This window comes from Canis aureus, chromosome 27 (assembly GCF_053574225.1).
Source record: "Canis aureus isolate CA01 chromosome 27, VMU_Caureus_v.1.0, whole genome shotgun sequence".
Classification (NCBI taxonomy): domain Eukaryota; kingdom Metazoa; phylum Chordata; class Mammalia; order Carnivora; family Canidae; genus Canis; species Canis aureus.
The window spans coordinates 45,949,812-46,021,900 of record NC_135637.1 but is presented as its reverse complement, the minus strand read 5'-3'; the positions used below and the strand labels follow the sequence as shown (position 1 = coordinate 46,021,900).

Here is a 72,089-nt window from a genome sequence, read left to right as displayed (position 1 = left end):
CACACACACACACACACACACACACAGAGGCAGACACAGGCAGAGGGAGAAGCAGGCTCCATGCAGGGAGCCTAACGTGGGACTTGATCCCGGGTCTCCAGGATCATGCCCTGGACCAAAGGTGGTACTAAACCGCTGAGCCACCGGGGCTGCCCTAGACTCCTACTTTAGAATTGCCACCAAAACAGATTCCAGAGCTGGCAGAAATTTACGCAAAAAGATCAAACTAGAAAAAATACTAGGGGTGCCTGGGTGGCTCAGTCAGTGAAGTGTCTGTCATTGGCTCAGGTCATGATCCTGTGGTCCCAGGATCGAGCTCCCTGCTCAGTGGGGAGCCTGCTTCTTCCTCTCCCTCTGCCCCTCTCACCACTTGTGCTCTTTCTCCATCACGTTCTTTCTTTTGTTTTTTTAAAGGGTTTTTTTTTAAAAGATTTTATTTATTCATTCATGAGAATACACAGAGAGGGGGGAGAGAGAGGAGAGAGAGAGAGAGAGAGAGAGAGGCAGAGACACAGGCAGAGGGAGAAGCAGGCTCCATGCAGGGAGCCCGACGTGAGACTCCATCTCGGGTCTCCAGGATCACGCCCTGGGCTGTAGGCGGCGCTAAACCACTGAGCCACTGGGGCTGCCCTCCATCACTCTTTCAAATAAATAAAATCTTAAAAAAAAAAACAACTAGAAAAATACTAGAAGAAAACATAAACTTTGGTATGAAGGAAAGACACATAAGGATTTCAGAAGCTCAGAAACATATCTCATGTTTGAAAGCATTTGCTTTCTTTTTCTGTGAATGGTCTATTCCTATTTCTTTACCCTTTCTCTCCCCAGCCAGACTGCTGTTTTCTCATTTTTAGTAATTGTTTTATATAATGAGGAAATTAGCCCTTTGTGATATGATGGCCAACAACACTTGTAATGGCAAATTAGAAGTAAAATGAGCTCATGCTTATCTCACTAGCAATGATCACAGGATGAGCACACGTGGAGGAGGGTCTGGTGACAGGCAAACTATGAAGGTAGGTGGCTGAAGTAAAACTGGACCAACCTCTGTGCGGAGCAATTAGACGATCTCTCTCAAAACTACAAGTGCACATCCCCAGCAATCCCACCCCTGGGAATGAATTCAATCACCCCACCAGAATTTATTGAGCACATACTACATGCTCAGTATGTGTTGCTATGTGCCACGTGGGACAAAGTCCAGGCATTAAGACCCACAGAGGATTGGGGGACAGTGGGGAGGGCAGTTTCAGACTTTGGGTTTGCTTTGAGGGAACTGGGAGGTAGCACAGGAGCCTGATGACCTGACTTCAAGTGTTCAAGAGATCCCTCTGGCTCTAAGAAGGGAGTCACTGGGCCTTGGGGGCAGCGATGGAGGTGCTGAGGGAAAGTTGGGGTCTGGGGCTGATTCCCAAGGCAGAGCCAACAGGACTGAGAAGGGGAAGTGAGGCAAGTGCAGAATGACTCCAGTGCCTTTGGCCTAGGGAGCTAAAGGATGGGATTCCCATTTGTTGAGATGGGAAGTTAGGAGGAAGGAGCAGTTTGGGACAAAGATGCAGGAGCTGTCAGGTATGTTAAATGTGAGCTGCCTAATAGCCAGCTGGGCCATGGAGGAGGCGGTGGCATGTGGTGGCATGTGGAGCAGGGAAAGGAGCCCAAGTTGGGGGCTGGGGAGATAAGGTGACTCAGGAGAGGGGAGATCCTCAAAGGCCAGAGAAGAGGCACTTGGGTTGGTGGCGGGGGTGGGGAGGGCGGGAGGGGAGGCAGGAAGTCATTGCACATCACACATCGAAGGCTACAGATACTTGCAGCCTGGGGGAGGTGATAATGGAGACCTGACATTGGGGTCTGGAGACCTACAGGCGCCAGGTGACCTTGATGGGAGCTGTTTCATGCAGGAGTGCCAAAGGGAAAAGCCTGAGGGGGGTGAGCTCAAGAGGACCTGGAAGGAGGGAAGAGGAACAGTGAGTAGGTTTTTACATTTTAAGATGGAAGATAAACCAGCATGTTTGTAAGGAGGATAGAAGTAGTAGAGTAGAGGGAAAAGAGAAGATGCAGGAGGTGAGGGGGGAATTGCTGGAGTGATGTCTCTGGGTGGGAAGCAGTGGCTGTCCTTGGCCAGAGGGCCCCTCTAAGAAGTACAAATGTCAGCAGGTCAGCAGTGAGGACAGGAGATGGCACTGGGGGCAGGCTGCCAGCAGGGGAAGGGCTAGATTTAGCAGGGATGGGATGTGCCAGGTGAGTAGGAGTGAGAGGGTGAGGGGAAAGATACTCTAGGATGGGCAAGGAGGAGGGGAGGACGTGGGAAGGTCCACGCAGGGCATGCGCTGGTGGGGTCTAAAATCTTTATGTGCTAGAGTGGGGAGCAGGGGTGGAAGAAGAAGAAAAAAAGTCAGAGGGCAAGGTGCCTGGGCACTGGTGTGGGGGCCTGAATGGCGTGGGGGATGAGGCCGCAGGGGGACAGGAGACTGCAGAAGTAAGCAGTGGGCGCTGGCAAGACTGTCCACGTGGACACTGGGTTCCTGAGGCAGGACACAGCGGGTAACACACCGCCGGGGAATCCCCTGCAGCATTATCAGTCAGAAGACATTAGAAACGTTCTAGGGTATGCCAACAAGGAACTGTTAAATAAAGTGTGGCAGACAATGGAACACCAAGCAGCAATGAGAAAGAAGTGCATCTGCTCCGTAAATACTAATGTGAATTGAGTTTCAGAGAAATTACATGAAGAAGTGAAGTGTGTGACTGTACAAAGCACTGCCATCTATGGATGCGTGCACACACACACTCAAGAAATGGCAAAGCAACCACCTGGGGGCAAGAGTGGGGTTAGGGTCTGGAAGCTGGACCTGGGGGGGCCTTCTGCTAACCATACTTCCTTTTTTACTTGTTACATTTAGTGCAGTAGACACACATAAGTGGTCAAAAAGAACTACGATTTAGAAGTACGGAAGAGGGGCGCCTGGGTGGCTCAGGTTAAGTGTCTGACTTTGGCTCAGGTCATGATCTCAGGGTCCTGGGATCAAGTCTGGTATCCATCCATCCGGCTCTGTACTCAGTGGGAAGTCTGCTTGAGATTCTCTCTCTCCTTGGAACACCTGGGTGGCTGAGCAGTTAAGTGCGCCTGCCTTCCGCTCAGGACGTGATCCTGGGGTCCTGGATCGAGTCCCACATCGGGCTCCCCGCATGGAGCCTGCTTCTCCCTCTGCCTGTGTCTCTGCCTCTCTCTGGGTCTCTCTCATAAATAAATAAAATCTTAAAAAAAAAAAAAAAGATTCTCTCCCTCTGCTTTGATGTGTGCGTGTTTTCTCTATAAAAAAAAATTTACCTGTGAAGTGAATAATAAAAACTTACAGATGCCTAAATTTTTTAAGATTTTATTTATTTATTCATGAGATACACAGAGAGAGAGGCAGAGACACAGGCAGAGGGAGAAGCAGGCTCCATGCAGAAGCCCGATGTGGGACTTGATCCCGGGTCTCTGGATCACACCCCGGACTGACGGTGGTGCTAAACCGCTGAGCCACTCGGGCTGCCCTAGATACCTAAATTTTAAAAACAGACTTTACATCTATAGGACTACTGCAAACACTTCTCAACGTCCTTTTTTCCTATGGTGTTAAAATTTCTAGAAGTTTTATATTTCTACTACTCTTCTTTGTACCTAAGGATCCTAAACACTTTCAGGAAATAACAGATTCTTCTCTACAGATCCCTTTAGAGAAACATTTTGTCCTAGCATCTTCAAAGGGAGTACCTCATTTATCCAGGGCTAGGGATAAACCTCGACAGCGCCCACGAAGGCACACCGGCATCCATACCCGTTTCAGATCACCTGTCCACCTCAGACTAGTTGCTGTTCCACACTGTTACATGTAGGTCTTTAGCAGCTCTGGCTCTAGTTCAACAGTTTATAGTTCAGTTCTGCATAAGGACTTTGTAATGATCTGAGTATCACTGATTTACTGGGAAAAATGTATGACTTTCTTTAAGGATTTGGAATCCTGGGAAAGGGACCCTGGTGATGATCTGGTACAGACGTCTCAAGGAAGAACAAATTAAGACTCAGAGAAAGAGATTCTCCAAAGGTTACCTGGAAAGTTTGTTGAGTTGGAGCTGAAACTCCTGCTTCTCTATGAGATACTTTTTTGTTTTTTTAACTGCACCAGGGTCTACCTGTTAAAAGAATTCTGCAGTCTTAACTGATTAATTTTCGGTGGTTATCTTGGGGCCTATTTTTCTATTAAGGCACACTCCAACTTCAAAAGGGAAATCAGGGACGTCTGGGTGGCTCAGTGGTTGAGCATCTGCCTTTGGCTCAGGTCGTGATCCAGGGTCTTGGGATTGAGTCCTACGTTGGGCTCCCCATGGGGAGCCTGCTTCTCCCTCTGGCTCTGTCTGTGTTTCTCATGAGTAAATAAGTAAAATCTTTTTTTTTTTTTTTTTAAAGGGGAAATCAATGAGAATAAAAGCTGAAAGCAGTGGTTTGCAAACTTCTATAAACCATCATTATACCATATGCCATCTTAAAACCCTTTTGCTGTACTGTTATTACTTAAGGGTTTGCATTTTTTTAAAAAGATTTTATTTATTTATTCATGGGAGACACAGAGAGAAGCAGAGACATAGGCAGTGGGAGAAGCAGGCTCCTCACAGGGATCCCGACGTGGGGCTCAATCCCTAAACTGAGCCAAAGGCAGACGCCCAATCTCTGAGCCACCCAGGCGTCCCAGGTTTTTGCTTTTTAAAAAAATCTTGGGATCCCTGGGTGGCGCAGCGGTTTGGCGCCTGCCTTTGGCCCAGGGCGTGATCCTGGAGACCCGGGATTGAATCCCACGTCGGGTTCCCTGGTGCATGGAGCCTGCTTCTCCCTCTGCCTGTGTCTCTGCCCCTCTCTCTCTCTCTCTCTGTGACTATCATAAATAAATAAAAAAATTAAAAAAAAAATCTTAAAAAAAAAAAAAAATCTTAAGGCAGCCCCGGTGGCTCAGCGGTTTAGCTCTGCCTTCAGCCCAGGGCGGGACCCCGGAGCTCCGGGATCGAGTCCCACGTGGGCTCCCCGCATGGAGCCTGCTTCTCCCTCTGCCTGTGTCTCTGCCTCTCTCTCTCTTTCTTTTTTTTTTTTTTTTTTTAATTTTTATTTATTTATGATAGTCACACAGAGAGAGAGAGAGAGAGAGAGAGAGGCAGAGACACAGGCAGAGGGAGAAGCAGGCTCCATGCACTGGGAGCCCGACGTGGGATTCGATCCTGGGTCTCCAGGATCGCGCCCTGGGCCAAAGACAGGCGCCAAACCGCTGCGCCACCCAGGGATCCCCTCTCTCTCTCTTTCATGAATAAATAAATAAAATCTTAAATGTCTGTTATTTTTAAAGGGAAATGTGATCGCCTTCTTTTCCATAACCTATGTGGTTCATCAAATTTGATCTCGTCGCCTGCTAAAGCTGCATCTGAAGTTGGTTCTCTCATTTCAAAAGGGAGAATCAGCCAGTGCTGAGGGCGTGTTGACAGCAAACAACACACACTGGAACTGTGAAGGGAGAGCGTCAGGTGGGCACTTACTGCCGGTCGGTCGGCGGACTCTCCTCTCGGCAGCAGGATCAGCAACGGTGGGTGCCCTCGGGGGTCGCGGTACACAAAGTCCTCCCCTGTCCGTCTTACGAACAACGGAACTCGGCTTGGGGGTGGAGGCCCAGCGGTGGCGCAGACAGCACCGAGAGCAGGATCTCCACCTTGGCCACTTAAGCCGGTGCCGCGGGGTCCGGAGAGCAAGCCCCTCCTCTGCACGCAAGCCCGCTCCGCACGCCGCCGCTCTCTCCAGCCTGGCCCGTCACGCCTCGAGGCTGGCCTGGGCAGTTTTCTGACTGCGAGCGGACCGAGGCTCAGAACAATGCGGCCGAGGCCCAGGCGACCTTTGCCGCGGCTCTAGGGGCACCTCGGGGCTCCGCGGCCATCAAGCCCACTCTGGGCGGACCTTCCCACGTCCTCTCCCGAAGGCTGAGTGGCAAAGAGGCAGGATAAGGCCAGTCTTCCCTTTCACCTGCGAGAACTGAATCCGGCGAGTCTGTCCACCAACAACTCGGAGAAACACACCCGGAGCCCTCAAGGCCGGGCCGGGCCCGGGGCGGCAGGCGGCCCCCCGCACCTCCGTCTCCCCACCTGTGGCCGCAGCCCGCACCTCGGAGCCCCGCGGGAGGGTCGATGGAGGTCGCCCCTCACCACCTCCCGGCACCCCCACCGCCAGCCGCGGGGTGCGGGCGCCCCCGCCGGGAAGCAGGGCGCGGGAAAGCGAGGCGCCGCCTCCTCTCCCACGCCCCGGGGCTGGGGGCCCACCTCCCCGGCGCTTCCCGCCGCCCGCCGCTCACCCGCAGCCCCGCCGCGGCTCCCGCCGGGGCTCCCGCCGCAGCTTCCGCTCGGGGGGCGGACTCGGCAGCCTCCACTTCCGGTCCGGCCGCGGCGGGCGTCCCCGCGGCTGGCGTCCCCTCGCCTGTCCTCCGGGGCGCGCACGTCCGCGTCCGCGGGTTCCGTGGCTCGCGGGTACCGGCCCTGCCTCCTGACCCCTCCCCGCGGCCTCCCCAAACCCCCCACCTTACTCTTCTCCGCCACCGGGAAAGCAAGAAAGGCAGCTGTTACAATGGTCGTAAAAACGGAATGATAAATATGAAAATATATATGCTGTTCATAATTAAAATAATCAAATTCGCAGATGAGCGTATAGCCGACTCTTTTTAATGCTGTGACTGTGGAATGAACGAATGAATGAATAGAAAATCTATCTGAAAAAAAATCCATCTGGAAGATGAATTGGGCAATAAAAACAACTTTTTTTGTGTGTTAAAGCATTAGGATTATGGAAGGCTTAAAAAACTTTTCATGGCCTTATTTCAATATCTTTTATGGTGTCCCTAAATATGTTTTAAGTAATAGCAGACACACATTTCCCCTGCTCCCTGTAGGCTTTTTCTCCAATCTGCCTTTTTTGAGTAGGAGCCTTGAAAGATGCTCTGGACAAAGAAACATCTTATGGTCAAATTAAGGTCGAGAAATGCCAAGAATTAAAAGTCATAATGAGACTCATTTTCAAAACGGAACTGATTCCAAACCCACTCCTTGGCAAGGTCTCCGTCTCCAAAATGGCAGCTTCATCTTCCTGGTTGCTTAAGCCCAGTGTCTGACAGCGTCCTGGATTCCTCTCTTTTTCTCGCTTATTACTCATCTGAAAATCCTGCCATCCCTGTCTTCAAAATATATCTGAGATGCAATCAATCCTCCCTGCTTCCACGGCCACCATCCTGACCCAAGCCCATCTCCCTCCTGGTCTCCTAGTCTCCACTCTGCGCCCTATGGTCTGTTTCCCACACTATTCTAGCGGTCAGGTCTAAGACTGGATTTAAAGGGTGAGACCAGTTGGCAGAGAGGCAGCACCAGAGCCCCTTTATTCTTTAATTCCATTTGGGGATCATTCTGCCCACCAGGAGGTAAGATCTGAGGCCTGGACCCAGCAGGGGGCACGGCGTGCTCAGTTCTGGGGGATCTCAAGAGCGTTCTTGCCAAAGCCCAGTCAATGCTGACTCAGCTGGCCTCAAGGTCAGATCCCTGAGAGACAAGGTCACTGTATCCTCCACAGGAAGGGGCAGCAACATTGCAGGATGTGTTATCTTAAGCCACATCAGCAACTGCCAGGTCCCTGAAGTCCTCATCTACAAGAACAACAACCAGTCCTTAGGATTCCTGACTCATTCTCTGGTTCCAATTTGGGCACCACAGTCCCTCTGACTATTGCTGGGCTCTCAGCTGAGGACAAAGCTAGTTACTACTGTCAATCCTATGACGCCTCAGTTGAGCCTGCATGGCTCAGAGTTCCAGACCCCAGAGTAAGTGACACACACAAACCTTTTAGCTCTTCTAGCACATTCATGACATCTGCTGGGTAAATCTTACTTTCTTGTCACCATGATGATTTTAAGTCAATTCTGGCATTTTTGTGGTTTTAGTGTTCACACCTTACGTATGCTGGCTCCACGTGCATCTCTGCCTTCCTGGCTGCTGGTGGCGTATTGGTAACTGTGGTCTTTATCCTTGGAAGTCAGTGTAGCTGGACCTAAAATCCTTCACTCATGTTTTCCTTCCCTGAATATCTTAAATATATCACTCTAGTTCCTTCTGGTATAAAATGTTGCTCTCAAGAAGTCTGATAATCTGATTTTTCTTTCTCTTGTGATTTTTTTTTGCCTCAATGCTCCAAGTTTCTTTTTAAGTTTATTGATTTTTGCTAGAATACATCCTGGTGTCGGTCACTTGGATCAGTTTTCTCAGGTTTACAGTTTCCCTTGGAATATATGGTTTCAAAGATGTTTTTTCTAATTTAAGGAAAGGTCTCTCAAATCTGTACTATTTGTACTTGACTTTGTACTATCCTCTTGTTTCTTTTCAGAGTCTCCTATATTATACAGGTGTTGGCTCCTTGTGTGTGTGTATCTGTGTGTGTATGCACCTATCTTCTAAACTTGTAACTTTTTTCTCAAATTTATTTTGTCAGTCTGCTTATTTTACATACTTGAATGAGAAGAACACAGGTGGGAACTTACATAACCTGTCCTCAACCCTTCTATAAGGCAGTCATCAAATTTTCTCACAAAGAAAACCAGCAAGTCTCCTTATACCAGCATGGTGCGGGCATAAGGAGAAGACAAAGACAGCTCGATGAAATGTAATACAGCTGCCAGTCAAGGATGAACATATGTAATATCAATTGATTTTTCACAAAAGCACCAGAGCAATTCAATAGGAGAAAGCAAAGTCCTTTCAATAAGTGGTGCTGGAAACAAGTAAACTTCCATTTCCATGGACTAAAAAAAGTTAATGTAAAATTTGTAGACAGCAAAGGCAGTCATCATTAATGTACACATGATGATTCCATTTGTATGCAAACACCTGTGTTACCACCTTCCAGATGAAGACAAAGAAAATTTCCAACACCCCAAAAGGGACTCTTAGTGGCTGCCCAGTCAGTACTCCCTCATATTCTGCTGGTAAAGGTTGAATTTGCCCTGTGCTCTGTGTGTGTGTGTGTATACATGTGTGTTCAGTGTGGATTCAGGCTCCACTGAGGAAGCAGGGCCTGTAATCTCTTCTTGGGGATGCTGTGGGCATGTCCTTGATAGATGCCCAGGGTGTTGGCAATAGGACGCCAACTCTGACTCCGTGGGTGCTCAGTGCTCCCTGGAGTCCAGAGCTGTCTTCCAGCCCCTACCCAGGCCACCCTTCACAGGACCACCTCCCTATAGACCACAGTGCTAAGGAGGGGAGCTGATCTGCACAAAGAGAATCTCCCTGCCTCACTGGGAGAATAGGAGAGATGGTGGACTGCTCATCTCCAGCTGTGGGGCCTTGGAGATAGGGTTAGTATTAGGTCTTTAAATGCTTAGAAAAATTCACTAGGGAAACCATCTAGGCATACGTTTTCTTTGTGAGAAAATTTAAAATCAGAGATTCTATTTTTTTTTAGCAGATATAGGACATTTTAGATTTTCTATGTGTATTCTGTTACCTTTTGAAATCTGTTTTCAAGGAATTTGTCTATTTCATTTGGTTGTCAATTTTATGGACATGAATTTACTTACATTATTCTTTTAAGCTCCTCCCTCCCCAAGACTGCGTTGTTCTCCATCTTTTCCCATTTCCACTCCAATTTCATTTCTCTCTGTGGATATCACTTGGCATTATTCTTTGGGGGTGGGGACAAGAGTGTTCTTTAGGGGTAGAGTCAGGGCCTAGGCCCTGAAGCAGCAGGGGCTCATGGGGCTGTCCCTGGGGTCCACTCACAGTGGGGCAATCAGGCCCCTGGTTTCCTGCATGCCAACCTCTGCTAAGGGTCCCTGGGGCCATGTCCCAGCTGGTGGGGTGGGGTGGGGATGAAAAGGATCAGGGGAGGGGCACCATTGTGCAGAAAGGATGCCTTTCTCCCAGGGTGCTGGGGAGGGAAGGGTGGAGTCGCACCGTAGAAGTGGGGGGCCTGTGGGACCCAAGACAGGGCTTAGGTAGGTACTTTATTCTGCTAGCTTTTTTTTTTTTTTAAGATTTTATTTATTAGAGGCACACAGAGAAAGAGAGAGAGACAGAGACAGAGACAGAGAGAGGCAGACAGAGACAGACAGAGGCAGAGGGAGGCAGAGGGAGAAGCAGGCTCCGTGGAGGGAGCCCGACATGGGACTTGATCCCTGGTCTTCAGGATTATGCCCAGGGAAGGCGGCGCTAAACCGCTGAGCCACCAGGGCTGCCCTTCTGCTACCTTTATATTTAGATGCTCTTCTTTTCCTGGGTACTCAAGATAAAGTTAGGTTACTGATTTGAGATCTTTCTTCTTTTTTAATATAGGCACTCACAGCTCTCCATTTGACTCTGGGTGATGTGTTTGTTGCATCCCATAAGTTTTGGCATGATGGGGACGACTGGGTGGCTCAGCGGTTTAGTGCCTGCCTTCAGCCCAGGGCGTGATCCTGGAATTCTGAGATCGAGTCCTGAGTCGGGCCTCCTCCATGGAGCCTGCTTCTCTCTCTGCCTGTGTCTCTGCCCTTCTCTCTGTGTCTCTCATGCATAAATAAAATCTTTTAAAAAATAAGTTTTGCCATTATGTGTTTCCTTTTTCATTCCTCTCCACTATTTCTCCTTGCGCTTGTAGCTTTTTTCTTTGACCCACTGACTTTTTAGGAGTGTGTTTGATTTCCACACACTTGTAAATTTTTCTTTTTGTTACTGACTTATGGCTTCATTCCTTTGTGATAAGAAAAGATATTTTGGGTGACCGCAGTCTTTGAAAATCTATGAAGACTTGTTTTGTGGCCTAACATATGGTCAACCTGGAGAATGTCCCATGTGCACTTGAGAAGAATGAGTATTCTTCTGTTGTTGGGTGGCATGTTCTATAGATGTTTATTAGGTTGAATTGGCTTACAGTGTTCTTCATGTCCTCAATTTCCTTGTTGATCTTCTGTCTAGATGTTTTATTCATTATTGAAAAAGGTATAACTAAGTCTCCATTATTGTAGAACTATTTCTCCCTTCAATTCTGTCAATGTTTGTTTCATACATTTTGGACTCTGTTGTCAAGATATAATGTCCACTTTTGTCTTGAGACTGTTTTTTTTTAAATTTTTTTTTATTTATGATAGTCACACAGAGAGAGAAAGAGAGAGAGAGAGAGGCAGAGACACAGGCAGAGGGAGAAGCAGGCTCCATGCACCGGGAGCCTGACGTGGGATTCGATCCCGGGTCTCCAGGATCGCGTCCTGGGCCAAAGGCAGGCGCCAAACTGCTGGGCCACCCAGGGATCCCCTCGAGACTGTTTTTGACTTAATATGCACTTTTTCTGATATTGGCAGAGCTACATAAGCTACTTCAGTCTTTGGTTACTATTTGTATGGAATATATTTTTCCACTCTTTTATCTCAACTCTGTGTCTCTGTATCTCGTGAGTCTTTATATCTCAAATGAACCATATCTATGAATAATTTTTTAAATGCATTTTGCCTATCTCTGCCATTTGTAGAAAATTTAATCTATTTACATTTTTTAAAAGATTTTTTTTTATTTATGAGAGACACAAAGAGAGAGGCAGAGACATGGGCAGAGGGAGAAGCAGGCTCCATGCAGGGAGCCCGATGTAGGACTCGATCCCAGAACTGCAGAATCATGCCCTGAGCCAAAGGCAGTTGCCCAACCACTGAGCCACCCAGGTATCCCTAATCTATTTACATTTAAAGCAATTACTGATAAGGCAGGGCTTCTGCCATTTAGCTATTTGTTCCCTCACCTTCCTTGGGGAGACTGGATCCTCCAGAAAGGCAAGGCTGCCACCAGCACCCCTGAAATCTTCATGCTTAGCATGGTCTCTGGAAGAGATGTTCACTGGAAGAATAATGAATGGACTGTTGCTTTTCAGACATAACTTTCTCCTCCCCTTGGGTTACTACCCCCAACTAGTCCAGGACAGCAACTTCCCAGTTATGATGAGTGTCTGAATAGTCCCCACCTGGCTTGGCGGGGGGAATACTTCAGAGTATTCAAGGGGTTCATGGCCTTTGTGTCTAAAAGGATACTTCCACTTGTTCCCTGCTCACCTGAGAAAAAAATCCTTGCTTCAAAGTAGCCCAGACTCCTAAGGTGGACAACAAGGTTGCTGAGATCTTGTCCTACCCCTTTTTCCCAGAGAGATGCTAGTGGAATCGTGGCCCTGTTCAGTTTGGTCACGGGTGCCATGCCTGGCAAAGCCTTCTCATAGCAAAAGGGTGAAAGTCCCGCTCCAGCATCTCTGCCTTCTGGAGGAAGTCTGGGTCCAGTCCAACACCCACAACACCATCTTGATGAAGATTCTGATGCTATCTTGACCACACAGTCTGGCAGCAGAGGAGTAGAGGGCCAAGGCTTAGTTTGATCTTTTTTAGGAGATAGAGGACTTGTCCATCTTTTGTTTTTTTTTTTAAGATTTACTTATTTGAGAGAGAGTGTGAGAGCAAGTGGGGAGGGAGAGGGAGAGAGAGAATCTCAAGCAGGTGTCATACTCAGCACAGAGCCCAACGCAGGGCTCGATCTCACGACCTTGAGATCATGACTCAAGCCAAAATTAAGAGTTGGATGCTTAACTGACTGAGCCACCCAGGCACCTATGACTCATCCATCTTGCATAAACAGCTCAATACAAGATCTGTGCATTTTTCTATTGCTTTGTGCTTCCCCTGCCTTGGGCTCGCCTCCTCTCTGGCTGGGCCACTGGCTGGACTGCACAATTATGGCTGTTGTTTGGGAACAGATGATTATGTGTTCTAGGGATCCTGTTCTAAGTCTTGAATCAGGTCAAATTCTTCAGCTTTGACCTTCTGTGGGGATGGGAGAGGTTGGCCTGAGAGGCTGCCTTTTAGGACAGTGTACCCCCACACAATAAACCCAGCAGAGGTTGGAGACCTCGAGCAAGGGCCAGATTCCTTTTCCTTAGGCCTATGTCCCTGTTGCCAGCCTGTCCCTCCTCTACCTCATCCATCCTTCTTCCCTCTCAGATATTCCCTCATTCCCATCCCTAGTACTCATCCATATTACCACCTATAGGAGGTATATAGCTCTCACTAATCAATCTCATCTTGATCAACCTTGGCCCAATCAGCTTTGTACCATCTCAGCCTCTCCTTTCTCACATGGCTCTAACTCTCTGACTCTCCTTCTCTACTTGCCTTCAACCCTAATGTTATGGAAACAAGCTCCATCTTGAGGAAGGGTAAGATTTGCACCATGGCCTTCACTGCCTCTTTGGTCAACTAGAAAAAGCAGCAAGAATCAGAGGTGAGAAGAGGCTCTTGGGGAACTCTTCCAGGTGGCTAAGAGCTGAGGCTTTGCCTCCCAGCATGTTCCAGATCGCACGTACCAAGTGCATGGAAGGGGCTGGGTTCCTTGCCAGGATGGAATTTGTTGCAGGGTAAAACAGAATTCTAGAGAGCACATTTACAAGGCATGTTGTCCCTCATAAGACAGGGAAGGAAAACTCAAGCCTCTACTCATACTCTTCAGAAGCTGCTTCTGGAGAAGCCAGAGCTGTGCTAACCTTGGTCTAACTCTGCATTAGAACCTGAAATCCTCAACTCTGCCTCTGCCTAGTGATAGAGCCCCACAATACAAGAACCCCAGAAAATGTGTTCTGTATAATTTCAGGAAAATTGAAGATGCCAAGCTTGGGCATGTGAGGCTAGAAGAGCCCTCACTGGGCAGACTTAGCTGAGGCACACATAGGAAGAAGTGAAGCTGATTCGGGCCCCCTGGGCAACATGAGCTATGGTCTGGGAAAGGCTTCTGACTGGCTTCCTTTGGTAGATGTCTTGCCTTCGATCATCAGGTAGGAGCCAAGAGGCAAGGCCCCCTCTTGGGGAATAGGACCATCCCAATACTTTGGGCTTCCAGGAACCAGGTGGAGTTCCCACCCCAGTACTGAGATTGATCCCTACTAGAAACAGACCAAATCCTCAAGACGTGGGTAGGACAGGGTAGAGGAGAGTCATTCAGTCTCTGGCCCTCTTCCCCCAGGCATGCAGGAATAACTGCTTTGTGACCCTTAGAATAGAACTATCTAGGAGGGGAAGATCAATTTATCAAGACGATGTAATAATTCTAAACATGTATGCACATGATAAAATATTCTCAAAATATATAAAACAGAAATTGATAAAACTACAGGGAGGAGTTAATAAACCCCTATATGGTGGGTGATTAGTACAGCTGTGTCGATTAGCTGTTATCACCTAATGAAGACATATACAGGGATCCCTGGGTGGCGCAGCGGTTTGGCGCCTGCCTTTGGCCCAGGGCGCGATCCTGGAGACCCGGGATCGAATCCCACATCGGGCTCCTGGTGCATGGAGCCTGCTTCTCCCTCTGCCTGTGTCTCTGCCTCTCTCTCTCTCTGTGTGTGACTATCATGAATAAATAAATAAAATCTTAAAAAAAAAGACATATACAAAATCCAAAACTAATATTTAGCAAACCAAATCCAACAGAATATTAAAAGGACATGTCATAATCAGGTTATATTCACTCCAGCAATGCATTTTAATACTAGAAAACCCATAGGCTGAAGTAAATGAAATTAGGTTTGGTCAAAAATAAATGAAAGAAAAAAAATACTATCATCTCAATAGAGGTAGAAAAAGCATTTGGTAAAATTTAGTAGGAGAAGAAATAAGAGATTAAAAGCATAAGGTTTGGAAAGGAAGAAATGAAGCATAATTACTTGCCAATAATATGATCTTCTACTTAGAATACTGAGAAAAATCAATTGAAAAATTAACAGAAATTACAGGAGAAGTTTACAAGGTGACTTATACAATCAATACATGAAAGCCAATCACATTTCTATATACCAGTAATAAGCAGAAAATTTAATAATAAAAACTATATACCACACCAAAAAATTATAAGATATCTAGTGAAAATCTATAAAAGTTTTTGAAAACCTATATGGGGATACTTATAAAACTTTAAATAATAAGTTTAAAAAATGAATAAATAATAGCCCATGTTTACAGATAAGAAAACTTTTTTTTTTTAAGATTTTGTTTATTTATTCATGAGAGACACAGAGAGAGGCAGAAACACAGGCAGAGGGAGAAACAGGCTCCATGCAGGGAGCCCGACATGGGACTCGATCCCGGGTCTCCAGGATCACGCCCTGGACCGAAGGCAGGCGCTAAACCTCTGAGCCACCCAGGGATCCCCCCAATTTCCTTCTACCCAGAAGCAAAGACAAGAAGAAAAAAACCAACGAGTGTCCAGAGGGGCATGCTGAGGAAAAGAAGAGCTCCCCGAGGGCTGGGCTCCTGGAATCTCTGTCACATGCCCAGGAGACGGGAACAAATGGGTGTCGGAACCGGGCTGAGGCTTGCAGCTGAGGAAGGAGAGCACAAAAAAAGAAAACCACACACACACAAAAAACACACACACACAAACACACACACACACACACACACACACAAAATAAAAAATGAAAAATAAAAATAAAAAAAAGGAAGGAGAGCACAGAACCCCCCAGGAAGCCTGGGGCCCCAGGCGAGCTTCCAGACCCCTCCACCCCCGAACCGCCCCTCTGGAGCTGCAGTAGCCACAGGGGCAGCTCCACTGCATGGTCTCCAACAGCTTCTGCAGCCTGGTCGGCGTCCTTCAGCTGGCAGTGCTTCAGGTACAGGTGCTGCGGTGTCCCCGAGACCTCCTCCAGCAGAGTCTCCAAGGGCCCAGGGACCATGTACGACAGGTTGTCACCACTCAGATCCAGCTTCTTCAGGGAGGCGGTGTGAAAAGTTCTGAGACAAGTAGGTGATGCCCACGTACAGGAGCGGATCTCCAGGGAGTGCAGTGGCTCCTGCAGGTGACTGAGGAGAGAGGGTGCGGCTCTGTCAGGGGAGGGCCGGGCCGGCAAACACCTGCCTGTCCCTGTCGGGGCCAGTCCTGCGGCAAGCACCTCACCTGGGCTGCCATTTACCGATAGATTTAGGAGTATGTCCTTTGGTGTACCAAGGATTGGCCCAGTCTCAACAGACCTACCTCCTAGGTTCTCTTCCAACGCCCCCGACACAGTTTCTCTGGTGAAATGGAGACCACATTAGTACCTGGTAGGACTGCTGACAGGAGTTGTTTGGAAAGAGATTATATGACCATAAAGAATCCATAGCATAAACTTGTTTTTTATACAGGTTTGGGTTTGGGGGAGCTTAGCTTGGCTGGGGTGTGCAGAAGGCCTCCACCCAGAAATTTCTGGGAGGCAGCACAGAGCAGATGTTTCCCTCCCATAATCATCCTGGGAGCCGTGCACACTCCTCTCCAGGGCAGCACAAATACCAGGACTGATCTGTGTTGTCTCTAGTTCTTTCCTCAGGGCCCAGCACAATGCCAGGCACTCAGCAGAGCCCAAAAGTATTGTTGAGGAAATCGCTGCATGCATCTTTCCCCATTAAATTTCTCTTCCTAAGGAGATCCCAGCCACTGGCTACAGGGGAAGCCCAAGTTCCCAGACTGCCTGCGATGCCATGAGCAAGTAAGGAGAGCCACCACTTCCTGTCTTACCCTCTGCCCTGACTTGACTTGAGGGGGCATCCTGGGTACTTTTTAGAGGACCCTGCCCACCCCTTCACCTGAGCACTTGATGCAGGTTGCCTGACAGGTAGGAGTAAGAGTAGAGCTTCTGAAGGTGACCCAGCTTGCTGAGCTATGACAGGAAGTACCTGGAGGGCTGCTCAGGCTCAGAGGAGAAGGCCCAGTGGTAGCAGGCCAGCTTGAGGCCTTGCTGGTTGCAGATCCTGCCCAGCTGGGTGGCAAACAGGCTCTGCTCAGACAGTGCCCAGAACCAGTCAAACACCTCCAGCTCCTGAATGAAATCTAGGTTCAGGATTTTCAGGATCCCTATAAGGCTATTAAAAGGCATTTCTTTAATATGCAACTTTCTACTGCAGAGAGGCAGGGACCCACAGCTCCCTTCCACTTTATTCAGGAGGCCAGAGAGGAATGTATCTAACTTGAGGGGCCTTCATAGGAAAAGATCCATGTGTAATTCCACTAGTTCTTGCAGACTCTGCTGGCTTGGGCTTGGCCCTGGCCGGGGGCATCACTGTGAATGGTAACCAAAAAGGGAACCTGGCCAGGGCCTCAGAGGCGCCTTTACCTTGGACCTGTTCGGAGTCCAAGGTCAAATCCAGCACCCTCAGTTCTGACCTCCTGTGGAGATGAGAGCAGTGTGAGGAGATGCTGACATCTGGGGAGCCCATCAGGGCCCAGGGTAAGCAGAGCAGCAGCAGCAGCAGCAGCAGCAGCAGCCCTGGGCCACTGTGGAGTCTAAGTCCCCAGTCTCAGCATCAGCCCTTCCTAGGTGCCCCCCTAGTCCTCTCCTCTTTAATGGGTTTTTCCCTTCCTACTTTCCAGTCCCTATTCCTCACACAACCTCTACCACAATCCCTAGAAGGTAAAAAGCACACCCCTTAATGCTCTTCAGCTACACCATCAACCACTTCACGCAGAGATCCTCACTCACAGCCCTAGCAGATTCCAGTACTCCCTCCCTTCCTTCCCAGCTCTACCTCCAACTCAGAGCTCTTTCAGCACCCATACTTCAGTCCAGCAACCCCCTTACCTGGGACAAGTCCTCTGGGCAGGGCAGGCAGGCGCAGCTTGCAGGCTGTCTTGGTTGGGCCACTGTACAATCAGGGAGCCCAGGTGGAGAAAGGGGAAGGACCAGACCTGCACCAGTGCCTTCAGAGCCGCCACCTTTTGGCAAAAGCAGCCATGAGCAGTGGTGGGAAGTACTTGACTGTGAACTCTTCCAAGGCAGGTATGGGTGAAGCCTCATTGCTCAGGAGGCTGTGGGCTGCAAGTTCCAGGATCTTGGGTGGTGCAGGATTGCTCATCTCCATGGACCTGGTGAAGAGTCAGGAGACTTGTTGCCTCAGCATCCCCCCAAGTCAGCACGGAGGCTCCAAGTCCTTCATGTCCATCGCAGGACAGATGTTAGCCAAGGAACTGGAGGCCTCGCTCCACCCTCCATTCATGACTCCACATCCAGAGTTTGGGTCTTGCAAACCTGACTCTGTGACTGTCTCCCCCAACCCCCCACCCCAGGCACTGGTGGCACAGGGCCCAGAACTATCTCAGGGCCTTTACATTTACTCTTCTCTCTGCCTGGAAGATTTCTCCTAGAAATCCACTTGGCTGGCTCCCTCACTTTATTCTCTTTCAGTCTCTGCTTATATTTCCCCTTGTTTGAGAAGTCTTCCCTGAACACTGAACACTCACATAGGATAACACTCCCGTCCCTTAATGATGACTCTATCCTACTCTGCTTCATAGCTCTTGTACTACCACTTCTACCCTACCACCCACTCGTTCAAACACACACACACACACACACACACACACACACACGTATCATTGCTTGTTGTCTATCTCTGTTAAACTGTAAGCTCCATGAAATAAAAGAGGTGTCTGCTCTTATCATTGCTGTAGTCTGAGGGACCAACATATAACAGGCAACTGAGGCATATTTTAAGTGCATTACAAGAGCAAGTCTGCACATTGTAAGCTCACCACAATCCCACTGATTGAGCTTAGGGTGACGGAGGATGGAGGTTTTCTTTCTTTCTTTCTTTCTTTCTTTCTTTCTTTCTTTCTTTCTTTCTTTCTTTATTTATTTATTTTTTATTGGTGTTCAATTTACTAACATAAAGAATAACCCCCAGTGCCCGTCACCCATTCACTCCCACCCCCCGCCCACCTCCCCTTCCAACACCCCTAGTTCGTTTCCCAGAGTTAGCAGTCTTTACGTTCTGTCTCCCTTTCTGATATTTCCCACACATTTCTTCCCCCTTCCCTTATATTCCCTTTCACTATTATTTATATTCCCCAAATGAATGAGAACATATAATGTTTGTCCTTCTCCGACTGGCTTACTTCACTCAGCATAATACCCTCCAGTTCCATCCACGTTGAAGCAAATGGTGGGTATTTGTCATTTCTAATAGCTGAGTAATATTCCATTGTATACATAAACCACATCTTCTTTATCCATTCATCTTTCGTTGGACACCGAGGCTCCTTCCACAGTTTGGCTATCGTGGCCATTGCTGCTATAAACATCGGGGTGCAGGTGTCCCGGCGTTTCACTGCATCTGTATCTTTGGGGTAAATCCCCAGCAGTGCAATTGCTGGGTCGTAGGGCAGGTCTATTTTTAACTCTTTGAGGAACCTCCACACAGTTTTCCAGAGTGGCTGCACCAGTTCACATTCCCACCAACAGTGTATGAGGGTTCCCTTTTCTCCACATCCTCTCCAACATTTGTTGTTTCCTGCCTTGTTAATTTTCCCCATTCTCACTGGTGTGAGGTGGTATCTCATTGTGGTTTTGATTTGTATTTCCCTGATGGCAAGTGATGCAGAGCATTTTCTCATGTGCATGTTGGCCATGTCTATGTCTTCCTCTGTGAGATTTCTGTTCATGTCTTTTGCCCATTTCATGATTGGATTGTTTGTTTCTTTGCTCTTGAGTTTAAGAAGTTCTTTATAGATCTTGGAAACTAGCCCTTTATCTGATATGTCATTTGCAAATATCTTCTCCCATTCTGTAGGTTTCTTTGAGTTTTGTTGACTGTATCCTTTGCTGTGCAAAAGCTTCTTATCTTGATGAAGTCCCAATAGTTCATTTTTGCTTTTGTTTCTTTTGCCTTCGTGGATGTATCTTGCAAGAAGTTACTATGGCCGAGTTCAAAAAGGGTGTTGCCTGTGTTCTTCTCTAGGATTTTGATGGAATCATGTCTCACATTTAGATCTTTCATCCATTTTGAGTTTATCTTTGTGTATGGTGAAAGAGAGTGGTCTAGTTTCATTCTTCTGCATGTGGATGTCCAATTTTCCCAGCACCATTTATTGAAGAGACTGTCTTTCTTCCAGTGGATAGTCTTTCCTCCTTTATCGAATATTAGTTTCCCATAAAGTTCAGGGTCCACTTCTGGATTCTCTATTCTGTTCCACTGATCTATGTGTCTGTTTTTGTGCCAGTACCACACTGTCTTGATGACCACAGCTTTGTAGTACAACCTGAAATCTGGCATTGTGATGCCCCCAGATATGGTTTTCTTTTTTAAAATTCCCCTGGCTATTCGGGGTCTTTTCTGATTCCACACAAATCTTAAAATAATTTGTTCTAACTCTCTGAAGAAAGTCCATGGTATTTTGATAGGGATTGCATTAAACGTGTATATTGCCCTGGGTAACACTGACATTTTCACAATATTAATTCTGCCAATCCATGAGCATGGAGTATTTTTCCATCTCTTTGTGTCTTCCTCAATTTCTTTCAGAAGTGTTCTATAGTTTTTAGGGTATAGATCCTTTACCTCTTTGGTTAGGTTTATTCCTAGGTATCTTATGCTTTTGGGTGCAATTGTAAATGGGATTGACTCCTTAATTTCTCTTTCTTCAGTCTCATTGTTAGTGTATAGAAATGCCACTGACTTCTGGGCATTGATTTTGTATCCTGCCACGCTACCGAATTGCTGTATGAGTTCTAGCAATCTTGGGGTGGAGACTTTTGGGTTTTCTATGTAGAGTATCATGTCATCGGCGAAGAGGGAGAGTTTGACTTCTTCTTTGCCAATTTGAATGCCTTTAATGTCTTTTTGTTGTCTGATTGCTGAGGCTAGGACTTCCAGTACTATGTTGAACAGCAGTGGTGAGAGTGGACATCCCTGTCTTGTTCCTGATCTTAGGGGAAAGGCTCCCAGTGCTTCCCCATTGAGAATGATATTTGCTGTGGGCTTTTCATAGATGGCTTTTAAGATGTCGAGGAATGTTCCCTCTATCCCTACACTCTGAAGAGTTTTGATCAGGAATGGATGCTGTATTTTGTCAAATGCTTTCTCTGCATCCAATGAGAGGATCATATGGTTCTTGGTTTTTCTCTTGCTGATATGATGAATCACATTGATTGTTTTACGGGTGTTGAACCAGCCTTGTGTCCCAGGGATAAATCCTACTTGGTCATGGTGAATAATTTTCTTAATGTACTATTGGATCCTATTGGCCAGTATCTTGTTGAGAATTTTTGCATCCATGTTCATCAGGGATATTGGTCTGTAATTCTTTTTGGCGGGGTCTTTGTCTGGCTTTGGAATTAAGGTGATGCTGGCTTCATAGAACGAATTTGGAAGTACTCCATCTCTTTCTATCTTTCCAAACAGCTTTAGGAGAATAGGTATGATTTCTTCTTTAAACGTTTGATAAAATTCTCCTGGGAAGCCATCTGGCCCTGGACTCTTGTGTCTTGGGAGGTTTTTGATGACTGCTTCAATTTCCTCCCTGGTTATTGGCCTGTTCAGGTTTTCTATTTCTTCCTGTTCCAGTTTTGGTAGTTTGTGGCTTTCCAGGAATGCGTCCATTTCTTCTAGATTGCCTAATTTATTGGCGTATAGCTGTTCATAATATGTTTTTAAAATCGTTTGTATTTCCTTGGTGTTGGTAGTGATCTCTCCTTTCTCATTCATGATTTTATTAATTTGAGTCTTCTCTCTCTTCTTTTTAATAAGGCTGGCTAATGGTTCATCTATCTTATTAATTCTTTCAAAGAACCAACTCCTGGTTCTGTTGATCTGTTCCACAGTTCTTCTGGTCTCGATTTCGTTGAGTTCTGCTCGAATCTTTATTAACTCCCTTCTTCTCTTGGGTGTAGGATCTATTTGCTGTTTTTTCTCTAGCTCCTTTATGTGTAAGGTTAGCTTTTGTATTTGAGTTCTTTCCAGTTTTTGAATGGATGCTTGTATTGCGATGTATTTCCCCCTTAGGACTGCTTTTGCTGCATCCCAAAGATTTTGAACGGTTGTATCTTCATTCTCATTAGTTTCCATGAATCTTTTTAATTCTTCCTTAATTTCCTGGTTGACCCTTTTATCTTTTAGCAGGATGGTCCTTAACCGGAGGTTTTCTTTCTTCACTCATGAAGCATCAGGTTAATTTCAGGTCACTTATATTCTTTCCACGGCCTAAACCCTCCTTTCTTCCTAGGCTTCCTAGGCTTTCTTCCTACACTTCCTAGGGAAGTGTAGCCCCATCCCATTACCCTCCAAGGCCACCCAGGCTACAGAGCAGATCTTTGTGCTGTGACAGAGATTTTCTAGACCCGTGCTGTCTGATGTGAAAGCCATGAGACACATGTGACAACAGACCACTTGAAATGTGGCTCATGGGACTAACTCAATTTTTAGTTTTATTTAATTTCAATTAATAGCTACATGTAGCTACATGCTACATTTTTGGACAGTACAAAACTAGAATCTATAGAAGTCAGAGACAGGAAACATTCATTCGTAATCTCACCAAGCTATGAAATCCACTCCTATGATGCTATTATGGCGTTGGCAAGAAAACTGAGAAATATAATATGTCCCTTTTTAAGGAACAGTGAATATTGGCAATTATTGGCCAATCTCACTTTTTTATAAAGATATTTATTTATTTATTTATTTATTCATTCATTCATTCATTCATTCATGAGAGACAGAGAGACAGAGAGAGAGAGAGAGAGAGAGAGAGAGAGGCGCAGAAGCAGGCTCCATGCCAGGAGCCCAACACGGGACTCAATCCCAGGACTCCAGGATCACGCCCTGGGCCAAAGGCAGTTGCCAAACCGCTGAGCCACCCAGGGATCCCCTCACTTTTGAAGCTGGATGTAAAAGTCCTAAACAATGAAACACTGACAAATCGTTCTCTTAAAAAGATGATCATGTATGATTGATACCAGGAATGCAAGAAGGGTTAATGTCATTAATTATTTAACTGTGTCAATGGCGACAGGAAAATCAAGTAAGGGATAGGAAGAAAATTCCTGAACCTGATATTTAGTAGTGGTGTTCTATATACACTGCCTTTAAAGTCAAATAAGAGCCACCATTCACATCCTGCACACCTGATGCACCCTGCACGTCCAATTCAGGGAGTGTCACTGATCCAGGGCCCACCCTGTTGCCCACAAGAATCCCTGGCAGCCTGGAGCAAGGGCCACACCTCACATGTGTTGCTCTGCACCAAAGACTGCGTGCAACAGACTAGCTCCTGGGAGACACTTTGGTTTGAGGACTTGCCAAGGACTTTGCTGAACCTGCTTGAGAGTGCCTGGTGGATCTGGCACACTTCCACCTCACCTTGCCTCCCTAATTGCCTCATCGCCTATGTCCATCTGTAGCTCTCCAAGCCTTCCTTGGCTCCTTCCTCATTTTCCTTCATAGACAACTCCCCTAGTAAAATCCTTGCACATTTTCCTATCTTAGCATCTGGTTCCTGTGGGGCCTGGACTAACTCAGATGTCATATCGCCGCTTCTATTCAACACTGTACTGGACATCCTGTCACACTTTTACAAGGAAAAAGGTTGTATGAGAACAGGAAAAGAAGAAACAAAAGTGCTAATAAATGTAGATCATATGACTCTTTACACAGGAAATCCAAGACAATCCTAGACAAACCTACAGAATAATAGAGTTCAGCCAGGTTGTGTCACATAAGATTGACATATAGACATCAGTGGTGCTAGTATGTATCAGTAACAACCATTTGAAAAATGTAATCCTCATGATTATAAGGTCCCAATCACAAGTGTACTAGATGGTCCTTAATAAAAGCAACAACAACAACAACAAAACAACAAAATAAATAAATAAATAAATAAATAAATAAATAAATAAATAAATGCAACAAATGTTTCTCAAGATGTCTTTAAAAGATTTCAAAATTTTGGACCAGAGTATATATAACGTGACAATCACTTAAATTGACTTTTAACTTTCTTATAAGTTTTAGATAATAACAACCATAACACACGGATTGTTAAGACAGCAAAAGGACACTGCTGGGGGGCTGCATGGTGGTGCAGTCAGTTGAGCGTCCAACTCTTGGTTTCTCCCAGGGGTTGTGGGATTGAGCCCTGCAGAGGGCTCCAGGCTCTGCGCTCTGCATATAGTTTGCTTGAGACCCTCTTTCCCTCTTCTTCTGCCCCTCCCCACCACCCTCTTGGGCTCTCATAAATAAATAAATAAATAAATAAATAAATAAATAAATAAATAAAGTAATTAAAAAAGTACACTGTTGGGAGAAATAAAATTTTTTTTGGGGGGGGGAGAAATAATTAAATAAAATCTCCTGTCAGGGGATCCCTGGGTGGCTCAGCGGTTTAGCACCTGCCTTTGGCCCAGGGCGGGATCCTGGAGTCCCGGGATCGAGTCCCACGTCAGGCTCCCAGCATGGAGCCTGCTTCTCCCTCCTCCTGTGTCTCTGCCTCTCTCTCTCTCTCTCTGTCTATCATAAATAAATAACTCTTTAAAAAAAATCTCCTGTCAACCCAGTACAACCCCTTCACAAAATGTAGACAAGAATGAAAGTTTTGTTATTAAGCATTAAACCAGACCATGATGCATATCACAGGCATTCAGCTAAAGAAATTGGAATGATAAAGAAATCTCACCCTTTTAGATAGCTAGGCAGAAACAATCCATTACATACATACAACTGTCTTAGTCCAAAGGAAAAATTAAAACTTGGAGCCAAGTGCTTGGACAAAACTTCCACAGAGTTAGGGAGACAGAACCCCACACTCCTCTGTGTTCACCTTTCACAGAGGTGGCTCCAGAAAGACACACCTAGAATGCAAAACGGGCAAAAGGCTTGTTCAGCTTTTTAAAAGATTACATATGTGTGAAAAGAACAAAGAAGATTAGGATCACAAATTTTCTTTTTTTTTTTTAATTTTTATTTTATTTATGATAGTCACACAGAGAGAGAGAGAAGCAGAGACATAGGCAGAGGGAGAAGCAGGCTCCATGCACCGGGAGCCCGACGTGGGATTCGATCCTGGGTCTCCAGGATCAGGCCCCGGGCCAAAGGCAGGCGCTAAACCGCTGTGCCACCCAGGGATCCCGGATCACAAATTTTCAAAAGGAAATGCTGGAAAGAAAAGCAGGGGAAGAAAGTGTTCTTTCCCTTTTGGCACGAGGGACACATCAAAGTTCTTGAGACTAAAGCAAAGTTATTTGTTTTGTATATTTTTTAATTGGAGTTCAATTTGCCAACATATAGTGTAACATCCAGTGCTCATCCCGTCAAGCGCCCCCCTCTGTGCCCATCACCCAGTCCCCCCGTCCCCCCGCCCCTTCCACTACCCCTTGTTTGTTTCCCAGAGTTAGGTGTCTCTCATGTGCTGTCACCCTCTATGATATTTCCCACTCATTTTCTCTCCTTTCCCCTATAATCCCTTTCACTATTTTTTATATTTCCCGAATGAATGAAACCATATAACGTTTGTCCTTCTCCAAATGACTTACTTCACTCAGTGTAATACCCTCCAGTTCTATTCATGTTGAAGCAAATGGTGAGTATTCATTGTTTCTAATGGCTGAGTAATATTCCATTGTATACATAGACCACGTCTTCTTTATCCATTCGTCTGTCGATGGACACCGAGGCTCCTGCCACAGTTTGGCTATTGTGGACATTGCTGTAAAGTAAAGGTTTTAGTTAGAGGCAAATTCATAGTCAGATTCTTCAATTACTAAAGAACACCGAACATATAAACTCTACAATTCATTTAATAAGAATAAAATCAACCACAAAGGCAGCAGAAGAAAGGGCATAATTACGAGCACTTGAAGATAAAATAATTAGCAGAAAAACAGCATTAGGAGAAAAATAGGCAGACTGTAAAGAAGAGAAAAAGAACTAATCAGAATTAGAAATGGCAAAGTGACTATACCTATGGACACGGATCATATCATGAGAACCAAGAGAAACAAAGACAGAACGAGCAGCACTATCAGTATTTTGTTGATGTTTGAATTAGGACAAGCATACACACTATCAACATTGGGAAAGCTGTGGCCAATGCAATATGACATGTAATGCTGGTGCTCTCAATAGCAATTAAAAGAAAAAGAGATAGAAAAAAACCCATGTATTTCAGTGGAAAACTATGCATCCTTTATAATGTATACCCTTTTAGATTATCAGATTCTAGATTATCAGCTCAGATTCCTGTTCATTATCTTTGTGCGATTTTGTAACTCCTTGTATGTTGTAGGTAACTGATAGATATATAATTCTATCTAGCCTGGTAGTGACTTTCCACTAATTTCCACCTGTGGAAAAGCAGTTTTATCTTTATTCATAATTCATCTCACCATCCCTTTATGTCATATAACTGCACTGTTTGGATTCTTCTTTTGAATTGGCTAGAACATCTGCCTCACATATTCACTTTATAACTCTATATGAGAGTCATGATTCTACCTTTTTTACCAATAGAAAGCTAAAAGAAAAAAATTTTTTAAAGGCTAATATAATAAGAATATTTTTATTGATGTGACTGGATGGGAATGTTGAGTATATCCAGCAAGAACTGAATAGTAAATGTACAATGGCAAAGTAACTTAGACACATGAAAGAAACCACACCCTAACCAGGCTATCACTAGGGATGACATTAATAATAAATATGTGAAATAAAATTAAGAATAGCAAATTATTGATGTAATGGAATAAAATTAACAAAACTAAAGACTTGTCAAAGGGCAGAAAGCAAATATTGAAAAGATATAAATTCTTAACTTATTGTTATAATCAGAATATTTTTGGTAATCTGTCTAAATAATTATAACTTTAATCTAGAAGAAACAACAAAACAAGAGAATGCTAAAAGATACTAACTTTACCAGATATTTGCATAAAGTAATATTGACCCAAGAACAAAAACCAACTGATGAACATAAATAAAGGAAGCTCTCCCAAGAGCTCACTGTATTATTGAAGGATCTAGTCTTCAGGGGATCCCTGCATGGCTCAGGGGTTTGGCGCCTACCTTCAGCCCAGGGCGCCATCCTGGAGTCCCAGGATCGGGTCCCGCATCGGGCTCCCTGCATGGAGCCTGCTTCTCCCTCTGCCTGTGTCTCTGCTTCTCTCTCTGTCTATCATGAATAAATAAATAAAATCTTAAAAAAAAGAAGGATCTAGTCTTCAGTATCCAGATTGTTGACTACAGATAGCTAAGACAAAAAGACGAGCTTCTTTGGAGAAGATTCCAGTGAAAGGTGGCTCAGCAAAGTGAGGGAAACTGCCTGTCACAGTTAAGGTTTAGGCAGCAGGAGAATCTGGCAGCTAACTCTTCGTCCTCCAACCTCCACTCTCAGAGCTTTCCCACAAATCCAGCAGCAACAAACCCTCCGCAATGCTTCCCTGTCTCAGGGACACCTGGGTGGCTCAGGGGTTGAGCGCCTGCCTTGGGCCCAGGGCATGATCCCGGATTCCCCGGATCGAGTCCCACGTCGGGCTCCCTGCATGGAGCCTGCTTCTCCCTCTGCCTGTGTCTCTGCCTCTCTCTCTCCCCCCCCCCACCCCGTGTCTCTCATGAATAAATAAAATCTTTAAAATAAAATGCTCCTCTCTTCACAAACATCGGATAGCTTTGAGAGAGATGAATTTGTAAGATGCGGGCAGCCCCGGTGGCGCAGCGGTTTGGCACCGCCTGCAGCCTGGGGTGTGATCCTGGAAGCCCGGGATCGAGTCCCGCGTCGGGCACCCTGCATGGAGCCTGCTTCTCCCTCTCCCTCTGCCTGTGTCTCTGCCTCTCTCTCTGTGTCTATGAATAAATAAATAAAATCTTTAAAAAAAAAAAAAGAATTTGTAAGATGCATCACATAGGAAAGAAAAAAATCCACTACCAATAAAACACCCAGTGAGGGTAAGGCCCATACTGATTACTGAGATGCCAATCCCTGATGTATCCATGATGCACAATGAATAGGACTTTTTGGTAGGTGGACGTATAGCGTGAAAAAATAATTTTCTAGAGGGACACCTGGGTGGCTCAGCCGTTGAGTGCCTGCCTTCGGCCCAGGGCGTGATCCTGGAATCCTTGGTTCGAGTCCCACATTGGGCTCCCGGCATGGAGCCTGCTTCTCCCTCTCCCTCTGCCTGTGTCTCTGCCTCTCTCTCTGTGTGTCTCTCATGAATAAATAAATAAAGTCTTTAAAAAATAATAAATAAAGTATGTTAATTTCATTCATAAAAAAGTCTTTAAACACAGGCTAAACAACATTGGTTGGGGCTTAAGAATGCATTTATTTCAGGAATAGTTTCTGCTTGGGCATAACTGATAACATTCAAAAGGCAGAAAGTGATTTTTCCGTACAAATTATTATAACTCTAAAGTACCAAAGGGCATTCTGGAGATACTAAGACATTTGGGGATAAAAAACATATGTAGTTTCCATAGCTTGGCTTTATTCCTGAAAGACTCCCTCATCCTTTTGACAACAGAAATATCCCCCGCTCGCTAAGGCCAGTTGTATATCAAATACTCCCATATACAAAGACTGGCCCCATCCCCATCCACCAATTTTCCAGTGATAAGAGAAGCTACAGGAGACAGCAGGAAGCAGACCAATAGGGAGATCTCTCAGGAACTCCAATTTGCTTCGCTGGAATTTTCTTAACCGTCCAAATACGTCTTTTGCCAAAGAGCCATAGTTGTCAATAGCAGTCAGGGAATAAATGACGCCAGGGGCAACACAGTTGCTCCTTACTCCGTTCTGGCCTATTCTACAGCCAAGGATTTGGTGAGATTGTAAACACCTGCTCTGGCAGCTGCACTATACACAAGTCCTGGAAATCCATTTTAAACAAGGATAATATTATTCAGAATGGATCCTCCATGCTCTTTCATCCAGGAGTTGTAAACTGCTCTCCACATGTAGAAGGTGCTCATCAATTTGGTTTCGATCACAGCATGCCATCCCTTTGCACTGATGTGTTTTACAGGAGACCTGAACTGACCTCCTCCATTGTTTACAAAAAATTGATCTTACCATAAATATCTAAGGTGGATTTGACCAAATTGTTCACCGCCTTTTCTTTGCAGATGTTGCATTTTATGGGAGTGACCTGAGCCTGGTGGGCTCAGTTCATCTGCAGTAGATTTTAGTCAATCAAAGTTACGTGACGCAATGACCACATTACACCCCAGCTGCAAGATCTTGGTCATGATGGCCTTTCTGATACCTGTGTCCCCTCTGGTGATGATGGCCAGTTGGTCTTGCAGCAAGCCAGCAACCAGCCAGCTCTTGCCCTTGTCCCAAGTGCCCATCTCCACCAAGCATCTGAGTCTTAGGAGTGCTAAAGTCACTTACATGGTAAAAAATAATAATAATAATAATAATAATAATAATAATAATATTTTTTACTTTATTTATTCTTGAGAGACACATACACAGAGAGGCAGAGACATAGGCAGAGGGAGAAGCAGGCTTCCTGTAAGGAACCCAATGTGGGACTCCATCTCTGACCCCGGGATCATGCCGTGACCCGAAGGCAGAAGACACTCCACTCCTGAGCCATCCGGGTGTCCCTACAGGAAAATTTTTATGTTTAAAAAAAAATCAATAGCCTGTCTAAATTATCTCATTTTATTAAAAATAGATTATCATTTTAAATACTGATATTCCATCAGAAGTCTCTTATTGACAGTTATTTTGAATTTCAAACTATAAATAACCCAGAAATAAATTTTGTTAAATGCCTTTATCCAAATTTCAGGTTATTGAGTATATGCTTCCTTTACATCTTTTTCTCCTTTATGGAGATGATCATGTGGGATCTCTTCCTCTCTTTTGTGTCAATATGGTGAGGTTTGGTTTTGTCTTTTTTAAAGACTTTATTTATTCATGTCAGAGAGAGAGAGAGAGAGAGAGAGAGTGACAGGCGGAGGGAGAAGCAGGCTTCATGCAGGGAGCCCGATACGGGTTCGATCCTGGGTCTCCAGGATCAAGCCCTGGGCCGAAGGCAGGCGCTAAACTGCTGAGCCACCCAGAGATCCCCAATATGGTGGGTTTTATTAAAAGATTTCCTCATATTGGACTATCCTTGCATTTCTAGTATTTCTCACTTAGTCACATGCTATTATGACTATCAATGCCATTGCACCAGTATTTATCAATGAGATTCGTCTGTAATTTTCTTTTAGAGACCGTTTTGTGAATTTGTGTTTGGGATTTTTTTTTTTTAGTGAAATAGCTCTGTCAATTTTGATCTGTGTTGGACTTTGACTTGAATCTAGTGTGGTCTGGGGTGAATGAGCTGGCTGAATGACAGACCCTATCCTGTGATAGGTGGAAAGAGGATACTTCCGTGAAAAACTATGCATTGCTCATATCTTACTTGTTCAGTCTAGTCTTCACTATTTCCTAGTCTTTCATGGTTTTTAAGCTACTTCAGAAGACAAGTGATAGCAATGCAAAATAATTCTTGTCTCTGGACATGTACATTCTGTCCTATTCAATTGACTTCTCCTCACTAGCCGGTTAAATAAATCTTTAACACTTGTTCGTTTTTGTATCTGCATGAGTCATGATTTTATCATTTTTAAATAATCTATTTTTATTGTAAAAATATATTTATATTATGTATATTTATGTAAAATATACATAAAATTGCCATCTTAACCATTTTTTAAAATATGCGGGTCAGTGGCATTAAGCACATTATTGTGCACCCATCACCACCATCCATCCCCAGAACTCTTTCATCCTACTAAATTGAAATTGTACCCAGTAAATAATAACCCTCCATTCCTCTATCACCTAAGCTCCTGGGAAACCACCCTTCAACTTTCTGTCTTTATAAATTGGACCGCTCTACATATCTTTGTAAGTGTGCTAGGAGGAAACACTTCCTACCAATTCAGATGCAGTGATCTAGAGACTATTAATTAACTGACAGATTTGGGATCCCTGGGTGGCGCAGCGGTTTGGCACCTGCCTTTGGCCCAGGGCGGGATCCTGGAGACCCGGGATCGAATCCCACGTCAGGCTCCCGGTGCATGGAGCCTGCTTCTCCCTCTGCCTGTGTCTCTGCGTCTCTCTCTCTCACTGTGTGCCTATCATAAATAAATAAAAAAATTAAAAAAAAATTAACTGACAGATTTACAGGAGAAAAGACAAGATTAATTTACACACTCACGCAGGAGCATTCAGATGAAGAGGCTCCCTAAAGAGCTGGAGATAGACGTTTATATACCAACTGAACAGGGGAAAGCGATGGAAAGCAAAGAAAGAGCTTCTCTGGAAAAGACTAAGGAGCTTTTAGGAAAACAAATGGAAAGTATAATATTGTCATGTTTGCCACTTCTCAGATGCAAGTGGTCCAGGCTGAGAGTGAAACTACCCCAAAGAGGGATTTATGGCAGCTTCTCTCTCAGAAGGATAAGCCTTTAGTCAGATACATGAGACCCAGAAAGGCTTCTGCATTTGCTGTGTCATAAATGACTTCAGTTTAAAATAACCTTGCTCCAACTCAAGGGGTATAAGTGGATCCATACAAGTGGAATCATACAGTATTTGTCCTTCAGTGACTAGCTTATTTCATTTAGCATAATGTCCCCAAGGTTCATCCATGCTTACAATGTGTTAGGAATTACCTTCCTTTTAAAGACTGAAATAAAATTCTGCTGTACTTATATATTACATCGTGTTTATCTGTTCATCCATTGATGGACACTTGAGTTCCTTCCGCCTCTTAACTATTGTGAATAAATGTGCTTATGAATACAGCTGTACAAATTCTTCAAGACCCTCCTTTCAATTCTTTGGGGTATATACCCAGAAGTAAAATTGCTGGATATATATTTTTTAAGATCTTATTTATTTATTCATGAGAGACAGAGAGAGAGAGAGAGAGAGAGAGAGAGAGAGAGAGAGAGAGAGAGGCAGAGACACAGGCAGAGGGAGAAGCAGGCTCCATGCACCGGGAGCCCGATGTGGGATTCGATCCCGGGTCTCCAGGATCGCGCCCTGGGCCAAAGGCAGGCGCCAAACCGCTGCGCCACCCATGGATCCCCCAACAGGTTTTAATATTTAATTGTAAAGGTGGGCAATAAATCTAAATTGTGGTATCATTATGATTTTTTCTTTTTTAAAGAGTTTACTTATTTCTTTTAGAGAGAGAGAACACAAGTTGAGGAGGGAGAGGGAAAAGCAGTCTCTGCACTGAATGTGGAGCCTGATGTGGGATTTGACCTCATGACCCTGAGATCATGCTCTGAGTCAAAATCAAGAGTTGGATGCTCAACCGAGACACCCAGGTGCTCCTCATTGTGATTCTTAAAACGAGAGATACACAGTGACTTATTTTTCATGGCAAATATTTTTAGATCCATAAAGCTTTATGGTAATTATCCATGTGTTATTTGTTTTGGTCATGCTGTCAAATTTGTAATAAAGCTTCTTAACCCAAAGGAAAAATAAAGTTATGTGTAGCAAAAAAATTTTTTCTCTCTGTAGTGTGTTTGAATCTATTAAGATATATATGCTCCAGGGGCATCTGGGAAGCTGTCAATTAAAATGTTTGCCTTTGGCTCAGGTCATTATGCCAGGGTCCTGGGATCAAGTCCCGTGTTGGGCCTGCCTGCTGCTCCCCCTACTATTCTTTCTCTGATTGATAGATAAATAGATAGATAAATAAATAATCTTTTTAAAACAGATATATATGCTCCAAACAAACCTTAAAGAAAAAACAGCAAAATGTTATTGTTTTCACTCTTCACACACTGCTATAAACATTCTCATTAGCTCACACAGTCCTTCCAGCTGGCTTACGTATACTTACTTCCCTTCGGCTTCAGGGATTGGGGGAATGGCTGGAAGTGCACACGAGGCTCTTTTTGTGATAAATTGTAAGCAGGCATACATTCAGCCAGAAGCCTTCCAGATTGGTCATATAAAAACATGGAGAGCAAAAAGAAAATGGAACTGAATGACTACCAAATTTCTACTCAGTACAGAACATTTTAGACTTACAACAGTAACTCTAAAAGCTCCCATTAAGCACGTTCAATATTAGTTTATAACCATTATCTCATTTAATCTTCACACACATACAATTTATGTGGTATATAGCATCTTAATTCCCATTTCAGAGCTGAGGAATGCTCTGCTTGAGGTCATGCAGCTAGTAATTGGAGCTAGGGGTTCTTAACATTGCATACTCTTTTCACCCTGGGGATGCTACTGAACTCAAAGGGCAGTTCTGAGGATTAGATGTGCTGAGGCACATTGTTTCCTTAGCCTCCTGCCTGCCATGGAGTAAGTAGTCATTATATGATCGCCATTAGTATTGAATCATTACTATTTAATATTAAATTATATTAATACAAATAAAACAATTAAGTTATTAATTGTGCATATCTGGGTCCTATGTATAGGTTTTCCAACCGTTTTATTCAATTCCTGTACTTCAAGATCATATAGCACACAAGTGAGAATATCTCCAACTTTGTGATTATAAATTAATAAAGGGTTAAGACTAGGAATACAGAAGTACTCACAGTTCAAATTTTAACTCACCATTTGTGAAATTGTGGGTCAGGATGATGTTGTAATAGGTAATAGGGCCATCCTAGTTGCTGGACAATGTTCTGGTCAGGAGTCCATCGGCAGCACTTTGGGATGGGTACTCCATTCTGGAGTCTGACTTTCAACACTTGCAGTCCAGAAATTCAACTTAGTCAGTCTATGGAAAATTACTGAGGCTCTTGGAAATTATTAAAATGAACCAAACTAACCAAATAAGTAATCTTTAAATCATATTATCAATTGTGTATATATAATTAGAGACATACCTCTCCTAGAAGGGGCTATTCTATCCCCTTATTGTCCTAGCAATGAGAACAAATTCTTGCTCACAGGTGGTCCATTGGAAATCACTTCCCTAACCAGAGTTAGGGAATCTCCCTAACCAGAGTTCTTCCTCCCCAAATCTCTCCCCTATTATGTGTTTTGTTTTCTGGTAGCAGTTATCACTACCTAAAATTATCTTACTTCCTCCTAGATTGTCTGCCTTCCTCCATTAGAATGGCAGGTTCTCTGATGTTTGTTCACTGCCATATCCCTAACTTCTAGAACAGAGCTTGATACATAGCAGGAACTCAATATATGCTTGAATGAATTAATGTCATCTGGAGGTTGTAAACCCAAGTTAGATGCAAGTCAACTTAAGCTTCTTTCCCTCAACAGGAAATAGTTGCCCTGTCACTGAACTGAGTTTAGGGACAGTCCTCAGAGATGGGTCGGCCCCCTCGGACTCAGACCCCAGAGCAGGTGGAACCTGGCCCAGCCCAGTGATCTGTGTGTCTGCTCTCTCAGCTGCCCTCCAAAGCCCTGGGATCGACTTGCCACACTCACTTGCACCCTGAGCCACAGCTTCTGGTATAAGCAGAAACCACGGATCCTCCCAGTTTCTCTTATTCCTTTCTTCAGGTTCAAGGACCCCTAAGGCTCTGGGTCCCTAGGTGGTGTTCTGGACCTAAAGATATGGGCATCTGCTTATATCTAACTCTAACCTGTTGTGGCCCAATGATCTCCTCCCTGCAACAAAGAAGGACTGAGATATGTAGATTGAGAACTGTGATCCTTCTTGGTTGTTAAAATAACTTACAAGTTATTATGGTACTAATTTTGGGGAACAGCAATGGATACTGAGTTTGTGCTTAATGCTCATCGACTGTTCCCCTCCCATATTCCCATTAAATATGTTTGAGAACTCAAAAGGCTAACTCCCAAGACCACCCTGAAATAGAGTCCTCCAGTCTTGTTTCTTTTTTTTTTAAGATCTTATTTATTTGAGAGGGAGAGTATCTGCACACAGGAGTGGGGGGTAGAGGAGACGGGAGGGAGAGGGAGAAGCAGGCTCCCCGCCTGAGAGGCTGCAGCGCCTGGCATTCCAGTAGTGCTTTGTGTGGACTCAGGGGACCATTCCCCCGGTGACTTTGAAGGGAAGCCTTCTGAGAAGCTTGGGACCAGAAGAGTTCAGGTGCAAGAGGAATAGGGATGGTGTGGACCTTGAAGACCCTGATCCCATCATAGAATGTTGTGGTGTCCTGGGGGTCTCATGCAGGACTGGGGTGCCAAAGTAGCAGACACTCTGTTCAGCTTTGTCGGGGCACGATGGCACTGTGTATCCAGGCTCCAGCTCTTTCCTTTTTTTTTTTTTCCAGCTGTTTTCTGAGAGCCACTTGTTATTGTCTTCTCCTCATAAAAGTGAGGGGAACTGATTCTTCAAGTTGGTTTTATAAGATCACTTGAACTACTTCTCAAATGACTGAATTCACAAGCCAGGTCACAGACTATCCTAGTTCAGGTAACAATGACCTGCAATGCACACGTAAACCTCTTATCCACCAAGTCCACTGCGTACTCCTAGCCACAGACTCTTTTACTCTGGACATCACCCTGATCCTGGGTGGCTAAATACATGTCCATCGTTTTCACCGGATTGTCCCGTCTTTTCATGGTTCTACTTCTGGTTTCTTCTGCATCCTGTTCTGTGCAGTTCCCTGCTGCTCTGGATCTATGCAGTCCCTTTAGGGGAATGTGCTGACCTCAAGATGCTCCTGGCACGAAGGTGGTAAGTGACAGCATCCAAAACCTGGTTCAAAGTTCATGCTATTCCATGATGTCACAGGAGCTGAGGCCTGTCTACACAGTGGCCTACTTCACAACTCCCATAAACAGCCTATATTCCATAAAACGCAGGGGTTGGTCACTATCAGGAGATTGGAATGAAACTTAAAATAACTCCACCAATCCAAATAGGAGGGGTCTGCCCTCAGTTTGTTTTGATCTTTTTTAATCTTTTTTAATAAAATCTTTATTTTATTTTATTTTTTATTTTTTTGAGAGAGACAGCATGACCAGAGGGTGAAGGGCAGAGGGAGAGGGAGAGGCAGAGAATCCCAAGCAGGCACCACACCCAGCTCGGTGCCTAACTAACATAAGATCTGATCTCACGACCCTGAGGTCATGACCTGAGCCAAAATCAAGAGGAGGGCACTTAACTGACTGAGCCACCCAGGTGTCCCTCAGTTTCTTTTTCTATTAACCCTTTAAGATAGAGATCTTTTGTATAAGTGAGCAGTAGGTAGAAGAATTGGTGGCACCAACAAAGACCAACAGGACTCACAGCAGGGTCATCTGTCTTCAGTGGTGCTGGGAGCAGGTCTCTGCGGACTTAACACTCCCTGCATATCACGGGGAGATGGCCACCTATCGCTCAGGTCCTTAAAAATGTTTGTTAAATTCGTTTAGGCAGGGGTAGAAGTACTTTCTAGAAACTGAATTTAATAGCACCTGTCAGGGAGAAGAAAAGCCTATTGTTCAGATCGAAAAGGCTCACAGAGTCAGAAAGTCTGAGGAACTCAACAAAATAGCCTCTGATGTGCGGCACCATGGGGGGAAGGGTTCCAAGGTCCTGGGGGAGACAGGAGAACCGGAAGTCAGCATCTCTGTTGCCTGAGACCTCAGCCAGCTCACTCCTCCTGCCCCTTCCCCATCCTGGGCAAGTGGCGCCTCTAACAGTGAACCCAGGAAAGGAAAAGACAGCAGGAAAGGGAAAACAGGAATAGAAAAATGGAAGGAACAAACAGAATAAAAATAGTAAGATGAGAAGAATGTGGTTTTTTTCCTCGGATACCAAATATGTGTTGTTTTCCACACCAACCAATTCTGACACTAACTGGGTATCTAAAAATTCAATTTAATGACACCGCCTAGCTGGAGTTACCATCACATTCCACACAGGTTAAATGGCTCAGTCCCACAAGACTATGTGCACTTCAGATGCCAGATAGGAATGGGGGGGGGTGCTCAGGCTACCTGTGCTTCTGCCAACTGCAAATGTGGGGGCTCCCCTGACCCCTCAGGTATGATTACGACTCACCTTAGGAATGCACTTGACTTACAATGACTGGTTATAAAGGATCTACCTCAGACACAGCCAAAGGGAAGTGATGCATAGGACACTGTAGAGGGTGGGTGCCACAGAACTTCCAGGGCTCCTCCAGGGTGCCACCCTACCAACACATCCATGTGCCCACCAACCAGAAACTCTCTAGAACTTGTTTTGAGGGGTTTTATGGAGGTTTCATTACACAGGCGTGATTGGCTGAATCAGTGGCCATGGTGATTGAGCTCAATCTCTGATGCCTCTCCCCTCCTAGAAGGTTAGGGATGAGGCTGAAAAATTTAACCCTCTCATCACCAAACCTTCACACAGGCAAAAATCTACATATACATTTGGATTTCCCAAAATGTAACTACTAATAACCTAATAGTCGATTAACACACATTTGGTATGTTACAAGTCTTATATACTGTATTGTTAAAATAGAGCTAGAGAAAATAAAATCATTAAGAAAAATCACATTTATACTATTGTACTGTATCTGTCCAAAAAGAGAAAATCCACCCTTGCGTTAAGTGGACCTTTGCAGTTCAAACATGTTGTTCAAGAGCCCTGCTGTGGGGCACAGCTACAGCAGTGCTTAGAAAGAAATTAAGAGATAAGTGCTTAGGTAATAAATATACCATAGACAAAATGACCTTACTGGATGTGAACTCCATTCTGTGGGAGATTGACTAGCCTTCTCTTGAGGAATAGACACCCACCTATGAGCCTGGCTACTGGGTTCCTGAACTTTTCCCATAACTACCCAGAAGAGTTGCAGTAGGAATGACTGGACAGAGACAGAAACTGAAAGCTATGACTTTATGTGGCCAGAAACCCAACATAATCTTTGTACAAAGAGAAAAGAGAAGAAAAAATGGCATTGGCAGAAAAAGCAGGATTGTAGCACAGAATGGTCTTGATCCATTGACCATTGGGTTAGGGGTCCAGCACCCTTCTGCTACCTTTTCCTCTGTTGTAACAAAGATCCTTATTGTCGGGGCTATAGGGAAAAAACACTTATGGCATGCCTGTAGCACAGTGAAGGGGTTGATTCAAACTAATTGGAAGCCCAGGGTCCTTAAGCACTATAAAGCCATCATACCATGAGGGAGGCTCCTAACCCTGAGGGTGCTAACTGGAAAATTTTTGGAGAAAGAAATTTATACAGATGAGAAGAAATGTAGGAGAATCACTGAAGTGTATACTGAGTGTCTAGAGGAAGGAAGAAACCTGACAGTGAGGAACTGAAGCAAAGCTAAAATAAGGATCCACCACTTGATCCAATTGGAAATTCAAAATCTACTAAAAATTTCATATGATAACTGTGGACCCAAGGAATTTAACAAAAATCCCCTACCCCTGGACAAGCAGAGCAGGGCTAACTCCATTTTGTGCTACATCCGCCATCTCATGTATGACCCCCACAAGACCTACTTATTGCACTCCCCCCACCCTAGTAAAGCCACTGAGCACACCCTTACTGGAAACGGGCTCATATAGGAATGCGGAACCCCTAAACCGCAAAGAATGTAAACCCCGCCTTTTGCTTGCCAATCCCGCGCGCCAATTCTGACCAGAGTGATAGGCTAGTTCAAATGGTCACTGTAGGGTAAACTGTAATTCAATTGGCCACCTGCGTGTGGACCGACATGACTGTGCAAGTCTGTGTGTGTTACAATCCCATTGGCCACTGGCCCCTATAAAACTGCTACGCCTCTTACCCTCGGGGTACAAGTCCCTGCTCCACTGTGTCGGGTATACTTGGCCCAAGCTCTAGTTTGCAAATAAACCCTCATGCGCTTGCATCAGTGTTGGCTTCTAGGTGGTTTCTCGGATACGCCATCTTGGGCACAATAACAAAAAGACACACATTGGCTTTGTGCCGCTATTAACACAGATTCTTTTTTTTTTTTTTGATTCTTTAATATTTGCCTTAAATGTGTCAGTTGGTAAAGCTTCACAGCCTTAATCCTGAGGCTCAAGTTATAGTTGTATCTGGAGACCCCAAAAATTTAACCAAGGTACTCATTATAACCCTTTAGTAGAGTTACTGAATATGAAGTGGAGGACAAATAGGTAAGTTTTACCTTAATCATCCAAACTATTACTGTCCTGCGTAAATCTGCACAGTCATAGCACCCATTGCCTCAAAATATCCCACATTGGGTGAGAAAGCTCTGCCCAAGTGAGTAATAAATTAAAATTAAGACTTTGGGGGCAGCCCGGTGGCTCAGTGGTTTTGCACCGCATTGGACCCAGGGCATGATCCTGGAGACCTGGGATGGAGTCACACATCGGGCTCCCTGCACGGAGCCTGCTTCTCCCTCTGCCTGTGTCTCTACTGCTCTCTCTCTGTCTCTCTCTCTCTGTGTCTGTCATGAAAAAATAAATTTTAAAAATCTTAAAAAAAATAAAAGACTTTGGTAATTACAGGGGCACCTGGTTGGCTCACTTGGTAGAGCATGTATGTGACTCTTGATCTCAAGGTCGTGAGTTCGGGCCTGATGCTGGGCATGGAGCTTACCTTAAAAATAATAATAATAAAAAAAGACTTTGGTAGTAACAAATTGGCTTGACAAAAGTGAATCCCCATGGATGCCCCTCATCTATTAAAACAGTTAATATAGCCCAGTGCAAAATAAAAATTAAAAATAAAATAGGACTTCCTTCGGGCACCTGGGTGGCTCAGTCAGTTCAGGGTCCGACTGTTAGCTCAGCTCAGGTCTTGGTCTCAGGGTTCTGGGTCCAAGGCTGGTATTACGCCTTCCTTCAATGATTGAAACTTTGGGAAAACCTAATGATTGAAGAAGTGATTATCCCTACTACTGCTCCGTTTAAAAACTTAAATTTACCTATTAAACTTTGCCCGTTAATAAACTTGGAAAGAAGGCAGGCACCTCATGGTGGACTACTGCAACCTTAATTCTGAGGTCCCATTCCCTAAGGCTCCATTACCAAACATTATTGAAATTTCCAAGTCCATCCCATCAGTAACAAAGAAATATTCTGAGATTACAGATTTGGCTAATAAATTCTGTTCGTTGTGTATTTCAATGCCTCTCAGCCATAGTTTGTCTTCACCTCCCAAGGGATACAATACACCTTTACCCATGGGGGTACCTCATGGGTACCTCAACAGCTTTGGGATCCATCACATACAATCTTTGAGGGCAAGCCCTTAACTGGACCCAACTTTCTTGACACGCACAGGTATGACATTATATTGATGACATACCTCCTCCAAAGAGAGTCTTCTGACACACTCGTTATGAAGATATGAATCCCAGAGCTCACAAAAGGAGGATGGGTCCTCAATGTTCCATACACAATGCAAGTCCCACCACATCATTTTCAGTTAAAGTACCTGAAAATTATTTGGTAAACCGTCCCTGACACTGTCAAGAAACAGTTGTTAACCTTCTCAGCACAGAAGTCGAAAATCTTTTTGTCTTTTTGGGTTCTCAAAGGCAACATATTCCCTATTTACTAATTTTACTCAATTTGATTGATGCTGTTATTTGCAAATTGACCTCCATGGAATTGATGTAGGAACGAATTAGTGGCAGATGGGGGCCTAAGCAGGGAAAGATCAAGGAAAGGCCCCAGAGTCAGGCTCCTACCCATCCCAAGAAAACAGACATAAGACAGCAAAAACAGAAGAAATAAACGTGGCTCCCTAACTCCAAAATGCTAGGGACTATCCCCCCTTGCATGGCTACTAAGTAATCACAGAAACTCACCAGACTAAAAAGAAATAGGTCATTAAGATGTTTTCAATACAGTCCCTGCTCAAACCAAGACATCACAAGAATCGCAAGCTCATGGGCTACGTGACCAGGCTCACAGATATCCCAGATGTAGAGAAATATTATGGAGGAGGGATCAACCAGAGACAAAGGAACACCTTGCTCATGATATTTATAAGAACATCTTGTTATTACGATAGTTACAAATCCACCACTTTTGTTCTAAATATCCATCCAGATACTGACAAGAAATTTACCAAGTTCCCTGAGCAGTTTCCTATAAAAGACCATAAAAAGCCCTCAGTGGCACCCCTGTCAGGGGGGCCGTCTCAATTCTGAGAACTTTCTCTGCATGTCTGCTTAAAAAACTTCTATCACTTTGCTCACTCTGTGTCGTCTGTTCTAGATTCATTCCTTGACTCCTTGAGACAAGAACCAAGCTCTCCTGTATCATTTTGGTGCCCAAACCGGGGGCCACTCCCCTTAAAGGGTGAGTAAATGTGGATTCTATCCTTTCTTTCCTGGGTGACATCTCTCCCTTCGGTAACCGCTTCTTGTAACAAAAAGCAAAACCAGGTACTTGTCAGCCAGTTAAAGGCAGATAGCGAGGCTGCTGGTCTTAAAGACTCACGTTGACAGGCTTCTGGAGAAAGGTTTGCTCAATCCCCCTTCCCTAAAGGAAGGGAATGTTGGCCTAAGCCTAACCAGCTCCACTTTCTGTTTTCTGGCTTTCTGCATTGGCTTTTCCCCCCGCCTGAGGGCCTTCGCTTATTGTGGGGTCATGCTTGCAAACGGGGCCCCAGGTACTGGAACAGAGAGAAGCAAGGGTGAGGCAGGAAACTTAACTGCAACTGATCATTGTGGAGTCCGAGAAAATTAAGGCCATTCACCTCAAGTTCAGCATTAGCACAAATACAGCCATCTCAGGCCCTGTGAAGAAGAGCTGAACTTTACCTTCCTTCAGTTAAGCCCCATATTAGAATGAGAACAAAGCTCAGAACGCCCTTGGCAGGAAGTCCCATATCAGAAAGACTACAGAGCTCAGAGAATCCCTTACAGATCTTAAGAAACTCCCCCACCCTTTCCCCTCATATTGGAATGGGAAAAAAACATTCCTCCACCCCTTCTGAAAATTCCCTAGACCAGCCCATGAAAAACCCAGCTGTAACCCACTTCAGGGTCCAAGCTCCTGCTCTGTTGTGTGGAGTATACTTGGACCCACGCTCGAACTTGTAAATAAACCCTTGTGTACTTGCATCGGTGTTGGCTCCTTGGTGGTTTCTCGGATTCGCAATCTTGGGCACAACAATCATGATCGGCCTGACTCATCAGGCACCATGGGGCAAGGGATGCAAGTGAATTTATGTGACCAAAGGATGAGGTCTCCTGTAGGAGAGCCCAGGAACATAAGGTGATTTATAGGATTCCATGTTCATTGATTGGAAGAATTAATATTGTGAAAATGTCAATGATACCCAGGGCAATTGGCACATTTAATGAAATCCCTATCAAAATACCATGGACTTTCTTCAGAGAGTTGGCAAAAATCATCTTGACATTTGTGTGGAATCAGAAAAGACCCCAAATAGCCTGGGGAATATTGAAAAAGAAAACCAGAGCTGGGGGCATCACAATGCCAGATTGCAGGTTGTACTACCAAGCTGTGATCATCAAGACTGGGTGGTACTGGCACAAAAACAGACACATAGATCAATGGAACAGAATAGAGAATCCAGAAATTGTCCCTCAGCTCTAGGGTCAACTAATAGTCAACAAAGCAGGAAAGACAATCCACTGGAAAAAGGACAGTCTATTCAACCCAATGGTGCTGGGAAAATTGGACAGCCACGTGCAGAAGAATGAAACTAGACCATTCTCTTACACCACACACAAAGATGAACTCAAAATGGATGAAAGATCTAAATGTGAGACAAGATTCTATCAAAATCCTAGAGGAGAACACAGGCAACACAACACCTCTTTTGAACTTGGCCACGGCAACTTCTTGTAAGATACATCTATGAAGGCAAGGGAAACAAAAGGCAAAATGAACTACTGGGACTTCATCAAGATAAAAACCTTCTGCACAGCAAAAGAAACAACAGAACTAAAAGACAACCCGCGGAGTGGGAGAAGATATTTGCAAATGACGTATCAGATAAAGGGCTAGTATCCAAAATCTATAAAGAACTTCTTAAACTCAACACCAAGGAAAAAAACAATCCAATCATGAAATGGGCAAAAGACATGAACAGAAATCTAACAGAAGAAGACACAGGCATGGCTAACAAGCACGAGAGAAAATGCTCTGCATCACTGGCCATCAGGGAAATACAAATCAAAACCACAATGAAAAACAAAACAAAACAAAACAAAACCCCAATGAGGGCAGCCCCAGTGCCTCAGCGGTTTAGCGCCACTTTCTGCCCAGGGTGTGATCCTGGAGACCCGGATGGAGTCCCATGTCTGGTTCTGGCATAGAGCCTGCTTCTCCCTCTGCCTGTGTCTCTGCCTCTCTCTCTCTGTCTGTCATGAATAAATGAATAAACTCTTAAAACACACACACACACACACACACACACAATGAAATACCACCTCACACCAGTGAGAATGATGACAATTAACAGGACAGGAAACAACAAATGTGGGAGAGGACGTGGAGAAAGTGGGACCCTCTTGCCCTGTTGGTGGGAATGTGAACTGGTACAGCCACTCTGGAAAACTGTGTGCAGGTTCCTCAAAGAGTTAAAAATAGACCTGCCCTACGACCCAGCAATTGCAGTGCTGGGGATTTACCCCAATGATACAGAGGCAGGGAAACAGCGGGATACCTGCACCTGGGTGTCCACCGAAAGATGGATGGATAAAGAAGATGTGGTCTATACATACAATGCAATATTACTCAGCCATTAGAAACAACGAATACCCACCCTTCACTTTGATGTGGATAGAACTGGAGGGTATTAATTATGCTAAGTGAAGTCCATCTGAGAAAGACAATCATCATATGGTCTCATTCGTTTGGGGACTATAAAAATAGTGAAAGGCATTATAGGGGGAAGGAAGAGAAAACGAGTGGGAAATATCAGGGAAGGTGACAACACATGAGAAACTCTTAACTCTGGGAAATGAACAAGGGGTAGTGGAAGGGGAGGTGGGTGGGGGAACAGGGTGACTGGGTGATGAGCGCCGAGGGGGGCACTTGCTAGGAGGAGCACTGGGTGTTATGCTACATGCTGGCATATCAAACTACAATAAAAAAATATACAAAAAAAACCCCAAAAATAGGATTCCTTGCTAGCCTAAGGTTCATCTGGAGAGTGCACATAAGGACTGGCAATCCAGCACTCTGAACCTGCCTTTGCTTACCTCTGGTGGCCTTGGGGTCCCCAAGACAGGTTAAAGGATGGAGACCTGTGCAGCCCCGGGGACTCCGCCGTTTAGCCCCGCCTTCAGCCCAGGCCTGATCCAGCAGACCTGGGATTGAGTCCCAGGTCGGGCTCCCTGTAAGGAGCCTGCTTCTCCCTCTGCCTGTGTCTCTGCCGCTTTCTCTCTCTCTGTATGTGTGTCTTATGAATAAATAAATTAAGTCTTTAAAAAAAAACAAAAACAAAGGAGACTGGCCCTGGGGGTGACACCCTGGGAAGCCTCATCCACAAGCAGCACAGGCCTCCCGCTGAGAGACCATAGGTGTTCCACTTACTTCCTCAGCCTTCTAAAAGGAATATCACCGTTTAAATTATTAAGCTTCAGGGATCCCTGGGTGGTGCAGCAGTTTAGCACCTGCCTTTGGCCCAGAGCGCGATCCTGGAGACCCGGGATCGAATCCCACGCCGGGCTCCCGGTGCATGGAGCCTGCTTCTCCCTCTGCCTATGTCTCTGCCTCCCTCTCTCTCTCTCTCTCTCTCTGACTATCATAAATAAATAAAAATAAAAAAAATTATTAAGCTTCGCTAAGCTCTGGATTAGGACTCGGTTTTTCACAAGATCCAGAGGAAGCAGGATCATTTAGGTGGCAGACGGGTGAGAGTGGCTACTCCCGCTGGCCTCACCCCTCCTTATCCCAAGATGTCAGGCCACTCTATCACCTTGGATAGGCAGCAAAGGGGCACCTTGGTTTAGGTGAGAACTGACTTGTAGGGATGGTCACCTCTCTAGAACAGGTACAGGGCAGGAGATTCCTACGAGAATTTCGAGGTGGGAACCAATCAGCCTTTGCAGAGATGCTTGTGCACTGCATTCTGAAAAGTTGGGGAAATTGACCCACTGACACTGAAAAGGAAGTGTATGATGTTTTTCTGTTCCCAGGCTTGGCTTCAGGATCATCTGGAGGATGGAGAGACCTGGTCCCCCAAGGGAAGTATTGAAACAAAGCTATCTTGCAATTAGATTCATACTGTAAAAGGGGAGTTAAATGGTCCAAAGTCCCTTCTGTGCCTTACAAGAGCAGGCCGACTTCTGTAAATCTTGCAAAGAAAACACCTCCCTAGCCAAAGCAAAAGATCACAAGGGGCAAATGCTGATAACCTGCCCCCTGAGGCTCCCTCCCATCAAGAGGTACCTGTCAAACCTCCCTGCCGGCCTTACCCAGGCTTGCCTCAAGCTGAGAAACCTTCCAATGAGAGGAAGGTGCACTAGCTATACCCATGAACTGACAGCGTAGTAGAATTGGCCCAAGTAAGGTACACGTGCCATTCTCTCTCCAAGACTTTATAAACAGATCAAGAGTGACTTGGGCAAATTTGTAGATAATCCTGACCACTATACTGAAGTCTGTCAAAATACAAGCCAAATGCTTGAATTTGATTGCAGAGATATAATGCTGAATCCTTTTTTTTTCTTAAGATTTTTAAATTTTTTTGTTTATGAGAGACACACACACACACACACACACACACACACACACACAGAGGGGGAGACCTAGGCAGAGGGAGAAGCAGGCTCCATTCAGGAAGCTGGATTCGGGACTCTATTCTGGAACCCTGGGATCACACCCTGAGCCAAAGGCAGACAGATGCTCAACAGCTTAGCCACTCAGGCATCCGGGCCTTTTACAAACTTAAACAAGCTTCATTAAAAGCTCCAGCTCTAATTTCCTGTAGGAAAAGAGTTTAACTTGTATGTTACAGAAAGAAAGGGAATAGCATTTGGAGTTGTGACCCAGACGAGGGGATCAACTCAGCAACCGACAGGATACCTAAGCAAAGAATCAGACATGGTGCCAAAAGGAGGGCTGGCTTGTTTACGGGTGGCAGCACCATTGAGCTTCTAATACCTGGAGCTACTAAGATAACCTTGGGGGCAGAAAGAACTGGTTACCCCCCTCCTAATGTAACAAGACTATGGGAATCAAAAGGAGGCTTCTGGCTGATAGTCGCCTCTTGAAATATCAAGCCTTACTCCTAGAGAAACCCCATATTTGCATTACAACTTGTACATCTTAAAATCCTGCAACTTTCTTGCCAGCGGAGGCTGCTAAACTGGAACACGACTGTGAACAAATGATAATGCAAGATGATGCTGCCAGGCAGGATCTGCAGGAGACTCCACTAGACAATCCTGAGTGGAATCTGTATACTGATGGCAGATGCTTTGTAGAGCAGGGAATAAGTGAGGCCGGATGGGCTATAGTTAGACCCTCTCAAGTACTGAAAGCAAGCCTCTTTCTGTGGAGGCCGAGAGAGAGAAGATCTCTGGCTACCATCTTAAACCCCTAGAGCAGCCCATAAAAACCCAGCTGTAACCCACCTCAGGGTCCAAACCCCTGCTCTGTCGTGTCGGGTATATACTTGGACCCAAGCTCGAGATTGTAAATAAATCCTCATGCGTTTGCATCGCTGTCGGCTCCTTGGTGGTTTTTCAGATATGCAATCTTGGGCACAACATTTGGGGGCTCGTCCGGGATCCAAGAGACCCCTAGGACCCCATCTGGAGGGTGCCAGGCATGGAGAGTATACTCAACTTTTTCCACCTTTTGCGCGCATATTTCCCGAGAGCTCTAAACTGTATTTTTACCTGTAGGAATTCCAATCTGTATTAGGTCGACACTGGCTTAGGCGGTTGTGCTGGCAGACCGTCGACCAAGGGGCTTGGGAGACATCCCTTACGCCTGCCGACTTCCGTCCTCCCGGCAAGCCTACAAATCTGGCCAAGGTGTATGATGTAAGTAAGACAAGGTAAGGATGAGAGTCCAGCAGCCTTCTTAGAAAGGATCATAGAGGCTTTTAGGCAGTACACCCCTATGAACCCAGGAGCCCCAGAAACGAAGGCCGCAATGATCATGGCCTTTGTTAACCGGGCCGCTCCGGACATTAAAAAGAAATTGCAAAGAGTAGAGAGACTGGGGGAGAAGAGCTTGCAGGACTTAGTAATAGTAGCAGAAAAAGTCTATAATAATAAAGTCTGGAAGAGCATCAAACTAAGTGACCGGCAGACCCGAAACCTAGCCAAGATCCTCCTGGCCACAACCATGGACGACCCACGGGAAAGTCGGAGATACCTCAAGAAACTGGCTTCAGGGACAGGTAAGGACGATGGCCCTGGTTCCCATCCGGAGTGCCCTAAACTGAACAAAAGCCAATGTGCTTATTACAAGGAGGAGGGCCACTGGGTGAAAGACTGCCCTAACAAAAGACCCAAGGCCCCTACCAAAAACTTGGAGATAGAGGACATGGACGACTAGAGGAGTCGGGGTTCGGCGCCCCTCCCTGAGCCCAGGGTAGCTCTCAGAGTGGAGGGGCAACCCGCTGAATTTCTAGTGGACACTGGGGCACGACATTCGGTTTTATTACAACCCCAAGGTAAATTGGCTAGCAAAACTTCATGGGTGCAAGGGGCCACGGGCACCAAACAGTACTCATGGACTACCCGGACAACTGTGGATCTAGGCATGGGCCGGGTGTCCTACTCCTTCATGGTCATCCCTGAGTGTCCCTACCCATCGTGAGGTTGGGACTTGCTCACCAAGATGGGGGCACAAATTTGCTTCCACCCCGAAGGGGCAAAAATCCTAAACAAGGAGGGGCACCCGATTCAGGTGCTTGTCCTGAGTTTAGAAGACGAATATCGTCTTCACCAAATGCCCTCGGCCCCAGTGACTGACATTGACCATTGGATGCAGGAATTTCTCCAAGCATGGGCAGAAATTGGGGGAACTGGGCTTGCCTGGCACCGACTGGCCATTTACATAGAACTAAAGCCAGGGGCAGATCTGTCAGGGTCCGCCAATACCCCATGCCTCCCATAGCCCATACGGGAACCACACCCCACATATGGTAACCAATGGACTTGGGCATATTGAGACCTTGCCAGTCGGCATGGAACACTCACTCTCTTCTGCCGGTGCGGAAACCGCACTCTAATGATTACAGGCCAGTCCAGGACTTAAGGGAAGTCAGCTGGTGAGTGGAGGATATGCACCCTACGGTCCCAAACCCATACACCTTCCTATCCACCCTGCCTCCACACAAACTTTGCTTTACTGTATTAGATGTAAAAGACGCCTTTTTCAGCCTGCCTTTAGCAACCAAGAGCCAAGACCTTTTCGCCTTTGAATGGACAGACCCCGAGAAAGGCATCAATGGCCAGCTCACCTGGACTCGACTGCCACAAGGATTCAAAAATTCACTGACCATCTTCGATGAGGCCTTACACGAAGACTTGGGTGAGTTCCAGTCCGAGCACCCTCATTCGACCTTATTGCAATATGTACATGATACCCTGTTGGCAGCGGAAGACCAGGACACATGCCTGCGAGGCACCAGGGACTTGCTCCAGACAATAGCGGCTCTAGGATAACCGGCCTCAGCTCAAAAACCCCAGATCTGAAGAGCAGAGGTGAGCACCCTAGGGTACACATTAGAGGATGGACAAAGATGGTTGACAGACGCACGGAAGGAAACTGTCCTAAGGATCCCACAGCCACAAACCGTATGCCAGGTACATGAATTCTTGGGATCAGCAGGGTTCTGTCGATTATCCATTCCGGGTTTTGCCAAGATGGCTAGACCCTCCTCTATGAGGCCACCAGGAACCAGCAGAATTTTGAATGCATAGAGGCCATGAACAAAGCCTTTAATGATCTTAAACAGGCCTTGCTGTCTGCCCCAGCTCTTGGGTTGCCCGACCTAACCAAGCCCTTCTACCTGTATGTGGACGAGAAAGACGGGGTGGCAAAAGGGGTCCTCGTCCAGTACCTAGGTCCCTGGAAGAGACCAATAGCCTATCTCTCGAAAAAGTTGGCCATGGTAGCCACTAGATGGCCCCCATGCTTAAAAATTATTGCCGGTGGCCACTATGGTCAAGGACGCAGACAAACCGGCCATGAGGCAAGAACTGCATGTTACCACCCCACATGCTATTGAAGGGGTACTTAAACAGCCCCCAGACTTCTAGATCAGCAATGCCCGTCTGACCCATTATCAGAGCCTACTGCTAAACCCCACCAGAATTTGATTTAAGGCACCAACAACCCTGAATCCGGCAAAGCTACTCCCTAACCCAGACTGGGACCCCCCTCTACATGTGTCAAGAAATTGTGGCACAGGTGCATGGAATCAGAGCTGATCTCCAGGACCAGCCACTGCCTAATGCGAACACCACCTGGTACACGGACGGCAGCAGTTTTGTCCTAGAAGGAATCAGATTCGCGGGGGCAGCCGTAACCATGGAAACGGAGAGCATCTGGGCAGCACCATTGGCAGCCGGAATATCGGCTCAATGGGCAGAAGTGATCGCACTGGCCGAGGCGCTAACCGTGGAGAAAGGTAAACGAATAAACATTTATACTGACAGCAGGTATGCCTTTGCCACCGCGATATCCACGGAGCCCTTCACAGGGAGAGAGGGCTTCTGACAGCAGAGGGAAAAACTATTAAACATAAAACAGGGATCCCTGGGTGCTCAGCGGTTTAGCGCCTGCCTTTGGCCCAGGGCACGATACTGGAGTCCTGGATCGAGTCCCACGTTGGGCTCCCCGCATGGAGCCTGCTTCTCCCTCCTGCTGTGTCTCTGCATCTCTCTCTCTCTATGTGTCTATCACGAATAAATAAATAAATAAATCTTTAAAAAAATAAAAATAAAACAGAAATCCTTGAACTCCTAAGGGCCCCCTGGCTGCCCAAGGACCTAGCTATCACTCATTGTCCGGAACGCCACAGAGCAGTACTACCAGTAGCCAGGGGAAGCCGAATAGCCGACTCCAAAGCTAAGGACGTGGCCCTTATGATGACCCAGGTTTTAACAACCACACTACCTGATGCGGGGGCTGCAACCCTGCCTGATACTCCCAACTATACTGACACTGACTTGCACTGGATCAAACGCTTGCCTACGACCCAATGCTTGCGTGGCTGGTGGAGGGCCGCAGACTCCAGCCTCATCCAGCCAGAGGAACTAGGACGGCGAGGCCTATCCAAAATGCATCGGAGTACTCATATGGGAACAAAGAAAATGGAAGACCTCAAACGGCACGAAAAGATCACTATTAAAGGCTCTAGAGCAAAGATCAAGCAGATATTGGCGAGCTGCCACGCATACCAGTTAATGCCACTGCCCGTGGATCTCACCCAGGTACCCGACTCTGAGGGGACCGCCCAGGAGCCTACTGGGAAGTGGACTTCACTGACGAAAAACCTGGAAAATACGGGGACAAGTATTTACTAGTGTTTGTGGATACTTTTTCAGGGCAGACAGAGGCATTTCCCAACAAACATGAAACAGCACAGACCTTGACCAAGAAACTGCTAAAGACATCTTACCGAGGTATGGTTTTCCTGTTAGAATTGGATCAGACAATGGCCCAGGATTCGTCTCTAAGGTAACACAGGGAGTGGCACAAATACTTGGGGCAGATTGGAAATTACATTGTGCATATAGGCCCCAAAGCTCAGGACAGGTAGAGAGGAGGAACAGAACATTCAAGGAGACCTTAACTAAATTAGCTCTGGAGACTGGCGGGAACTGGGTGACTCTCCTCCCCTTTGCCCTATATAGGGTGAGGAACTCCCCATATAAGGGGGGACGGACTCCCTACGAGATCATGTTCGGTCTTCCTCCACCTGTTATCCCCAATTTAAAACCTGAGGTGCTTGCTGAATTGGATGATCACCCACTTCTTTTCACTCTCCAAATGTTACAATGAACCCATGAGCAGGTGTGGCCTAAGCTGAGGGCCCTCTAGGAGACTGGGCCACCCCCGGACCCCCATCAATATCAGCCAGGTGATTGGGTGTACGTGTGGAGATACCAACACCAGACACTTCAACCTCCCTGGAAGGGAAGGGACCCTTACATCGTGATCGTGACCACTTCCACCACTCTCAAGGTTGACAGGATTACGCCCTGGTTCCACTACACCCACGACCAGCCAGCTGACCCACACGCCTTTCTCAAGGACTTTGTTCCAGAATGGAAAAGCCAACCAGAAAAGGTCAATCCCCGAAAGCTAAGACTGAGCTAATCTCACTTATTTCCCACCTCCAAGACTCCCTAGTCTTAGGTTGTCCTTCAAAATAGAAGGCGATTATACTTAGTCTTCTTACAACAAAGGGTGGGGGGTTATGTGCTGCCACAAACGAAGGCTGTTGCTTCTATGCTGAAATGTAAATCGGGGCGAGAACAGGAACAAGGTTGGATCGAACCCTGGTTTAATCATTCCCCCTGGCTGACTACCATGTTATCCTCCCGCCATCCCACTCATCATCAGCCTCCTCCTTCTAACCTTCAGACCCTGCATCATTAATCGATGAGTAGCTTCTTGTCAAAGATCGGAGTCAATACAGTCCAACTCATGGTACTCAGGCAACAATGACAACCACTGCATCTTTAGACAGAAACCCAGAACCGGAAATTGGGTCCTGCTTAGGATCCTAGGAAAAGAGGAGAATGTGGCACCCAGGGAATTTAACAAAAATCCCCTACCCCTGTTTTAGTATACGTGCTGCCGAAGCGAGCACAAAAATCCCCTACCCCTGGACAAGCGGAGCAGGACTAACTCCATTTTCTGCTGCACCCGCCACCTCCTGCGATGACCCCCACAGGACCTGCTTATTGCTTAAGGCGCTGCCCCACCCTAGTCAAGCCACTGAGCACACCCTTACCCGAAATCAGATCATAAAAATGTAACCCCCGCTTGTGCCCCCCAACACTGCGCGCCAATTCTGACCAGAGTGATAGGCCAGTTCAAACGGTCACCATAGGTAGGGTAAACTGGGAGTCAACTGGCCCCCAGTTGCGGGCGGACTCACATGACTGTGCAACCTTCTGTGTGTGTTACAATCCCGTGGGCCACTGGCCCCCGGAAAGCTGCTACGCCTCTGAGCCCCGGGGTCCAAGTCCCTGCTCCGCCGTGTCGGGTATACTTGGACCCAAGCTCGAGCTTGTAAAGAAACCCTCGTGTGTTTGCATCGGTGTCGGCCCCTGGGGGCTTTCTCGGATTTGCTACCTGGGGCACAACGTGGGGTCCTGCTCCCAGGAGCGGGGAAGTCCGTCTCTTTCCTGCTGGACACGGGGCGACTGGCTCCATTCTGCCTGGGCTGCAAACGGGGACGCCTGTCTTCAGTCTCCGGGTTACCCGGTGCGAATCATGGAACTGCCCAATCCCAATGGGACCCCGAAACTCCGACGGGTTGTCTACTGTCCAATTTCAAAACCCGGGGCCGGGATCCCTGGGTGGCGCAGCGGTCTGGCGCCTGCCTTTGGCCCAGGGTCCGATCCTGGAGACCCGGCACCGAATCCCACGTCAGGCTCCCGGTGCATGGAGCCTGCTTCTCCCTCTGCTTGTGTCTCTGCCCCCCACCCCCTCTCTCTCTGTGTGTGACTATCATAAATAAATAAAAACTTAAAAAAAAAGAAAAGAAAGAAAACCCGGGGCCTTTCCCAGGACCTGAAAAGGCGCCGCCTCAGCCTCATTCATTTCTCTACGGTGGCCCGGCCCCAATATTACCTGGACAATCAGTCTCCATGGCCCCTGAGGGTACTTCTGACTACCAAATTCTCACGGCCCAGGACAATCTCTAGACCTCAGGGCAAGCGGACCAAGGTCCCAGACATGCAGGCTTTCTGGGACCTCCGCTCTCGCCCCTCTCTCTGCTCCCAATGTTCCACCACCCAGGTCCTTTCGGCGCGGGAGCCGCTCCCTCCGCCCCCTCCACCCATTCCCTCAGCTCCAAGAGCCCCCGAATCCTTTCCCCCTTCCCCTGTCTCAGGGTCCCCTGACACCCTGGCCCGAACACCTACTAGGGGAACGCCAGCCCTGCCCCCTGCCCCCTTCTCCTCCTCCTGCCTCCCAACCACACACCTCCTTACCCGTTTCTGACCCCCAACCTTCACCCCCCTACCTCCCCTCCGATCCAGGTGCACAAGATCCCACAAGGTCTCGCCTCCCCTGACCTGGCCGGCCCCCTGCGACAGGTGGTGGGAGCTGAAGGGATCGTTCGGGTCCACGCTTTCTCCCTTCAGGACCTTTCCCACATGGAAAAGGGGGCTGGGCTCTTACTCTGCTAACCCGGGACTGGGCCAAGAATTCAGTATTTGGCCCAGGCAGAGGGCTTGCTTGACTTGGCAGGATTTGCATGTGGTGCAGACCACCCCCCTTCCACCAGAGGACAGGGAGCGAATGCAGGCTGCCACCCGACAACACGCCGGCCGGGTCCGTTTCACCGACGGGGCTGTGCCAATCGGTGCTCGGGCGGTTCCCGCCGAGGATACCGCACGCCCTTAGCAGACGGGACGGGAGGCGGGGGGGCCGCCGCCGCCGCCGCCGCCGCCGCCGCCGCCGCCCCACGTCCACTGTCTCCACGCTGGCACGCGGGCGGTCTCTAACAGGGCTGTCTGTCAACTACGCTAGGGTCCGGCAAGTCGCTCAGAACCCAGATGAGAAGCCTGCTCTTTGCCTTCAGAGGCTCGCTGAGGCTGTAACCCAGTACCCTCGCCTGGACCCTGCCTCCCCGGCCCCGTCCAGGGCTACTGTGGTGGCGACGCATTTTCTCTCTCAGTCCTCCCCGATACCCGGAAAAAAAAATTCAAGAAGGCCGAAGAGGGTCCCCAAACTCCCATTCCCGACCTGCTGACCATGGCATTGAACGTCTTGAACACCCGAGACGAAGAGCGGCTGAACCGCAGGGGCAGGCCAGACTGCAGCTGCAGGTGCAGGTGCAACTCCACACCCCAGCCTCGCTGGCAGCCCTGCGGCCGGCGGGCTCCGGGAGGCACACAGAGGGGCACCCCACCGCATCCCGCCTGGGGCTTGCGTCAGACGCGGCACCGAGGGACACCGGGCCCGTCAATGTCCCAGGATCACGGAGCCGACACGGCCAGGCCCGCGATGTCGAGTGACGGGCCACTGGAAATCCGCCTGCCCTGGTCTCGGGGCATCCTCGGCGCCTCCACACGGAGGCAACCCTGAGCCGCAAAGTCCAACCTTCCGACTACTCGGACTGGACCACGACTCGCGGGGCCCAGACTCGGACACCCCCTAACCCAGGCCGAGCCTGGGGTGTGGGACCCAGGGAATTTAACAAAAACCCCCTGTCCCTGGACAAGCGGAGCAGGACTAACTCCATTTTCTGCTGCACCCGCCACCTCCTGCTATGACCCCCACAGGACCTGCTTATTGCTTAAGGCACTGCCCCACCCTAGTCAAGCCACTGAGCACACCCTTACCCGAAATCAGATCATAAAAATGTAACCCCCGCTTGTGCCCCCCAACACTGCGCGCCAATTCTGACCAGAGTGATAGGCCAGTTCAAACGGTCACCATAGGTAGGGTAAACTGGGAGTCAACTGGCCCCCAGTTGCGGGCGGACTCACATGACTGTGCAACCTTCTGTGTGTGTTACAATCCCGTGGGCCACTGGCCCCCGGAAAGCTGCTACGCCTCTGAGCCCCGGGGTCCAAGTCCCTGCTCCGCCGTGTCGGGTATACTTGGACCCAAGCTCGAGCTTGTAAAGAAACCCTCGTGTGTTTGCATCGGTGTCGGCCCCTGGGGGCTTTCTCGGATTTGCTACCTGGGGCACAACGTGGGGTCCTGCTCCCGGGACCGGGGAAGTCCATCTCTTTCCTGCTGGACACGGGGCGACTGGCTCCATTCTGCCTTCCACTCGGGTGCCGGGTTCCCCTCTCCAGTGGTGGTGGTGGTGGGAACTGATGGCACCTCCATCGACTCCACGGACGGGCTCCCCTCTCACCCTCCTTCCTTAGAACTCCTTCCTGCCCGGCTCCTCTCCTCGGCCGGGAGATCCTACACAAACTCAAGGCCACCGTTCGTCTTTCTCCCTCACCCACTGCCTCTGCTCACCTCGTCTTACCCTTCATTTCTCCTGATCCCTCCCACTCCACGCCCCCCGTCTCCCTCTACCCCTTAACCCCCAAGTCTGGGACACCTCTAAACCAATGGTGGCCACTCACCACCCCCCAGTCAAAACCCACTTAAAAGATCAACCCCCCCCTCCTCCTCTCCTTCTCAGCCCCAATTCTCCATTTCGGAAACTCACCGACGGGGACTTAAACCTAGTACAGACCGACTTGGCCAGCACGGCCTCCTGATCCCCAACAGCTCCCCGAGCATCACCCCCATTCTCCCTGCCAGGAAACCTTCTGGAGCCTATCGCCTAGTACAAGGTTGAAGACTCATCAACGAGGCTGCTAGCCCTCTCCACCCGCTGGTGCCCAACCCATACGCCCCACTTTCTACTGTTCCCTCCACCGCTACTCCCTTCTCACGCTTAGGCCTCAAAGATGACTTCTTGATTCACTGCTCCTCCACGCCCACATTCATACGTTCTCTTGGCCTTCCCATGGGAAGACCCCGACACACATACCTCAGGACGACTGGCCTGGACGGTCCTGCCTCAGGGACTCCAAGGATAGTCCCCATCTCTTTGGCCAGGCCCTTTCTAGACATCTCCAACAATGCTCTTTCACACAGAGCACGCTCCTCCAAGAAGTCGATGACCTTCCCCTTTGTAGGCCCTCCCGACCTTCCTCACAGGAAGACACTGCTCTCCTCCTCAGCTTCCTTGGTTCTAAAGGGTACCCGGTCACTCCCTCCAAAGCGCAACTTTGCACCCCCACGGTTACCTAGCTGGGTATATCCTTAACCCCTACACCTCGAAAACACTCACTGGAGACCGCCTCCGCCTACCACAACGCCAGCATCTCCGGCCTCCCCTCTCCCCGCCAGAACGCCGACAACATTCTCTCTTTCTTGGCTCTCGTGGGTTTCCTCTCGTACTGGATGCCTGACTTCGCTCTCCTGGCACGACCCCTCCACAGGGCAGCCAAACCAACCCCACGGGGGCCACGGACAGACCCCTCCCCTGTCAAACACCTTTTCTCCAAACGGGAAGACTGCCTTACTCTGGGACCCGTCTCAGCTCTTCCAGATCCCCCAAAACCTCCCTACTTATTGACTGATGAACGTTCCCGCTCGGCCCCTCGCCTCCTGGTACAGCCAACAGGACCGACGGAGCGGACACGGGCGTACCTCTCACAACAGCTAGATGTCGCCGCTCAGGGCTGGCAACCATGTCTCAGAGCCCTGGCTGGGGCCGCCTCCCTGACAAAGGAGGCCCTTAGACTCACTCTACAAGGCCCCTCACCTTTTTCTCCTCTCACCGCCTGGGACACAGATCTACGGAGCCAGAAATCTGTTTCTCATCTGGACCCCTCTAGACTCCAACTTGATCTTCTCCTCTTCACCGAAAACCCGGACATCTACCACCCACCAACCTCTCGTCTAAATCCTGCTCCCCTCCCGCGGGTGGGTACTCCCCCCGCGACTCACTCAGAACCCTCCCGTTCCTGCCCTCAACTCCTGCAGGGGCTGACTCCTCCACGTCGGGACTTTCCTATCAAGCCCTCCCGAAGCCTGACCGAATCCTCTTTGTGGATGGTAGTTCTCTCGTCGCCCCAGACGGCCAGAGAGAGACACGCGGCCTACGCCGTACTTGCTTACCCTCGATGCCGTCCTGGAGGCGGCTGCCCTCCCCCTCGGGACACCACATACACTGCCTCCAAATACGCCTCCCTCATCACACACACACATTCTGTCCTCTGGCAAGAGCGAGGGTGTCTTACCACCAAGGGTACCACCCATAATCAATGGGCACCTCATTTCACAACTACTGGAGACCCTCAGCCCAGACCCTCAGACCCCCCAACCTCACTCAAGTAGCCACTGTCCACTGTCGTGGACCGACCCTCCGAGGACCTGGTGTCCCGAGGCAACAACAAAGCCGACTCTCCACTGCCCGACCCACTGCCTTAGACCCCCACCAGCTCCCCTCCTCTTCCTCCACACCCCACAGTCCCCCTCTTACACACACCAGGAAACTCAGACAGACACCCAAAAGGATGGGAGGAATCGCCAGGGACAAAGGCCGCATCTTCATTCCAAAGAAACTCGCTCTTCCAGACCATTCAGCCCCCATGATCGTTTCAGACATACGGCAGGCCCTACACGTCGGGCCCAAGGCCTTACACCAGTTCCTACAACCCCTTTTCCACCCTCCACATGTGCCACAGGTTACCGGAGAGGCGCCGAAGTCTTGCAAACCCTGCTCCACGGTCAATGCTCGAGGGGGAATTCGCAGGCCCGGCGGGGCCCAATCCCCAGCTCTGCGCACACCAACCTGGCGAGGACTGGCAGCCTGACTTTTCCCACGTGCCACGCCATAAATCCTTTCCCTACCTGTTAGCCTCAGTGGACACCTTTACACGGTGGATAGGGGCTTTCTCCATACCTCGGGACACTGCGGAGGCGGCGGCCACCATAGCCCTCCAACACATCATTCCGAGGTTCGGCCTCCCGCGGACCCTACCATCCGACAACGGCCCGGCCTCATCTCCAGCATCACCCAGCAAGTCTCCGAGAGCCTACATATTACCTGGAAACCCCATATCCCATACCAACCCCAGTCTTCGGGTAAGGGAGAGCGGGCCGACGGCCTTCTCGAGGGACGTCTCACCAAACTGCCCTTGAAGCCCGCCCGTCCTGGCCACCCTCCTCCCGCTGGCTTTAACAAGGCTCAGAGCTTCCCCTAGAGGGCCGTGGGCTCTAAGTCCCTTTCAGCTTCTCGTGGGCGGCCCTTCCTGCTCACTCAAAATCTTCCCGTCACCGCCTCCTCTGCTCCTATCTTGCCTACCTTACCTAACTCTTCTAAGAGCCCTCCTGCGGGCCCATGCGACTCAGTCAGCCCGACTCCAGGGGAACCCACAGCAGATACTCCCCAAGCCCTGGCCCCAGGGGATAGCGTCCTGCTACAAGAACTATACCCAAAAACCTTACAGCCTAAGTGCACCGGTCCCGATACGGTGGCCCTGATGACCCCCACGGCCGCCAAACTCCTAGCACACCACCCGCGGGGTACACAGCTCTAAGTGAAAGCGAGGCCCCTCACGACACGGATGCGCAGGACCACCTTTGGGACCTACTCCAATACTGCTTTCAAAGCTCCATCCTCCTCCTCCTGGTCCTACCTCCTAGTTACTCCACCACTGACCCTGGTTTAGGTGGACGTTTACATGACAGAAACCTGGCACCGGGGAATGTCCACCACTGATTGTCAACCACTGGGTTGCCAGGCCCTCATCAATTTCCCCATCCCCAATTGCCAGTCAATTCCTGTATCCACATCTGATCCTAGAATCTCTTCCACCTACGATCAAGACCCATCCTACCTGCCAAACCTACCCGGTTGAAATCCACGGATGCTGCCCTTATCGCTACTGGAATATTCATCGCCTTGGCCACTTGTGCCGGGACCCTTTCGCCGGCACCTGTGCAACCAGTGACCCATGAGGCCGCTTCTACAGAACACACAGTAACTATAGCCTAACTATTCTGGACCCTTGGGATTCCCACTGGGCGACGGGGGTAACCGCAAAATTGTACCGCTGCCCCTTTTCCTCCTACCCTACCGTCTTCTCTCCCCGCATCTACACGACATACACACGTGCGGCTCTCACTTCCACCAATCCAACCCGACCGAAGGAACCAGACTCCCACCATACGTGCACAGGAGCAACTTCTCCAAAACCACCTACAGGCTACCCCAGCTCAGGCCCGGGGCGGGGCCCCTTCTCCTAGATGAAACTTAGCCAACAAGGCACTTCCTTCCCTCTCCAGCCTTTCAGGCATGGGCAATCTGTCCCACTGTTTTATCTGTGCCGCCTGGGGCAAAGCCCCCCTCTTCCCTGGCGGCCGTTCCCCTCCCTAACGCATTGAACTGCGCCAACCTCACACCCGCACCTCCAGGGCATTGCATTCTCCCTCTCTCCTGGACAATGCCTTATTCACGGACCCTCTCAACCACCACTTCCCTTTGTGTTACTCCACCCTTAGGTCTTCCCTGCGTGTAGTCACCCTGTCAAATGTGACCTCTCATCACGCCCCGATCCGTGGTCTCTCTTGGCGCAACGGGCAGCCTTTCTGAATCTCTAGGTACCTCTGCCTCTCTCCTCTGTCTGCCTGTCTCCCTGGTTCCGTGACGAACTCTCTCTAGTCAGGCAGAAGTAGCCCTCCTGGCCAGCCTCCCGGAGAAGCACAAACGAGTGATCTTTCTCCCACTACTTATCGGGGTCTCCCCGGCTTCAACCCTGGTGGCCGCCCAAGGACACGTCACTGGCGAGACAGGACCCAGGTAGGAAACCTGAACCATACCTTACTTACCCAGACCCCATAGAAAGGCAGAAGCGCTCATCGCCCCGTACCGCTTCCTCCAGTCACATGCCCCAATGCCTATCAGCCCGTACAGACACGAGCCCTTAGCACGCCCCCTTCAAAAGCCGGCTCCCCCGGCTCTGCTCCCTCTCGGGGCCTGGGAACCTCGCCCCAGATGCACCCACTGAAAGCCTCTTTTGACCCACATTTGCCTGGCCTCTCTAGTTCATTTGCCTACCAGTCGCATGAAACCTGAGATTTGGTGCCGAAACCCGGGAGGAGTTCGAGGCCCCGCTCTGGAGGGAGCCCCTCTCCTCTCACCACCAGGACCTGAACTGAACCCCACGCCTCGAGACGCCGGGTAGGTGCCCCCTGATTCCGTGCCCCTGTCCCGCTGGTCCTGCCGGAAGCCGCGGCCGCGCCAGGGCGACTCCACAGAGCCAGCGGGTGGCTCTCCGGTGCTCCCTGGGGATCAGGAGACGTCCTCATCCTTAGGGCCACCTCTGTTTCTCTGGTGACCCTGGGCTGCAAACGGGGACGCCTGTCTTCAGTCTCCGGGTTACCCGGTGCGAATCATGGAACTGCCCAATCCCAATGGGACCCCGAAACTCCGACGGGTTGTCTACTGTCCAATTTCAAAACCCGGGGCCGGGATCCCTGGGTGGCGCAGCGGTCTGGCGCCTGCCTTTGGCCCAGGGTCCGATCCTGGAGACCCGGCACCGAATCCCACGTCAGGCTCCCGGTGCATGGAGCCTGCTTCTCCCTCTGCTTGTGTCCCTGCCCCCCACCCCCTCTCTCTCTCTGTGTGACTATCATAAATAAATAAAAACTTAAAAAAAAAGAAAAGAAAGAAAACCCGGGGCCTTTCCCAGGACCTGAAAAGGCGCCGCCTCAGCCTCATTCATTTCTCTACGGTGGCCCGGCCCCAATATTACCTGGACAATCAGTCTCCACGGCCCCTGAGGGTACTTCTGACTACCAAATTCTCACGGCCCAGGACAATCTCTAGACCTCAGGGCAAGCGGACCAAGGTCCCAGACATGCAGGCTTTCTGGGACCTCCGCTCTCGCCCCTCTCTCTGCTCCCAATGTTCCACCCCCCAGGTCCTTTCGGCGCGGGAGCCGCTCCCTCCGCCCCCTCCACCCATTCCCTCAGCTCCAAGAGCCCCCGAATCCTTTCCCCCTTCCCCTGTCTCAGGGTCCCCTGACACCCTGGCCCGAACACCTACTAGGGGAACGCCAGCCCTGCCCCCTGCCCCCTTCTCCTCCTCCTGCCTCCCAACCACACACCTCCTTACCCGTTTCTGACCCCCAACCTTCACCCCCCTACCTCCCCTCCGATCCAGGTGCACAAGATCCCACAAGGTCTCGCCTCCCCTGACCTGGCCGGCCCCCTGCGACAGGTGGTGGGAGCTGAAGGGATCGTTCGGGTCCACGCTTTCTCCCTTCAGGACCTTTCCCACATGGAAAAGGGGGCTGGGCTCTTACTCTGCTAACCCGGGACTGCAGCCAAGAATTCAGTATTTGGCCCAGGCAGAGGGCTTGCTTGACTTGGCAGGATTTGCATCTGGTGCAGACCACCCCCCTTCCACCAGAGGACAGGGAGCGAATGCAGGCTGCCGCCCGACAACACGCCGGCCGGGTCCGTTTCACCGACGGGGCTGTGCCAATCGGTGCTCGGGCGGTTCCCGCCGAGGATCCCGCACGCCCTTAGCAGACGGGCCAGGAGCGGGGGGGCCGCCGCCGCCGCCGCCCCACGTCCACTGTCTCCACGCTGGCACGCGGGCGGTCTCTAACAGGGCTGTCTGTCAACTACGCTAGGGTCCGGCAAGTCGCTCAGAACCCAGATGAGAAGCCTGCTCTTTGCCTTCAGAGGCTCGCTGAGGCTGTAACCCAGTACCCTCGCCTGGACCCTGCCTCCCCGGCCCCGTCCAGGGCTACTGTGGTGGCGACGCGTTTTCTCTCTCAGTCCTCCCCGATACCCGGAAAAAAAATTCAAGAAGGCCGAAGAGGGTCCCCAAACTCCCATTCCCGACCTGCTGACCATGGCATTGAACGTCTTGAACACCCGAGACGAAGAGCGGCTGAACCGCAGGGGCAGGCCAGACTGCAGCTGCAGCTGCAGGTGCAACTCCACACCCCAGCCTCGCTGGCAGCCCTGCGGCCGGCGGGCTCCGGGAGGCACACAGAGGGGCACCCCACCGCATCCCGCCTGGGGCTTGCGTCAGACGCGGCACCGAGGGACACCGGGCCCGTCAATGTCCCAGGATCACGGAGCCGACGCGGCCAGGCCCGCGATGTCGAGTGACGGGCCACTGGAAATCCGCCTGCCCTGGTCTCGGGGCATCCTCGGCGCCTCCACACGGAGGCAACCCTGAGCCGCAAAGTCCAACCTTCCGACTACTCGGACTGGACCACGACTCGCGGGGCCCAGACTCGGACACCCCCTAACCCAGGCCGAGCCTGCGGTGTGGGACCCAGGGAATTTAACAAAAATCCCCTGCCCCTGGACAAGCGGAGCAGGACTAACTCCATTTTCTGCTGCACCCGCCACCTCCTGCGATGACCCCCACAGGACCTGCTTATTGCTTAAGGCGCTGCCCCACCCTAGTCAAGCCACTGAGCACACCCTTACCCGAAATCAGATCATAAAAATGTAACCGCCGCTTGTGCCCCCCAACACTGCGCGCCAATTCTGACCAGAGTGATAGGCCAGTTCAAACGGTCACCATAGGGAGGGTAAACTGGGAGTCAACTGGCCCCCAGTTGCGGGCGGACTCACATGACTGTGCAACCTTCTGTGTGTGTTACAATCCCGTGGGCCACTGGCCCCCGGAAAGCTGCTACGCCTCTGAGCCCCGGGGTCCAAGTCCCTGCTCCGCCATGTCGGGTATACTTGGACCCAAGCTCGAGCTTGTAAAGAAACCCTCGTGTGTTTGCATCGGTGTCGGCTCCTGGGGGCTTTCTCGGATTTGCTACCTGGGGCACAACGTGGGGTCCTGCTCCCAGGAGCGGGGAAGTCCGTCTCTTTCCTGCTGGACACGGGGCGACTGGCTCCATTCTGCCTTCCACTCGGGTGCCGGGTTCCCCTCTCCAGTGGTGGTGGTGGTGGGAACTGATGGCACCTCCATCTACTCCACGGACGGGCTCCCCTCTCACCCTCCTTCCTTACAACTCCTTCCTGCCCGGCTCCTCTCCTCGGCCGGGATATCCTACACAAACTCAAGGCCACCGTTCGTCTTTCTCCCTCACCCACTGCCTCTGCTCACCTCGTCTTACCCTTCATTTCTCCTGATCCCTCCCACTCCACGCCCCCCGTCTCCCTCTACCCCTTAACCCCCAAGTCTGGGACACCTCTAAACCAATGGTGGCCACTCACCACCCCCCAGTCAAAACCCACTTAAAAGATCAAACCCCCCCGCCTCCTCTCCTTCTCAGCCCCAATTCTCCATTTCGGAAACTCACCGACGGGGACTTAAACCTAGTACAGACCGACTTGGCCAGCACGACCTCCTGATCCCCAACAGCTCCCCGAGCATCACCCCCATTCTCCCTGCCAGGAAACCTTCTGGAGCCTATCGCCTAGTACAAGGTTGAAGACTCATCAACGAGGCTGCTAGCCCTCTCCACCCGCTGGTGCCCAACCCATACGCCCCACTTTCTACTGTTCCCTCCACCGCTACTCCCTTCTCACGCTTAGGCCTCAAAGATGACTTCTTGATTCACTGCTCCTCCACGCCCACATTCATACGTTCTCTTGGCCTTCCCATGGGAAGACCCCGACACACATACCTCAGGACGACTGGCCTGGACGGTCCTGCCTCAGGGACTCCAAGGATAGTCCCCATCTCTTTGGCCAGGCCCTTTCTAGACATCTCCAACAATGCTCTTTCACACAGAGCACGCTCCTCCAAGAAGTCGATGACCTTCCCCTTTGTAGGCCCTCCCGACCTTCCTCACAGGAAGACACTGCTCTCCTCCTCAGCTTCCTTGGTTCTAAAGGGTACCCGGTCACTCCCTCCAAAGCGCAACTTTGCACCCCCACGGTTACCTATCTGGGTATATCCTTAACCCCTACACCTCGAAAACACTCACTGGAGACCGCCTCCGCCTACCACAACGCCAGCATCTCCGGCCTCCCCTCTCCCCGCCAGAACGCCGACAACCTTCTCTCTTTCTTGGCTCTCGTGGGTTTCCTCTGCTACTGGATGCCTGACTTCGCTCTCCTGGCACGACCCCTCCACAGGGCAGCCAAACCAACCCCACGGGGGCCACGGACAGACCCCTCCCCTGTCAAACACCTTTTCTCCAAACGGGAAGACTGCCTTACTCTGGGACCCGTTTCAGCTCTTCCAGATCCCCCAAAACCTCCCTACTTATTGACTGATGAACGTTCCCGCTCGGCCCCTCGCCTCCTGGTACAGCCAACAGGACCAACGGAGCGGACACGGGCGTACCTCTCACAACAGCTAGATGTCGCCGCTCAGGGCTGGCAACCGTGTCTCAGAGCCCTGGCTGGGGCCGCCTCCCTGACAAAGGAGGCCCTTAGACTCACTCTACAAGGCCCCTCACCGTTTTCTCCTCTCACCGCCTGGGACACAGATCTACGGAGCCAGAAATCTGTTTCTCATCTGGACCCCTCTAGACTCCAACTTGATCTTCTCCTCTTCACCGAAAACCCGGACATCTACCACCCACCAACCTCTCGTCTAAATCCTGCTCCCCTCCCGCGGGTGGGTACTCCCCCCGCGACTCACTCAGAACCCTCCCGTTCCTGCCCTCAACTCCTGCAGGGGCTGACTCCTCCACGTCGGGACTTTCCTATCAAGCCCTCCCGAAGCCTGACCGAATCCTCTTTGGGGATGGTAGTTCTCTCGTCGCCCCGGACGGCCAGAGAGAGACACGCGGCCTACGCCGTACTTGCTTACCCTCGATGCCGTCCTGGAGGCGGCTGCCCTCCCCCTCGGGACACCACATACACTGCCTCCAAATACGCCTCCCTCATCACACACACACATTCTGTCCTCTGGCAAGAGCGAGGGTGTCTTACCACCAAGGGTACCACCCATAATCAATGGGCACCTCATTTCACAACTACTGGAGACCCTCAGCCCAGACCCTCAGACCCCCCAACCTCACTCAAGTAGCCACTGTCCACTGTCGTGGACCGACCCTCCGAGGACCTGGTGTCCCGAGGCAACAACAAAGCCGACTCTCCACTGCCCGACCCACTGCCTTAGACCCCCACCAGCTCCCCTCCTCTTCCTCCACACCCCACAGTCCCCCTCTTACACACACCAGGAAACTCAGACAGACACCCAAGAGGATGGGAGGAATCGCCAGGGACAAAGGCCGCATCTTCATTCCAAAGAAACTCGCTCTTCCAGACCATTCAGCCCCCATGATCGTTTCAGACATACGGCAGTCCCTACACGTCGGGCCCAAGGCCTTACACCAGTTCCTACAACCCCTTTTCCACCCTCCACATGTGCCACAGGTTACCGGAGAGGCGCCGAAGTCTTGCAAACCCTGCTCCACGGTCAACGCTCGAGGGGGAATTCGCAGGCCCGGCGGGGCCCAATCCCCAGCTCTGCGCACACCAACCTGGCGAGGACTGGCAGCCTGACTTTTCCCACGTGCCACGCCATAAATCCTTTCCCTACCTGTTAGCCTCAGTGGACACCTTTACACGGTGGATAGGGGCTTTCTCCATACCTCGGGACACTGCGGAGGCGGCGGCCACCATAGCCCTCCAACACATCATTCCGAGGTTCGGCCTCCCGCGGACCCTACCATCCGACAACGGCCCGGCCTCATCTCCAGCATCACCCAGCAAGTCTCCGAGAGCCTACATATTACCTGGAAACCCCATATCCCATACCAACCCCAGTCTTCGGGTAAGGGAGAGCGGGCCGACGGCCTTCCCGAGGGACGTCTCACCAAACTGCCCTTGAAGCCCGCCCGTCCTGGCCACCCTCCTCCCGCTGGCTTTAACAAGGCTCAGAGCTTCCCCTAGAGGGCCGTGGGCTCTAAGTCCCTTTCAGCTTCTCGTGGGCGGCCCTTCCTGCTCACTCAAAATCTTCCCGTCACCGCCTCCTCTGCTCCTATCTTGCTCCTATCTCTATCTCCTACCTTACCTAACTCTTCTAAGAGCCCTCCTGTGGGCCCATGCGACTCAGTCAGCCCGACTCCAGGGGAACCCACAGCAGATACTCCCCAAGCCCTGGCCCCAGGGGATAGCGTCCTGCTACAAGAACTATACCCAAAAACCTTACAGCCTAAGTGCACCGGTCCCTATACGGTGGCCCTTATGACCCCCACGGCCGCCAAACTCCTAGCACACCACCCGCGGGGTACACAGCTCTAAGTGAAAGCGAGGCCCCTCACGACACGGATGCGCAGGACCACCTTTGGGACCTACTCCAATACTGCTATCGCTCCATCCTCCTCCTCCTGGTCCTACCTCCTGGTCACTCCACCACTGACCCTGGGTTTAGGTGGATGTTTACATGACAGAAACCTGGCACCGGGGAATGTCCACCACTGATTGTCAACCACTGGGTTGCCAGGCCCTCATCAATTTCCCCATCCCCAATTGCCAGTCAATTCCTGTATCCACATCTGATCCTAGAATCTCTTCCACCTACGATCAAGACCCATCCTACCTGCCAAACCTACCCGGTTGAAATCCACGGATGCTGCCCTTATCGCTACTGGAATATTCATCGCCTTGGCCACTTGTGCCGGGACCCTTTCGCCGGCACCTGTGCAACCAGTGACCCATGAGGCCGCTTCTACAGAACACACAGTAACTATAGCCTAACTATTCTGGACCCTTGGGATTCCCACTGGGCGACGGGGGTAACCGCAAAATTGTACCGCTGCCCCTTTTCCTCCTACCCTACCGTCTTCTCTCCCCGCATCTACACGACATACACACGTGCGGCTCTCACTTCCACCAATCCAACCCGACCGAAGGAACCAGACTCCCACCATACGTGCACAGGAGCAACTTCTCCAAAACCACCTACAGGCTACCCCAGCTCAGGCCCGGGGCGGGGCCCCTTCTCCTAGATGAAACTTAGCCAACAAGGCACTTACTTCCCGCTCCAGCCTTTCAGGCATGGGCAATCTGTCCCACTGTTTTATCTGTGCCGCCTGGGGCAAAGCCCCCCTCTTCCCTGGCGGCCGTTCCCCTCCCTAACGCATTGAACTGCGCCAACCTCACACCCGCACCTCCAGGGCATTGCATTCTCCCTCTCTCCTGGACAATGCCTTATTCACGGACCCTCTCAACCACCACTTCCCTTTGTGTTACTCCACCCTTAGGTCTTCCCTGCGTGTAGTCACCCTGTCAAATGTTACCTCTCATCACGCCCCGATCCGTGGTCTCTCTTGGCGCAACGGGCAGCCTTTCTGAATCTCTAGGTACCTCTGCCTCTCTCCTCTGTCTGCCTGTCTCCCTGGTTCCGCGACGAACTCTCTCTAGTCGGGCAGAAGTAGCCCTCCAGGCCAGCCTCCCGGAGAAGCACAAACGAGTGATCTTTCTCCCACTACTTATCGGGGTCTCCCCGGCTTCAACCCTGGTGGCCGCCCAAGGACACGTCACTGGCGAGACAGGACCCAGGTAGGAAACCTGAACCATACCTTACTTACCCAGACCCCATAGAAAGGCAGAAGCGCTCATCGCCCCGTACCGCTTCCTCCAGTCACATGCCCCAATGCCTATCAGCCCGTACAGACACGAGCCCTTAGCACTCCCCCTTCAAAAGCCGGCTCCCCCGGCTCTGCTCCCTCTCGGGGCCTGGGAACCTCGCCCCAGATGCGCCCACTGAAAGCCTCTTTTGACCCACATTTGCCTGGCCTCTCTAGTTCATTTGTCTACCAGTCGCATGAAACCTGAGATTTGGTGCCGAAACCCGGGAGGAGTTCGAGGCCCCGCTCTGGAGGGAGCCCCTCTCCTCTCACCACCAGGACCTGAACTGAACCCCACGCCTCGAGACGCCGGGTAGGCGCCCCCTGATTCCGTGCCCCTGTCCCGCTGGTCCTGCCGGAAGCTGCGGCCGCGCCAGGGCGACTCCACAGAGCCAGCGGGTGGCTCTCCGGTGCTCCCTGGGGATCAGGAGACGTCCTCATCCTTAGGGCCACCTCTGTTTCTCTGGTGACCCTGGGCTGCAAACGGGGACGCCTGTCTTCAGTCTCCGGGTTACCCGGTGCGAATCATGGAACTGCCCAATCCCAATGGGACCCCGAAACTCCGACGGGTTGTCTACTGTCCAATTTCAAAACCCGGGGCCGGGATCCCTGGGTGGCGCAGCGGTCTGGCGCCTGCCTTTGGCCCAGGGTCCGATCCTGGAGACCCGGCACCGAATCCCACGTCAGGCTCCCGGTGCATGGAGCCTGCTTCTCCCTCTTCTTGTGTCTCTGCCCCCCACCCCCTCTCTCTCTCTGTGTGACTATCATAAATAAATAAAAACTTAAAAAAAAAGAAAAGAAAGAAAACCCGGGGCCTTTCCCAGGACCTGAAAAGGCGCCGCCTCAGCCTCATTCATTTCTCTACGGTGGCCCGGCCCCAATATTACCTGGACAATCAGTCTCCACGGCCCCTGAGGGTACTTCTGACTACCAAATTCTCACGGCCCAGGACAATCTCTAGACCTCAGGGCAAGCGGACCAAGGTCCCAGACATGCAGGCTTTCTGGGACCTCCGCTCTCGCCCCTCTCTCTGCTCCCAATGTTCCACCCCCCAGGTCCTTTCGGCGCGGGAGCCGCTCCCTCCGCCCCCTCCACCCATTCCCTCAGCTCCAAGAGCCCCCGAATCCTTTCCCCCTTCCCCTGTCTCAGGGTCCCCTGACACCCTGGCCCGAACACCTACTAGGGGAACGCCAGCCCTGCCCCCTGCCCCCTTCTCCTCCTCCTGCCTCCCAACCACACACCTCCTTACCCGTTTCTGACCCCCAACCTTCACCCCCCTACCTCCCCTCCGATCCAGGTGCACAAGATCCCACAAGGTCTCGCCTCCCCTGACCTGGCCGGCCCCCTGCGACAGGTGGTGGGAGCTGAAGGGATCGTTCGGGTCCACGCTTTCTCCCTTCAGGACCTTTCCCACATGGAAAAGGGGGCTGGGCTCTTACTCTGCTAACCCGGGACTGCAGCCAAGAATTCAGTATTTGGCCCAGGCAGAGGGCTTGCTTGACTTGGCAGGATTTGCATCTGGTGCAGACCACCCCCCTTCCACCAGAGGACAGGGAGCGAATGCAGGCTGCCGCCCGACAACACGCCGGCCGGGTCCGTTTCACCGACGGGGCTGTGCCAATCGGTGCTCGGGCGGTTCCCGCCGAGGATCCCGCACGCCCTTAGCAGACGGGCCAGGAGCGGGGGGGCCGCCGCCGCCGCCGCCGCCGCCCCACGTCCACTGTCTCCACGCTGGCACGCGGGCGGTCTCTAACAGGGCTGTCTGTCAACTACGCTAGGGTCCGGCAAGTCGCTCAGAACCCAGATGAGAAGCCTGCTCTTTGCCTTCAGAGGCTCGCTGAGGCTGTAACCCAGTACCCTCGCCTGGACCCTGCCTCCCCGGCCCCGTCCAGGGCTACTGTGGTGGCGACGCGTTTTCTCTCTCAGTCCTCCCCGATACCCGGAAAAAAAATTCAAGAAGGCCGAAGAGGGTCCCCAAACTCCCATTCCCGACCTGCCGACCATGGCATTGAACGTCTTGAACACCCGAGACGAAGAGCGGCTGAACCGCAGGGGCAGGCCAGACTGCAGCTGCAGCTGCAGGTGCAACTCCACACCCCAGCCTCGCTGGCAGCCCTGCGGCCGGCGGGCTCCGGGAGGCACACAGAGGGGCACCCCACCGCATCCCGCCTGGGGCTTGCGTCAGACGCGGCACCGAGGGACACCGGGCCCGTCAATGTCCCAGGATCACGGAGCCGACGCGGCCAGGCCCGCGATGTCGAGTGACGGGCCACTGGAAATCCGCCTGCCCTGGTCTCGGGGCATCCTCGGCGCCTCCACACGGAGGCAACCCTGAGCCGCAAAGTCCAACCTTCCGACTACTCGGACTGGACCACGACTCGCGGGGCCCAGACTCGGACACCCCCTAACCCAGGCCGAGCCTGCGGTGTGGGACCCAGGGAATTTAACAAAAATCCCCTGCCCCTGGACAAGCGGAGCAGGACTAACTCCATTTTCTGCTGCACCCGCCACCTCCTGCGATGACCCCCACAGGACCTGCTTATTGCTTAAGGCGCTGCCCCACCCTAGTCAAGCCACTGAGCACACCCTTACCCGAAATCAGATCATAAAAATGTAACCGCCGCTTGTGCCCCCCAACACTGCGCGCCAATTCTGACCAGAGTGATAGGCCAGTTCAAACGGTCACCATAGGGAGGGTAAACTGGGAGTCAACTGGCCCCCAGTTGCGGGCGGACTCACATGACTGTGCAACCTTCTGTGTGTGTTACAATCCCGTGGGCCACTGGCCCCCGGAAAGCTGCTACGCCTCTGAGCCCCGGGGTCCAAGTCCCTGCTCCGCCGTGTCGGGTATACTTGGACCCAAGCTCGAGCTTGTAAAGAAACCCTCGTGTGTTTGCATCGGTGTCGGCTCCTGGGGGCTTTCTCGGATTTGCTACCTGGGGCACAACGTGGGGTCCTGCTCCCAGGAGCGGGGAAGTCCGTCTCTTTCCTGCTGGACACGGGGCGACTGGCTCCATTCTGCCTTCCACTCGGGTGCCGGGTTCCCCTCTCCAGTGGTGGTGGTGGTGGGAACTGATGGCACCTCCATCTACTCCACGGACGGGCTCCCCTCTCACCCTCCTTCCTTACAACTCCTTCCTGCCCGGCTCCTCTCCTCGGCCGGGATATCCTACACAAACTCAAGGCCACCGTTCGTCTTTCTCCCTCACCCACTGCCTCTGCTCACCTCGTCTTACCCTTCATTTCTCCTGATCCCTCCCACTCCACGCCCCCCGTCTCCCTCTACCCCTTAACCCCCAAGTCTGGGACACCTCTAAACCAATGGTGGCCACTCACCACCCCCCAGTCAAAACCCACTTAAAAGATCAAACCCCCCCGCCTCCTCTCCTTCTCAGCCCCAATTCTCCATTTCGGAAACTCACCGACGGGGACTTAAACCTAGTACAGACCGACTTGGCCAGCACGACCTCCTGATCCCCAACAGCTCCCCGAGCATCACCCCCATTCTCCCTGCCAGGAAACCTTCTGGAGCCTATCGCCTAGTACAAGGTTGAAGACTCATCAACGAGGCTGCTAGCCCTCTCCACCCGCTGGTGCCCAACCCATACGCCCCACTTTCTACTGTTCCCTCCACCGCTACTCCCTTCTCACGCTTAGGCCTCAAAGATGACTTCTTGATTCACTGCTCCTCCACGCCCACATTCATACGTTCTCTTGGCCTTCCCATGGGAAGACCCCGACACACATACCTCAGGACGACTGGCCTGGACGGTCCTGCCTCAGGGACTCCAAGGATAGTCCCCATCTCTTTGGCCAGGCCCTTTCTAGACATCTCCAACGATGCTCTTTCACACAGAGCACGCTCCTCCAAGAAGTCGATGACCTTCCCCTTTGTAGGCCCTCCCGACCTTCCTCACAGGAAGACACTGCTCTCCTCCTCAGCTTCCTTGGTTCTAAAGGGTACCCGGTCACTCCCTCCAAAGCGCAACTTTGCACCCCCACGGTTACCTAGCTGGGTATATCCTTAACCCCTACACCTCGAAAACACTCACTGGAGACCGCCTCCGCCTACCACAACGCCAGCATCTCCGGCCTCCCCTCTCCCCGCCAGAACGCCGACAACCTTCTCTCTTTCTTGGCTCTCGTGGGTTTCCTCTGCTACTGGATGCCTGACTTCGCTCTCCTGGCACGACCCCTCCACAGGGCAGCCAAACCAACCCCACGGGGGCCACGGACAGACCCCTCCCCTGTCAAACACCTTTTCTCCAAACGGGAAGACTGCCTTACTCTGGGACCCGTCTCAGCTCTTCCAGATCCCCCAAAACCTCCCTACTTATTGACTGATGAACGTTCCCGCTCGGCCCCTCGCCTCCTGGTACAGCCAACAGGACCAACGGAGCGGACACGGGCGTACCTCTCACAACAGCTAGATGTCGCCGCTCAGGGCTGGCAACCGTGTCTCAGAGCCCTGGCTGGGGCCGCCTCCCTGACAAAGGAGGCCCTTAGACTCACTCTACAAGGCCCCTCACCGTTTTCTCCTCTCACCGCCTGGGACACAGATCTACGGAGCCAGAAATCTGTTTCTCATCTGGACCCCTCTAGACTCCAACTTGATCTTCTCCTCTTCACCGAAAACCCGGACATCTACCACCCACCAACCTCTCGTCTAAATCCTGCTCCCCTCCCGCGGGTGGGTACTCCCCCCGCGACTCACTCAGAACCCTCCCGTTCCTGCCCTCAACTCCTGCAGGGGCTGACTCCTCCACGTCGGGACTTTCCTATCAAGCCCTCCCGAAGCCTGACCGAATCCTCTTTGGGGATGGTAGTTCTCTCGTCGCCCCGGACGGCCAGAGAGAGACACGCGGCCTACGCCGTACTTGCTTACCCTCGATGCCGTCCTGGAGGCGGCTGCCCTCCCCCTCGGGACACCACATACACTGCCTCCAAATACGCCTCCCTCATCACACACACACATTCTGTCCTCTGGCAAGAGCGAGGGTGTCTTACCACCAAGGGTACCACCCATAATCAATGGGCACCTCATTTCACAACTACTGGAGACCCTCAGCCCAGACCCTCAGACCCCCCAACCTCACTCAAGTAGCCACTGTCCACTGTCGTGGACCGACCCTCCGAGGACCTGGTGTCCCGAGGCAACAACAAAG

General features: G+C 49.8%; 1 protein-coding gene, 1 long non-coding RNA gene and 1 pseudogene across 3 annotated transcripts in view; all 3 read right to left on the bottom strand.

Moving 5' to 3' along the window:
• The window catches only part of LOC144299372 (DNA topoisomerase 3-beta-1-like), a 15,017-nt gene extending 8,633 nt beyond the window's left edge, over positions 1–6,384 (bottom strand). Inside the window, exon 1 of the mRNA XM_077874928.1 lies at positions 6,366–6,384. The gene's annotated coding sequence lies outside the window, so the exon portion shown is untranslated. The remainder of the gene's footprint in view (positions 1–6,365) is intronic.
• Positions 6,385–17,704: 11,320 nt separating this feature from the next.
• On the bottom strand, positions 17,705–34,318 carry LOC144299386 (uncharacterized). 2 transcript variants are annotated; one of them, XR_013366121.1, is made up of 5 exons: positions 33,445–34,318; positions 32,708–32,802; positions 26,910–27,015; positions 25,382–25,554; positions 17,705–17,940 (listed from the first exon to the last, which is right to left on the bottom strand). It is a non-coding gene; the product is annotated as an uncharacterized LOC144299386 (long non-coding RNA). The 2 variants fall into 2 exon arrangements; XR_013366122.1 differs by lacking the exon at positions 26,910–27,015.
• On the bottom strand, positions 27,591–29,227 carry LOC144299365 (peroxisomal trans-2-enoyl-CoA reductase pseudogene; annotated as a pseudogene).
• Positions 34,319–72,089: the final 37,771 nt, after the last annotated feature.